Genomic DNA, 56,202 nt, shown 5'->3' with positions numbered 1-56,202 from the left:
ATTGGTGGATTTTTTGCCCCTGTTGCCCGGTGGAACAGCCGCGGCAGGAGCGGCGTCGCGATTGGCTGACGGGCGTTGCGCTTGGCTCGTGACGATTGGGCAGGGAAAAGAAGAGGGGCGGGGCGAAGGAGGCAGAGCGCCCGTTCTTTTTTTTTTTTTTCCCTCCTGCCTTCGTCTCCCCCGTTTCCGCCCCTCTAATTGGCCGAGACGCTGACCGGACGGATTTTCCGATTGGACAGCGCACGCTGTTGCTAGGCAGGCGAGGCAGCGCGGAGCTTCCCCCTTGCGATGAGTCGGCTGTGAGGTTCAGTCAGCGCGAAGCGCTCCGAACCGCCGCCGTCGCTGCCCGCCCGAGACCCGCCGCCCGCCGCCGCCGCCCGCCCTGAGGAGCCGCCGCCGCCCGCCTCCCCTCGCCCCTTCCCCCCCAGCGTCATGGCCTCGGGATCCGAGTAAGTGCGGGCCCCCCGCCGGCAGGCCGCGGCCTAGGCCCCGCCGCGGCGGCGCTGGGCCCGGCCCGGCCTAGCCCGCCTCACCTCGCCGCGGCGCGGCGGCGGGCCCGATCCGTCCCACCGTCCCGCTGTGTCACGCAGGGCCTGAGGAGGCGGAGGCGGTGCCGGGAAGGGGGATCGGCCGCTCCTCGCCGCCCCCGAGCCGGGCTTCCCCGGGAAGTGTCGAGTCATGCGGGGGGGGGGGAAGGCGAGGCCGGGCCGGGCCTCCCGCTGGGCCTCGGCCGTGCCCCTGCTCGCGGCTCGGGGCCGCCTGCTTGCCGTGCCCCGGCGCGGCCCGGACCCTCTCGCCTGGGCTAGGCCTCAGCTAGGGAAGGCTTTGTCTTCCAGGCCCCGGAATGGCTGGCGGCGCAAGGAGAGGGTGAGAGGGAAGTCCCGACCCCCTCCCGGCAGCAGCCCTCGGGCCGGGGCTAGTAAGTGACTTGGCATTAGCAGAGGCAGACATGTTGTGCCGGGCTGGCCTCCGTGGCAGCTGAGGCAATCGGCTATATTTTCGTCTCCGGTGTCTTGCCTCACTCCGTTTTCAGTTCCAGGCTGAGGATCATCTTTCATGCTCCTCACAAATGAGTTGAGTAATAGTGGTCTCTCGGCTCCCTGCCAAAAGGTGTAAGCTGCTTCATTGCCGCTTGAGAAGAGTTAAAATAGAACCTAAAGAAAAATTTCCTAAATCTAAGAACACTTGAAGTAACTTTCTTGGCCTTGGCAGAGGCACTTTTGGTCTCTTGAGTGTCCGTTGTTTATGTTCACCTTTTCTTTTGAAAATCCTGAAATTCAGACCTGCTCAGTCCTACTGAGTCAGTTGCAGCAAGGTGTGCCAAGAATTCAGTGTCCGCGGTAGAGCTTGGGGTGGAAGTGACAGTCTCAAAGGCGTATTTTGCTGAGATGAACAGTGTCTTTAAAAAGAAACTTCTACTTTATCCAAGTTACTTTCACCACACAAGAATCCAAAAAAGTTTGCAACTCTGCAAACTGGAAAAGAGTTACTTTTTAGTTGCCATTTTTGGGTCAGGGCTGTTGGCAGCCATCTTGCTGAACTGAGCTTTAGCATAGCGAGTAGGATTGCAAGAGCTAAGAGAGTGCAGTTTCTGAAGGGATTCTCGCTTTCGTTTGCCTACTTGTCTGAAACACTGTTTGAGAACTTGGCATCTCGAGCACAGTTATGAAGTCACCACTTCATTGCCATGTCCTGTTCCGGAAAGTGGCTGAAATCATCAAATACCTCACTCGTTTGCTTCAATGGATAAAATATTTCATCGATATTTTTTTTTTAATACCTACCCGTTCAGTCTGTAACATGGATGTTCATGGTGGTAAGAAATTGCTGCTGACAGGTTTTGTCTTGGAAACGAATTCATGAGGATATTGATAAAAAGGCACAGCAGCATACAGAAGGCATGACTGTTTTCACTTTCATTACTGCAGCTGGAATCAATTTGAGTCAGTGCCTTTTCACTATAATTTTAGCATAGGTTTACAGGAAGAACTTTGTTCCCTAGTTTCAGTGGAGCTTTGAGGGTTAGTAGTCATTTTCGGAAGAATCACTAATTGGTAATTACTTTCTGGTCTTGCTCTTGGTACCATCCACCATAATGCATAGCCTCTGGGCATTATCACGTGCTGAATGAGAGGAGCTCTCACACAGAGAAAAACGATGAAGTGATGTAAGTGATAAAAAGTCCCGTCCCCCGCCCCCCGACTCTTTCCCTATGTCAAATGGGGCTGTTGGACTGCTTTACTGAGAGAGAAAAGGGGGCTGAGAATAGGAGTTGGGGACTCATTTATTTTTGGTAATTAGGGCTAGTACCTATTTACTTCAGTTTCATTGGTGTCTTGTGCTTTATATGCAAGCTTGGCCGTTAGCTGTACTGGGGATTATGTCCTCACTTCTGGCCTCTGTCTAAGGGCAGGCTTGATGCAGGCTTTGAATTTCCTTTTAATTCCAAAACAGCTCTAAAGCTACGTTTTGTGTTCAGTTTATCTCTTTTGTTGAGTCAGTGAAAGAAAGGAGCGAGGGGGGAAGTGTGTGAGGGAGCTGACAAAAGGGGTGAGTAGGGGATATGATCTAGAGGATTTGCACCGGGCTCTCTGATGGGAAACTCATTGAGAAGCTTTAAAAATTACCTAGGTTAGCTGTCTGTCCTGCCCTTTGCCGAAGTTTACCAGCATGCATAGGGAAGTTGGCAGGAGAGAGCCCCAGCCCATGCCTTAGGCTTTCCTGCTTGGTATTTTCCATTCAAGCTCTCCTTCCCTGATGCACAGATGTTGGGGATAGTCTAAGCATGGTTGAGGTGCACAGACATATTTTGCTCTATCATCTTTGTTGCAGCATGAGGAACCCCCAGGAGGGATACAATGAGGGCAAATGTTGAAGATAATAAATATTGTAAATTGCTACTGGAAGATGGGTAGCGTTTGTCTCTCAAAGTCCTTACCCTTGTCTGTAGGGGAAATAACATCACTTTCCTCAGTAGCTGAGATGTAATTTCGTAACACCTTTGTTTCTTTATCTGCAGAACTGTCAGGGCAGATAACTGAAGCTGATCCTGTGCATTTAGATGTCTCCATGCTGTTTCTTGGTGACGTTTATTCCATTTTTAATGGCTCCAAGCTTTTTGATTGCTTTAAGTGCAGTAATGTACTGACAGCATTGATCCAGCCCTCCCTTCTGACTTAGGAAACTGTAGATTCAGTTCTTTAGTACTAAAACTTTTTTCTCACATTCAGCAAAACCAAGTGGACTTCTTGCTGTGCTCTTCAGCACTGCGGTGTGTCAGGAGCTATCTGAACTTTCTTTCCAGATATATGCAACTTTTGGTTTATTGACAGTTTTGGTCCAAAAGCTTCCACTTGCTGCCCAGTTCCCCTTCCATTTATTTTTATCTTGTGTCCCAGGCTGTGTTTTAGGCTGCAGAGCAGTCTCTGCATCCCGAGGGACAGCCACGCAGTTTCAGTGACAGTTGATGTAGCCAAAGTCTGGCAGCAGTTTTTTTATCAAAAGGCCTTTGGATCCACATCTCATGTCCAGAGGGGTGTGAATTACATTCACACTTTGAACAGGCTAAATAGGAGTATTGTTTCTTTCTGGTGTCCCTTAGCTCAAATTTTAAAATCTACCTGCTAAATTAATCTCCAGTGTCCAAGCAAGGTCCTTATAGGTAGGTTGTTGGTTTTATCCACTGTTTTCACTACAAGATCCTGTCTGGCCTGACAGTGTATTGGTTCAGTTTTCTCATTGATCTCTCAGTTTTCCTGGAAATCCTAGATCTTCTAGGACTCTACCAACACCCCTTTTAGGTTGAAGATGGAGTTTGTGAACTCCTTTCTGCATGTATCCAGCAGCCTTTCTTTTGGCTTTTGGCTGTGTCTTTTGGCTTCAGAGAATGGATCTGTAACGTCTCACATTGAAAGGGATGGATGTTGATTTCTTACCTCTTGTGCTCTATGATGAAGAGCAGAAAAACACGAATTTCCCAGTGCTGGCAGTCCAGAAAGACATGTTTTACAGCTCCTTCTTTTGTTCACTTAAAATAATGTTGTGTTTCATTTCCAACATGTTTCCTATGCTACCAGGGCTTATGTGAAGCTTGAAAACCTCTTGGAAACAATCTGGCTGCCCTCATAGGGTTGCTTGGTATTGTTCCCTCTTTTAAGTGTTGGAGAAAGGAGCCAAAACCACGTAGTGTGACTTGGAAAAACCTCAGTTTTGAGGGCTGAGGGGACCAGGGGTAACATCACACTGTAGGCATGTCACTCCTCTCTGATGTACTTTTAAAAATGCAGCGAGCATGCCAAGTGACACCCTGCTGCCCCAGACTGCATTTGTGCTGTGTAGCTGCTTGCTCTGCCGCTTCCACTCAAGTGATTTCTTCTGGTTATTTTGTCCCTGAAAGAGCAAAATGGAGCCAAAGCGCACAGCCAACACCGTTGTGCACAAAGCTCCCAACTCTTTGCCGGTGCTTGCTGCTTGCTCAGAACAAAGGAAGACTTTATTTTCCTTTTCTTGTCAGAATCAAACCAAATTGTGCGAAGTCTTCTGTTCCGACCTTAGTCACGGGCACATCTGGAATACTTGGAGAAAGTAATCAGGCACCCACCAAGTGGAGTTACAACAGTCTGCTGCTGTTATGGCAGCTTCCAAGAGCTCCCTGGGAATCAGTTGGTTCAAGTTCATATTTCTTTCACAGAGTGAATTATTTGTTGTGAATTAGATTTTGAAGGAAATTACTTTATCTGCCTTTCTTCCATTTCTTTGCTGTTAGATGCTCCCTTTTGTCAAGTCAAAGAAAGTATCTGTTGTAATTGTTGTGGGGTAGTGGGCTAGAGCTGCAGTGACTCCTGTGAAAGGTGCTTATATCCTAAAAAGAAAACCCCGTTTTTCATGAGCACTTGAATATTTCTACTGGCTTGCTAGGTTTAACTAATAGGCCTCGACAGGCTAAACTCTTACAACTCTTCCTGTCAGGGGAGCTGCAGCATTGTCCTTTAATTCCCCTATTTATCTGGGATTTGACACCAAATAGACTTGAACTTTTGTGTTGATGGCAGTGGTTACATGTGATTTCAGATGAGTCTGACTAATTCTTTTAGGAAAAACATCTTACAGTCAGCAACATCTCACAGACCACTTCTTTTCATAGATAGCTTTGCAGCTATTTCCATTTGAGGCTAGTAAAGTAGTTATATTTACTGGCGGAAAACATTGTGCTTTGAACTGCTGCAGCTGGGAAAAATGTTCTTTCTCTTACGAACAAGTATAGTTTCTAAAAGACAAGACAACAATGACACCTGTAGAAAATGGAGATGAAAACGGGGGTGGCTGGAAAGAGGGGAGCAGTATCACTCAGCCTCATAACTTCTGTTTTCTTCACCAGTTCTAAAGCGGATGACTTATCGACTGCTATTCTGAAGCAGAAGAACAGGCCCAATCGGTTAATTGTTGATGAAGCCATCAATGAAGACAACAGTGTTGTGTCACTGTCCCAGGTGCGTCATCTATAAAAGTAGAGCATTTAACCTGGTAATTAGCAAGCTGTTGCTGCGTATTAACTTGAAATGTAACTTTGCAACGTGAGTCTAAGTATTTTTGTCACAAGCTGCAGCTGTTACGAGGAAGGGTTGTCTTGTTTCCTAACACTCTTCCATGATAAAATGTGTTTTGATTCTCAGTTTGTAGGATTCACTTGAACTTGTACCTTTAGCCTGGCTTCAGTATTAGTTCTTGACCAGTGTAGTGGGAGCCTCTGTCCTTATGGATTTAGTACATCACTTCCAAGTTGTAATTCTCCAAAGTCAAGTAACTCTTTCAAATACTCAGATTCTTTTTTTGTCAAAAGCCTGTTCTAATCCTGTTACTGTTTACAGGCAAAAATGGATGAATTGCAACTGTTCAGAGGAGACACTGTTCTGCTAAAAGGGAAGAAGAGGAGAGAAGCAGTCTGCATTGTTCTGTCAGATGATACCTGCTCAGATGAGAAGATTCGCATGAATAGGGTTGTTCGCAACAACCTGAGAGTGCGCCTGGGTGATGTGATCAGGTGAGGACTCGTTTGCTAACTGTTTCATATTCCTGGGTTGCCTAAATAATTCGTGCGCTGGCTCTGAATTGAGTGAGTCAGTAGCAGAGGCAGGATCTGCAGGAGGTATGCTTACGTCTTCTGGAGCAGATCACAGAAATGTGTTGAAGTCCGTTTCTTACATCAGGGACCTTTGTTTACTTTTGCATGTGCTTCAGGCTGTATGCATATTCAGGTTAATACTAAAAAATTATCCTGAAGATCCCTGAAGTCTCTTCAGGACCTTCACGAGCCCAGGTCCTGCCATTAAATTGAGTGATTCAGTTATCCCACTGTTGTCTCAGTCACCTTCCCAAATTTACATTGTCAGATGAACTTGCAGATTTTTCTTATCTACATTTTTAACATCTACAGTGTTAACTGTGGAAGGTGTTAAGCAACATTGTAATTGATCTCATAGTATCTGAGATGCCCTATGGAAAAAGAAGTTAAAACTTGCTAGAAATGAGTGACAAATCCTTGAAGTGGTCAAATAGCAAGATTAAAAATCCCCAAAGGAGCTTTATATTCTGATTTTTGCTATAAAAATAACTTTAAAATTAGGAATGCTTTAAAAGCGTGGCAAGGATTTTCTTGTGCAACACTTGCAGAAAGTATTGGACAACCATTGAGGTATACATCTTGGCTTATGGGAGGCAGGTTCCATTCTGTGGTGGGGAGGGGGGAAAATACGTGTGAGCGTTTCTTAAACATAAAAAATTTTCAGGCTGAAATACGGGAGGGCAGACAGATCCTCCTCCAGAGCATCTTCCTAATCTGGAATATCCTGCATGTTCAGAGAAAATTGGAGCCTGGTTTGTCACACTAGACTTCCTGGGGTGATAGCTGGAGAAATCTTGAAATGAAAAATGTTTCGTACAAACTTGGTAGAGGAGAGCAATGAGGCTGTTCCACCCATCCCTCCTCCACTAGAAAATGCAAGTGGTGTTTAAACACCACTGTAGTTGGAACAGAGCAGTGCTTTGAGCCAGTCTTTAAATTTAAATAAAGAATTCTGACTTTAACCTGATGTGGGGTTACTGCCGAATCATCTCTAGTGACAGTTCAGTCTGTGCTCTCCCCTTCTCTGCTGGAGCTATGTCCGTAGTGGTTCTCAGCCTTCCAGATGTGTTACTGATTGTCATAGCTTTGTTGCAAGGGTCAGAGAATTTTCACACCTCTTGTCCTTGAAGTCTTCTTGCTGATCTTGCTTGTTGTGTTACCTCTGTGGCCTGGTTTCTGACAAAATGCAGATTCATGCACTAATCACTTCCTGCTTGTGGTCTGTCAACTCTTCTTCTTCTGGGGCAGTCTGTCCTTTGCCTTTCTGCTGTGTTCACTCTGTAAAGCATGTGGTAGAAGAATCTGTTAAGAGTCTTGAGCAAAGTCGCGTATGAAAAGTCACGTGCTCAGCTGCGGTCCCACGTTGCCTTTTCTTTGCTGGCAAAGCCAGGCTGGACTTTCTGCTGCAGCTTGATACTCTTGAGCTGTCGCCGCAGTAGGCTGTTAGCCTACACTGTAAAATAATAGCTGAAGTGTTTACTTAAAAAAAGGGGAAAGAGGGTTCAGACCTAAATGTCAACCTCCACAAAGTGGGACTGACAGACACCTGGGTGTAAGCTGGTTAACCTGGTTGGCACTGTGAGAGTCTTTGCTCAGAATCAGGCTTATCAGCAACAGGGGCTGTGGTCTGTAGTACGTTATGAGAGAGTGAGGAAGGAATAAAGAGGTTCCGCCAGCTCCTTTTCCCTTGCAGTTGTTTCAGCAGTAGCTCCTTGTTGAACCAAAAGTTAGCTTGTGACTCTCAGAGGTTTTTAGTAACTTATGAATGTGCTTTAGGAGTGTTGAGGGGGGCTGCAGAAGAGCAGGGGGTAGGAAGAAAGTATGAAACTCCCCAGCAGTCTTGGGCAGGGCTGAGAGGAGTGAAGAAAAGTATATGTTGCAAAGGCTATCCCTTGATGGGCAAGATTTCTGCCTTGTCAGTATCGGAATGTTCTTACGCAGATGGGAAGTCTCACCAGTGCTTTGGAGGGTCCTTTCTGGCATTTGTACTGGCCTGGGAAGGGGCATCACTGCCTTTTCCATGTAAGTCCAGCATGCTGTGGCTAACTGGAGTTTTCTTCTGTTGCAGCATCCAGCCTTGCCCAGATGTGAAATATGGCAAACGTATCCATGTGCTGCCAATTGATGACACAGTAGAAGGGATCACGGGGAATCTGTTTGAGGTCTATCTCAAGCCATACTTCCTGGAAGCATACAGACCCATCAGGAAAGGTAATAGTGCCTGTTATTGAAGTCCTGATGGCAGCCAGTGTGAGCTACTCCTGGGACTGAATAAAGAGAATTTCTAGGAGCTTGCACAGATTTCCACGAAGCATTGGACTGACATCTGTAGAGTGAGATTTTGCTGGTGCTGATTTAATTTTTTCCTGATCTTCAGAAGAAAGGATGATTGCTGCTGCTGGCTGGAAGAGCAGCTTGGTAGTTCTCCTGTGTGTTTTTGCTACATGAGATGGGAGAGCATCAGAAAAGGCTCAGGTAGAACACAGGAGAAAATCTCATTAAACTAAGTTACTACCACTTAATGGGATTGGGGAGTTGCCCATGTATTAATCAATTGGCTGGATATACAAGCTGGCACCCTGACTAAATTCACTTCTTCAGAGTAATTTGATTATTAACTGGGAGAGTGTTTAGAAAACTAAATGCACTTTCGGACTTGTGCTAGTAACACTTCTGCTGGAACAAATAGGTCCTAATACAGTACAAACACAGGTTGAAGTTATTCAGCTTCTGTAGCTCAGTGTAGCCAGGAGTCCTAGTGCAGTTTTAAATATTATTCTGCTTCTGGAAACAGCCAGCTATAACTAGTAACAACTAGTTACAATAACTTCAAAATGAATTTTTATGAAGTTCAGGCTTTTTGCCTGTTTTAGAAGTGTTAAATTGAAACTGAATGGAAATGTGATTCCTTGCCTTTGTGTTTTGTATTTAGGCAGAGTATTATTTTCTATTGTTTTCTGTTTGTTACTGGATGAAATTTGAGAACTTAAACTGCTGTAGATCTAAACAGTGCCCGAGTAGAGTAGTCGCAGTACATTCAGCCCTGCAGTTTAAAAAGCAGGGCAGTGTTAAAAATGCCAGCAGCGTGTGCCTGTGTAGCTCACTTCCTTGTCCTCTGGGGCTGCTGGTGGTACAAGGGTCGACATTTTGCAGCAGGCCACTAAAATATGTGCTTTTACAGGTGACATCTTCTTGGTGCGTGGAGGGATGCGTGCAGTGGAGTTCAAAGTGGTGGAGACAGATCCAAGTCCATACTGCATAGTGGCTCCGGACACGGTGATTCATTGTGAAGGAGAGCCCATCAAACGAGAGGTGAGTGGAATTCTGCCATGTGGTTATCCTGCTGAATCCCTTCTGTCCGAAATCTGCTTCTATGACAGTTCTTGAGAGCAGCTTTGTTTGCAGTTCACGTTCTGGCACTTCGTATATTGAATGTAATGGTTAGAAACTCCATTTTCAGGAGATGAGCTGCTGCTGAAGGTAGTCAGAGAAACGTGCTTCCAATGTCCTTCCTCATATGCTGAGATAGCACCAGTGCGTAGGTTTGCTGATGAGTTGCCATATTTTGGCAGCAGCTGGTTTTGCATCTGCTTCCAGATAACTCATGCTGGATTTAGATGCGTCTTTTAATTCCAAAGTTCCCCTGATCCATTGCAGGGAGAGCTTACAAAGTTGCTAAATTTCATGCCACCTGAAAAGAAAGCAATTAGTGCTTTTTCAACGAGAAATTTGAAATCTCAAAATGGTTGATTTTAAAAAAAAAAAAAAATTCTCCAGTCGTTTAACGTATCTAGCCTTGAGCATCCCCAGCTCGAGGTAGTCTGAGTGGCTTCCCTGTAAGGTCTTGATCACCGTACTATTAAAGAGGAAATCTCAGAGAAGTGAGCTAAGGTGGTTGCATGAAGTGCATGCAAATCCACGTGAGTGCTGGTTTGTAGTTAGCTGTGTTCTGAAAAATTCAGCTCCGTGTGACACTTGTTGAGACTACGTCTGGGCACCAGATGAGTCCAGTTTGGGCTCTTAGGACACAGCAGAGACAGATAGGGGCAAGTTCAGCCAAAGCCACCAAAATGATGGTGAGCTGGAGGTCAGAATGAATGAGGAGAGTCTGGGAGAGTGGGGTGGTGGAGCCTGGAGAAGGGAAGGTAAAAAGGACAGGCTTACTGGCAACTGCCTGGGAAGGGGTTGATGACCAGGCTCTTCTAAGAGCTGTGCCCTGGCACAGGACTAGAGGCAGTGACCTAAGCTGGATCAAGGGAAATTCCCAGTAGATAACTAGGAAAAAAGTTTCCCCCAGCCCTGGAGCAGGGCCCAGAGGGCAGGAACCTCCAGACCTGGAGACCTTCAGTGCTTGATGGGGCCAGACCCTGAATGACCTGCTTGAGGTAGTTGTTCCTGTTTGTGGGGCTTGGACAGAGCCCCTCTAAGATTCCAAGCTGTGTTATTTTATTATTTTAGTGTGGCCTAATGTTGCAGATAACTAAGGCCAGCAGAGATTTGGACAGCCAAATGAATGGATGCTGTAGAGCTATACTGGAAGAGTTGACTGCAGTTGATCTTATCTGCCTGTCTGCATCTTAACATTCTCTCTTAGTTTGAGTCAATCCTAAAGACAACACTACATCTGAGAACTATATGGTAGCTAGAATATGTCAAGTAGTTAAGAGATATCACTTACAGTTTAAGGAATAAGTATATTTTATACTGAGCTTCATTGTCTATTGCTAACTTTGTTAGCCATCAGAGGGTCACAGAGCTTGTTTTGCGCTAAAGTCTGTAGGGAACCTGGCAGCAGAGTGCCATTCAAGAGAGTGGGCTTCAGTGAGGTCTAGGTACGTGCATGCAATTCCCTTGGTACGTCTGGGAGGGCAGAGCTAAGAAACAGTCATAGGAGACACCAGGAAGACTTGAAAGTGAGAATCTCAAGACAGCAAAGAAATGGCTATGAGCAAACCCCTGGATTCCTGGCTTCTGTAGATTGGGAGGGTTTGTTGAACTATTGTTTTCACTCACATGTTTAATATACTTCCTTCCGGATAGGATGAAGAGGAGTCACTGAATGAAGTGGGCTATGATGACATTGGTGGCTGCCGGAAGCAGCTGGCTCAAATCAAAGAGATGGTGGAACTTCCACTCCGACACCCTGCACTGTTCAAGGCCATTGGGGTGAAGGTAGGTCCCCATGTGGATGAGTGGGCTTACCCTTGCAGACAGCTCTTGATCTCAGAGGTTTATCAGGCATTGGCAGGGGCAATAAGTAATTTGTGGGGGTTTCTTTAATGCTGGTGTTAGGAAAGTGATTCCTTACATGTTCTGGACACAGATTGAAATATGGCAGCTTGTAAAGTGGAGTGATGCTTTGAATCAGCCCTGTCAGTTACTGGCAAGGTTTTTGTTTGTGTGCCATGCCATGCAAAGTAGTAAGGGTGTTGATAGCAATCCTGGCATGGCAGCTGTTACATGAGTTTGGATCACAATTTCGGACTGTCTTTATCAAATGCTTACAATTTCACTGTGAAGCTACTTAGGCATTCAGATACTAGCTCACCACCTAAGTCCCTTGCCTTTGTGCTCAGCCTCCACGTGGGATCCTGCTGTATGGTCCTCCTGGCACTGGTAAAACACTGATTGCCCGAGCAGTGGCCAATGAAACAGGGGCTTTCTTCTTCCTGATCAATGGTAAGTTTTGTGGCTGCTTTGGCCCCAGATCTGCTGTGTGCTCATTCATCCATCTTACAGTAACGAATGGCGTTAACAGGACTTGTAGAGCCATGTTGTCTCCCAGACATCCTTCCTTACTTCTTTCAAGTGTGCCTCTGGGGACATTTGCAGACTATTTGTGTGGAAGCATCTGTAGTGGCACTTCCCTTAAGCTTGATTATGTTGTAGCAGGGTGGTTGGAAGACTGCTCTGTGATGCAGGAACTTGGAGTCTGTCTGTCTGGGTCTTCATTTACGTTGGTGAGGGCAGAGCTGGTAGTGAAGTGCTGAGATTACTCTAAGTATATGGGTGCAGGACACTTCTTTTAGTTGCTGCCACCATGTTCCATTCAGAAAAGCAGCTGGTCTGCTGTGGGTGTCTCTTTCCCCTAAAGTAAAGCACAGGACCTGTTTTGTTTCACATAACGTTAATTGAGAGAAACTTCCCTGAAAGCTATAATGAGTACCTTGGGACTTAGCTACAAGTGGCAGAACCTCCTGCTGATAACTGTCACCAGTAGCAGCTGAGATGGCATGTCCAGTAAGGACCAAATTCTGAGTTTTCCTCACTGCTTTTCTGTCCCATTTTACAGTCAGTGCTGGAATAACTGAAGATCTGTACTGAACGAGTGCTTTTTTGCTGTTCTGATGTCAATCACATAGACCCATGAAGGCAATAGCAAAGGAGTGTATAGCACAGGAGAGCAGTGACCAGCAGCAGGGAATGCTTTGTATCTCAAGATATCAGATGTAAATGGGCTGGTTTTAACCATATGTCGCCCTTGTCATATACATCCCAAGTGTGTGGAAGCTGTTACTGCATGCTAATGAGTCAGCCGTTTCTTTAGACGCTTGTATTGCATAATAAACATAACGTTGTCAGAGTTAGTGGTGCGTTCTCTGTCTGCTGGTCCCAAGCCTGGAGCTGCTGGCAGTGTTGTAGACAGAGCTGGTATGAACTGGTGAGTTACCTGTAATGAAACACTCTTAGTACCAGCAGCTCTGCAGCTGGCGGGCTTCAGTCAGCTTTGTGCTCCTGAGGGTCAGGTTTCTTTTTCTTGGATCTTTTAGAAGCGTACTTTTCATAACCACTCCCATCAGCATCATGGAAAAATCTGTGAAAACAGAATACATCTGTAAGCCTGCACTAGTGTTCAGCAATCGTAGGAGATCTTATGGGAATGCTGTCCTTCCTTCTGGGATTGATGTGCTTAGACATATTTATATTTTTTTTCATTCTTTGAGAGGAGATGGGATTTGGGTTTTTGCTTTTTTTTTGTTTTGGTTTTTGGGTTTTTTTAAACTCATTTATAGGATCTTATAGAGGTAAATGTAAACCTGTGTAATGTAAGCTAAAGAGAGCTTCAGTATCTTACAGCTTTTTCCTTCCCTACCCTGATAATTCATGACCATATAATTTGATTGCTTCTCTTGCAAGCTAGGACTGGCATTAACAGTGTGTGGTGGCACATTACAGAGAAGCTCACCAAGTGTGAAATAGGGTAAGGAAAGAGACAGCTAAAGGTAGCTCATTGACTAGTGCTGCATTCTGTTAGCGTAAACAAAAACCACACCAGAATAATGATAGAACCTAATTCCTCATGCTGTTCTCGCCTGTTCAGCTGCAAGTTTAGTAAACTCGGTTGATAGTATTTGCTTTGGCTTGAAAGATAGATTCTCCCATGTGAACATTGTACTAAAAAAACTCAGCTGCATGCCTTGGGGCTAGCTCCCTCTCTTCTGGGTGCCACAGTGCTGCTGTTTTTCAGGTCCTGAGATCATGAGCAAGCTGGCTGGTGAGTCTGAGAGCAACCTGAGAAAAGCCTTTGAAGAAGCAGAGAAGAACGCTCCTGCCATCATCTTCATTGATGAACTGGATGCCATTGCTCCTAAGAGAGAGAAGGTAAAGAAAGCCTGTAGAAGATAAAGAAGTACGTCCTCTTTGGTAGCAGCTGGTGTGAATCTCTGCCTTTGACTACAGGGTAAAGCCATATTTAACTTAATGCCTGATTTCAGTTGGACGTGAGAAGAATCGGATGTAGTTTGTGATGTTTCTTAACAGGTCGCGGCTGTCGTATCTGTCCGCTGTGGTGCAGTAGTAGCTCCTGTGCTGTGTCATAGAGCTTTTGGTCTGATGGCTGCTTTCCCTCTCCATAGACACACGGAGAGGTGGAACGTCGCATAGTGTCTCAGCTGTTGACTCTGATGGACGGACTGAAGCAGAGAGCGCACGTGATCGTTATGGCAGCTACCAACAGACCGAACAGCATTGACCCAGCACTCAGGCGATTCGGTAACCACCACTCCACTCCCCTTCTCCTGTATCACGTACTTTGTTACAGGATTGGAAGGATTGAGCAGAAATTAATTAAACTAAACCTCTTCTGTGTGTTACATAAACTATTGACTTGTCTCCAGCTGCTTGTTTGAAATTTCATTTCTAGACTTCCAGCCTTTGATATCATTTTCTGTGCCGTATTAGGTTAGAACTTGTAGAAACAAAAAAAATGCTTTGAAGTGGAAAAGTGTGCTAGCCCCTATTAGGTGAAGCTATTTCAGGACACACCGAAGGAATAAATACTTAAAGGGATGTTCGTGCCTTCAGTTGCAGAAGGCTGTGAATTGTCTGATTTCTCTTACTTTTACTGATGAGAAGTCCGTTTCTGAGATGCAGGTTTTTGAAACCTTGCAATGTGACTGAATGTCCGATGTATGCCCAGCTCTGAAATAGGAAACTAGTCAAGTGTACAGGGGAGAGTGGCTTCTTAAATGTGTAGCAAGACATTTGAATGCACAGCTCTGGCTAGAGGCAAATAATAGGTGTATGTACCTTAGCTAATATTGCAGTAATACCTAGGCTTCCTGCCTCTCCAGATGCTGGGGCAATTCATGTTTTTCACCACTTGGGTACTGCTGTGAAAGTTCAGAAAAAGTAAATCTTTCAGTGTTTCGCAGACCCTTGTGATGAGTACATAAAGGTAGAAATAAACAAAAATGCCATGGTGTGTCGGTTCAGGGCAGCATATTTTCCTAAAAATGAGGCTCCGAAAAAGTTACTAAACCAGCAATCATCTGTGTTGTATAATCTTGAACTCTAGTTAATACAGTAGTCTCACTTTCCCTGAGTGGCTTAGGCCTTTCCTCCTTTGTGCTGACAGATGCTGCAGGGAAACCCAAGGCTCTGGCAGTTTCTGAAATTGTATGTGTTTGTAGCTTGTCATCGTGTTGTTCCGAGGAAGGCAGCAACTGTGGCTCCTCTAGTTCGCAGAGTCAGCAGCTCATCGTGTGTTTTCTGCTCCCCAGGTCGTTTTGACAGAGAGGTGGATATCGGTATCCCAGATGCCACTGGGCGCCTGGAGATCCTGCAGATCCACACAAAAAATATGAAACTGGCTGATGATGTGGATCTGGAACAGGTGAGTGATGTGCTATGAGGAAAGCTTGTCTCTGCAGACAGACGTTCTTGGTGCTCTCTTCTGTTGTGGAAGAGTTCTTAAGGCTTGATCGCATAAATGTAGTTGCTCATTTAGGACAGCATGAAACTGGGTCAGTGAGTGATCTCAGAGCTTTCTTCTGAGTAATTTGCCAGTGACCAAAAATCCTCACTCACTATTTAAGAATGGCATGGGGAAGTGAAACAAATGTGTATCAGTCCAGCCTGGAAGTGCCTTGCCACTGTCCTTCTGGGTTTGTTTTCTGTGGTGTTCTCTTTAAAAGTAAAGTGAGCCTGGAACAGCTCACACAGAGCTGGGTGAGCTTTGTGGGGACACCAGACACCACATGCAACCTGGATGTTTCCTGCAATCTCTGTCCTGGGTGAAGAACTGCAGCCCTCAGGGTTATCACTCCGCATACTGTCAGAATTCCTATTGCAGCTTTGATCTCAAGTAGGAAGTGGAGCAGCACTGTCTTTGCCTGTTAAATACGTAGTAGCACTTGTCTTGAGTCCCCCGCGAGGCACTGATGTTCCTGTCCTCCAGAGCTTTGTTGTGCTTCCCAGTGAGTGACCAGAGCGTGCATTGCCCTTGCAGAGCACTTGCTTGTATCGCTGTGAGTCATAGTCAGTGCTCTGCTTTCAGGTGGCAAACGAGACCCATGGACATGTTGGTGCTGACTTGGCTGCTCTTTGCTCAGAAGCTGCTCTTCAGGCTATCAGAAAGAAGATGGATCTCATAGACCTAGAAGATGAAACCATTGATGCTGAAGTGATGAACTCGCTGGCTGTGACCATGGATGACTTCAGGGTAATGCAGGAGTGCCCCTCTTTCTTCTGGGTGCAATGTCTAATTGCTTATCTGAAGCAAGTGTGTTAGAACTTGCTATTCTAATGTAATGTGTCAGAATTCATATAACGCCATTTCTTCCAACGATAGTGGGCTCTGAGCCAGAGCAACCCTTCTGCTCTTCGGGAGACTGTGGTGGAGGTGCCACAAGTTACCTGGGAAGATATTGGTGGTCTAGAAGATGTAAAGAGAGAACTCCAGGAGCTTGTACAGGTAAGGGATTCCAACAGATTTTTGCCTAGTGAGCTTGAAAAATGATTATAATAATAAAATCCAGAAACAGCTTCAGATTCCCATTTGGGCTGTGAACAGAGTAAAAGCAGAGATTTTTATGGTACTTGCTTGTAATGGAGTAAAGATACCATGCTGTTCCACCTTAGTGAACTTGAGAGAGGAAGGTGCTGGGAAGCAGCATCAGGCTTTCCTCAGCTGAGTCTACAGTGTTGTCTTGGGTGGGTGTTGTGCTACTTGCAGAAACAGCAGCAGTTCTGCTGCTTTTACATGGAGACCAGCAGTGGCACCACTGCTGAGAATCCTCTTATGTGGTGGCTTTATATACCAGAAAGTGGATGAAGATTCTCATACAGAGAGCGTCTGAAGGGCTTCCAATCAGCATTAGCACAGGGACAGGTTAAAAGTAATTGTGAAGCCTTCTATGGAGGGAAAGTCTGGGACAAAAAGTCATGAATGGTCTGTGGAAACTCCTGGTGGCTGCATTGGACTGGCTTGAATTTGATATGTTCCTGCTTTCAGTTAACACTGTAGAAACATCCTGTCTTTGAATAAAAGAACCTAATTTTCAATTTAATTTTCTGATGTTAAAATCATCGCCTATCTCTGACCTCGTTGCTGAGGATAAATGTTCACATCAGACACCTTGCCTGTCTCTGGAGAGCAGAGCGAATCGGTTAGATAATGAGCTGTTCCCTTTTGCTTCTCCAGGGCAGAGTGATGTTGGGGTTAAGTGTGCTGGAAAACTACCTGAACTGGTGCTTAGTTCTTAGAGGTGAATGGGTTGTTTAAGGCAGCTTTCCAATTTAGCTGCGATGCCTTTCAAAACAGTGTCCAGTGGCACCGCGTAGTAAGGATCTTGTGTTTAACCCACCAGAAATCTCAGGTATTGTTTCTGATAGGAGGAGAAACAAAACTGACCTGAGATGCCCCTGCCCATGGCAGTGGGGTTTGACTAGATGATCTGTGAAGTTCCCTTGCCACCCCAACCGTTCTGTGATTCTAAGGCAAGAGGCTGTTCTGGCTCATCATGAGAGGTTTTTGTTTGTTTGTATTGTTCTCTTTCAGTATCCTGTGGAGCACCCAGACAAGTTCCTCAAATTTGGTATGACCCCGTCAAAAGGGGTTCTGTTCTATGGGCCACCTGGTTGTGGTAAGACACTGCTGGCCAAAGCCATTGCTAATGAATGCCAGGCAAACTTCATTTCCATCAAGGGGCCAGAATTGCTCACCATGTGGTTTGGCGAGTCTGAAGCCAACGTGCGCGAGATCTTTGACAAGGTAAGAGTCTCTTCCACTCCCTGTGCTGTGTTTGTGCTGAGGTACCCCCAGAACTTTTTCCTCACTGCGTCTGTCTTACTGGCCTGGTTCTTGTTCATGTCTTGCGTTTTCCCCTCTTGCACTGAGAGCAGGGACTGCTTTCCTGATGTTAGGAGATGAATCCTCTTTGGCAACATAACTATTTAAACTGTTTTCTCTGGCTGCAGTTTGCATCTGTTGATACAGGATGATAAACGCCTCAGTGCCTTAGCAGTGTGGCTCACGTTAGGGTGGCATAGATATCCTCCACATCTCTGAAAACTTTCCTTGACACCTCATTAGCCATCACCATCTACAGATTTTCAAAACATCGTGTGGGTTCTTGTCCTACAGTATACATGGATTAGAAAGGAGCTCACTCCTGCTGCCCAGTTGCTCTGTAGATAGTGTTGCCTCCTGTCCCAGAAGGTATCTGCATGGATTATGCTGGGAATCCTCACTCTTGTGGGCAGGGAACGTGCTGACAGAACAAAGTTGGAAGGAGAGTGAGAGAGAAAAATTTAGATTGGGAAGAAACCTCAGAGGCCATCTAGTCCAGTTCTTTGTCCAGAGCAGGGTAATAGCTTGGAGAAGAGAAGGCTCTGGGGAGACCTTATAGCAGCCTTCCAGTATCTGAAGGGAGCCTACAAGAGAGCTGGAGAGGGACTCTTTGTCAGGAAGTGTAGCGATAGGACAGGGGGGTCATGGTTTTAAATTGAAAGAGGGGAGATTTAGATTAGATACCAGAAAGAAACTCTTTACTGTGAGGGTGGTGAGGCACTGGAACAGGTTGCCCAGGGAAGTTGTGGATGCCCTATCCCTGGAAGTGTTCAAGGCCAAGCTGGATGGGGCTTTGAGCAGCCTGGTCTAGTGGGAGGTGTCCCTGCCCATGGCAGGGGGGTGGGAACTAGATGATTTTTAAGATCCCTTCCAACCCAAACCACTCTATATGATTCTATGATTTGTTAAGGTTGCTCAGTGCCTTGTCTTCTGAACACGTGCTAAGGGTGGAGAATCCCTGGCCTCTCTGGGCCTGTGTGCTAGTGTTTGAGCTCTCTCACTGTGAAGAATTTTTTCCTTGTTTCTAACAGAAAGTTTCTTTTCAGCTGTCTGCCTGTGGTCTGTCATCCTTTCACTGCACACCTCAAAGAAAGATCTGGCTACCTTTTCCTATACTGGTTTTCCTGTAACTATCCATTAGGTAGCTGAAGACAACAATTGGATTTCCCCCTTCCACTGGATGTCTCAGCTCCAGATACTTGAGTGCCTAAATAACCAAGTGACATCCCCAGGTCCTGCAGGGAGACTTCTAGTCCAGGCAAATTTACTCAAGTTTTGTCTCCAGGCATTGGAGCTACCACCCTTCTGCCTGGTTCACAAGGCTCCCAACTTTGGGGAAATTCAGCTTGTTGTTGAGAAGAATTTAATTGAGGGTTTGTGTGGCAGGAAGCTGCTCCGGAGCAGCTCCTCCAAGATCTCTTTGCAGCAGCAGTGCTCTGGTCCTCCTCTTAGCTGATTAATGGTAGGGGAGGCTTGGTGTGAAATCAATGTGCTCCTCATCGGGTGGTATTAACATGGAGTAATTGTTCCCTTTTGCTTCTTGCAGGCCCGCCAAGCAGCCCCTTGCGTGCTCTTCTTTGATGAGCTGGACTCCATTGCAAAGGCTCGAGGTGGGAATATCGGTGATGGCGGTGGTGCTGCAGACCGTGTCATCAACCAGATCCTGACAGAGATGGACGGCATGTCCACCAAGAAGAACGTCTTCATCATTGGTGCCACCAACAGGCCAGACATCATCGACCCAGCCATCTTGCGCCCCGGCCGCCTGGATCAACTCATCTACATCCCCCTGCCTGATGAGAAATCCCGGGTTGCTATTCTCAAGGCCAACCTGAGGAAATCACCAGTTGCCAAGGTAGGATCTGCGCTCTGACTGTGTGCTGTGTGCGCTCCTCACAAGCTGGGAACAGAGCAGAGGGCTGGTGGCTGCTCCACAGGGTACGGAGCTGGGAAACCTTCAGTCCCTAAAGGGTGGAAATGAAGAGGTAGGGGGAGGCCTGAGCTCATAGGCTGGGTGTCACTGAAGCTGGGTGTGAGCACTGTGGGTCTTTGTCACGTAGTTATCACGTTGTGGAGTCCTGCCCACAGTGTGGGAAGAGGAAAGCCTGTTAAGGCAAGGTGGAAACGATTCTTGTACTCTGAAAGAAAAGTAAATGTAGAACATGGGGGTGGGAAAGGAAGATTGAAGAGGAAGCCTTGCAGTTAATTGTTGCGGAACCCTCTTCTAGGCAAGAGCTGTGTCCCTTGCTTAGGGAGCAGGCAATAACGCAGCTGATAGTTAATCAGAGAAAAGCAGATGTCCAGTGAGAGCTCAAGCCCTTTTGTGCCAAACTTAGCTTTTTAGGTATTGTTGGGAAGTACCTCCTTGAACTGCAGGAGGCTGCAGTACTGCCCCCTCGGTTGAGGGGAAGGAGGAGGAGGAGGTTGGTTTTCTTGGTCTGGCTGTGCCCCATCTCCATTTCCAGTCAAACAGTTTCATTTGACTCCTAATGCTCAGTCGTGAGGGAATCATATCCTAAATCTACAAGCGCAGAGGCATTTACAGCTGCTTCACAGCTTCTTGATGTGTGGGGAGTGTGGCCTGCCTTCCTGTGTGGTTAACTTTTCCCAAAAACAAGAACTTTAACAGCTGATATTTCCAAAACTGGGCAAAGTCGCGGCAGCACCTTGGTACTGCGGGACCTGAAGACACCTCTGTGTCACCTGGGGCTGTAAGGTGTTAAGGAGAGGCCTCTCTTTTTGTCTTTTTCTTCACTAGGATGTAGACCTGGATTTCCTAGCCAAGATGACCAACGGCTTCTCGGGGGCTGACCTGACAGAAATTTGCCAGCGCGCCTGCAAACTGGCCATCCGTGAGTCCATCGAGAGCGAGATCAGGCGAGAACGCGAGAGACAGACCAACCCTTCCGCCATGGTGAGTGGGGCGCCCTCACCTTTCCCCCCTCGGGTGGGTGAGGCGTGACATGTTCCTCTCTGTAATCCTTGGGTGGGGACGAGTGGCCCTGACCCACCATCTGCCGCAGCGTCCCTCTCCAGCTCCTGCCTTGGCGGATGCTGGAGCATCCTGGCCTGGAGGGGATGGCCATGGGTGGCCATTGGGCCACAGAACTCGGGGATGAAGCTCACCCAGGCCTTCTCTCCCGCTGCAGGAAGTGGAGGAGGACGACCCGGTTCCCGAGATACGCCGGGACCACTTTGAGGAGGCCATGCGCTTCGCTCGCCGCTCGGTCAGTGACAACGACATCAGGAAATACGAGATGTTTGCACAGACTCTACAGCAGAGCCGCGGCTTTGGCAGCTTCAGGTAACGGTGTGGGGAGTGTGGGGAGGGCAGCGCGGCTCAGCCGGCCCCGGAGCAGGGCACCCGGCCAGCTTTCTGCTGGATTCTGGCTGACAGACCCCCCTTCCACTGCGGTTCCCTGTTCTCCCCAGCGCCTACAGCAGCCGGTAGACAGCGTGGTGGGTGTAGGCCGTGCCGCAGGTCGGTTGTGGCTGCTCTGTTAGTGCTACCAAAGCCCATCAGCCCTTTTTCCCCGTAACACCAGTGTGACAGGCTTCATCCCGTTTCTCCTGCCTTTCCTACACGTCACCGGGGTGTTGGCCCGGAGAGAGGGAGAGGGTGGCTCTGAGCTGCGAGGAGGCTTCTGAACAGTGTCTCTTCTCTCCCCTCCTGCACCCCTGCGCGCAGGTTCCCCTCGGGCAACCAGGGCGGCGCAGGTCCCAGCCAAGGCACAGGAGGCGGCAGCGGGGGCAACGTGTACAGCGAAGACAACGACGACGATCTCTACGGTTAACTCGCTGCCCTGGGTGGACCAAACTCCACGTCAGGCCACGTTGTACAGGGAAGAAAAAAAAAAATAATCCAATGTTCAATGGACTCTTCGGCTTCTTCATTCCTCGGTCAGACCAGTGTAGCTGCACGTCAGACTTTGTACAGGGGATGTTTTCTGCACACACCAGTCCAGAGCGGTGTTCGGTTGGGAGGCAGAAAGGGATTTAACAAGGAGGGGAACCGACTTAATTTCTGAGAAATTTTCTGTTCTAGTTTATGTGGCAGAATCAGCAGCTTTAGCAAAGGGTACAACGCTAGCCTGTATAAAAAACAAAAACCCAACAAAAACACAAAAATAATAAAAAAAAATAATAAAAATACCACAAAACTCTAGCCAGGTCCCGGCAGTTCCTTTGTGCGGTGCTGGCATGGTCTCTAAGCCCGTGTCCCTGGTGCTGGCCGAGCACTCCTCGCTCTGGTGGAGCCCATCTGCCTGTCACCTTCCCTCCTGTCTTCGGGGCCGCTTTTCCTCCTGAACCCCTCTTGGCTCTCCGTAATGGGGGAAATCAGCTCGGCGATGTCTGTCCCCTGCCCCGGCATGGCACCGAGCACTGAGGAAGAGCCTGGCAGCAGGTACCTGGTGTTGGTTCTCCGATGCTGGCCACGAGCTGTCAGATCTCCCTCTGCTTTGGCTCCTCGGCAGCAGAGGGCTCCTGAGGGCAGGTGCAAGGCGGGGTTTTAGGGGTTCAGGAACTGAAGGTCTCTGTCGGGAGGGTGAAATCCAGGTTGTGTGGCAAAAGGGTGCCCCAGGCTCTTGGGGGCTGAGCCACGCTGGAGAAAACAACCTCCATCCCCCGTCAGGAGTTGTGTGGGGCCTGGGTGCCCCAAAACCTGATAGATCTTGGAGGGTTCCATCAAACCAGCTACATATAATGGGAGAGGGGGGGTGTCTCAAAATGTCAGAAGGACGGGACTATCCACGAGAGGGGGCTTGTGGGTGGCAGCAGGGAGAAAGGTGCTGAAATTGGGAACGCCGTGTTTAAATAGCACAACCTCCTGCTGGGGTAGGAGGCCACCGAGGGCCCTGGGGAGGTTGGGCAGCTCCGGCGCTCTGTCCTACTTCAGAGCTCTCTGCCAGCGCCGCTCCTGCCCTGTCCTCATCCCACCTCCTGGAGAAAGTGCTGCTGCTGGCTCCTGTGGGGGCGGTGCCCATGGCCTCCTCCCTTGGCCATGGAGTTGAGGAGGTGCTTCCCCTGCCCATTTTTGGGTTAATTGGCACCTGGAAGCTCTGCAGGGACACAGGTGGTGGCTTTGCTCTCTCAGGGCAGTGCATCCCAGGGATGCAGCTCCAGCGGGGGTGGTAGGGAACCAGGAATCGGCCGCTTTCAGCCACCTGGGAAGGGGGAAGGGGCAGCTCTGCACCTACTCCAAGAGCTCTTCAGGACTTGCCCAAACCTTCTCCAGCTCTGGCAGGAGAGGCTCTGATGGGTTTCTCCTTCACCAGTTTGGGTCCGTCACCACCCAGCCAGCGTTGGGGGAAGGTCCATACCGGCACCTCTGTCTGCCGTGGAGGCTGGGACAAGCAGGGCAGGGAACGGTGGGGTGCGTGTCCCAGTCTTCCCTGCTGCCTCTCCTAATTGCAAATGCTAATTAAATCCAGGAGGAGGGCTGCAAAACCTCATCATCTTTTCCTTGCCACCCGTGGGAGGTGGCTCCTGGTGGGGACAGCACCCATGGGAGCTCTGAGAACATCTGCCCTGAGGGGCGGAGGGTGTCCCCCAAACCAGAACCTGCAGCAGCCCCAGGAGAGTGGTTGGCACCTGGGGCTGTGTTTGTCCCCTGTCCAGGGGTCACCCCCAAGCAGACACCCCCTGGGAGCTTCACAGCACCCCCCGCCCTGTCCTGCCCTTCACCTTGCTGGGGGGACCGGGCACCCCGAAGGTGCTGGGCGGGGAGGGAGGTGCTGGCAGCTGGGGCTTGCCCTGAGTGGTGTGGGATTAGCGAGGGGGCCACTGAAGGCAGCCCTTTCATCGCCACCATGGTCAGCATCTCCTTGATGAAGCGCAACAAGGACAAGTGTAGGGTCTTGCACCTGGGGAGGAATAATCCCCCACACTGGTACAGGTTGTGGGCTGACCTGCTGGAGAGCAGCTCTGCAGAGGGGGACCTGGGAGTCTGGGTGGACAACAAGTTGACGATGAGCCAGCAATGTGCCCTTGTGGCCAAGAAGGCCAATGGTCTCCTGGGCTGCATTAAAAAGAGCGTGGCCAGCAGGTCAAGTCATCCTCCCCCTCTACTCTGCCGTGGTGAGGCTACATCTGGAGCACTGTGTCCAGTTCTGGGCCCCTCAGTTCAAGAAGGACAGGGAACTGCTGGAAAGAGCCCAGCAGAGGCTACAAAGATGATCAAGGGAATGGAGCACCTCTCTGATGAAGAAAGGCTGAGAGACCTGGGTCTGCTTAGCCTGGAGAAGACTGAGAAGGGACATCATCAGTGCTTATCAATACCTAAAGGGCAGGTGTCAAGAGGAGGGAGGGGCCAGACTCTATTCCCAGGGGACTCTGTCACCCCCAGGGACAAGGCACAACGGGCACAAGCTGGAACACAGGAAATTCCATCTCAACATGAAGAAAGACTTTGAGGGTGGCAGAGCACTGGAACAGGCTGCCCAGAGAGGGTGTGGAGTCTCCTTCTCTGGAGATGTTCAAAACCCGCCTGGGTGTGATCCTGTGCAACCTGCTTTAGATGACCCTGCTTTGGCGGGGGGGTTGGACTAGACAATCTCCAGAGGTCCCTTCCAACCTCTGCCATTGTGTGATTGTGCCCCACTGTCTTTCCCTGTTGCCCCCCCAAAAGCCACGTTCCCCCCACCAAGTCCTGCAGCTGGGTCCCACGGGGACCGTGCAACCTCATGGTGGCCACAGCCCAGACACGGTGGGTGCAGGACGGGGGACCTCCAGCCAAGGCGTCGGGGTTAGAGGCTGCTCCCTCACCCGAGGGACTGGGGCCCTCCTGCATCACCCCAAAACCCTCTGGGCCCAGCAGGTTCTGCCACCAGCAGAGGGCAGGCAGTGGCCATGCTCAGCAGGTCCCCTGTCCCACTCTGGGCCCAGCACAGCCATCCCGTGGGCATCCCTGCCCCATGGGTCTTCCTGCTCCATGGACATCCCCTGCCCCATGAGAGTTCCTGCTCCAAAGGCCATCTCCTGCCCCATGGCCATTGCCTGCCCCAAGGGCTTCCCCTCCCCTTGGGCATTCCCTGCTCCATGGCCATCCACTCCCCATGGCCGCCTGCTGTCCCCATGGCCATCCCCAGCAGCATTGTCAACCCCCCCATGGAGGGGCTGTGCTGGCTCTGGCCCCCCAAATTGGGAGCCCATTAGCTGCTCCCAGCCCCGTCTCCTGTGTGGGCTTCAGGGTCAGCTTGTTGTGGAGTGATTTCACAGCCCTGAGCTGTTGCCTGGGGGGGGGGGGGCAGTGACCCATGGCTTGGGGTTTGGTAGCCCCATACCCTCCCTGGGCACGATGCCCACGGGGGGGTGGGGTGTCCTCTCTCATCGCTGCTCCAGCTGAGAGCTTTTTGAGCAAACTTTATGGGTATCAGCAGGACTTTCCCTGGGTGCAACTGGTGCTGCTGTCTCTTGCCCTGCCCACGGGCCCCTCCGAGAGGAGCCAGTGTCTCTCCAGCGCCCCCATCCCAGGCAGGCAATAAGGACCACCCCCACCCCTTTGCTGTCCCATCCCCAGCTTCACCCCCCCCGCCCCCACCACCCACGTCCCGGGAGCCTTGAGGGGACAGACCCCCTGACCAGGTCTGCTCCCGCCCACCTGGCGATGTCCTCAGAACAATTAATGCCATTTTATGAGGTCAGTAGCCATTCCCTGTGACCCAGCAGGTCACGTATTTGTCCCCTGCCCCTGGGGCGGGGTGGGGGAGAGGGGGCAGCCCGGTGACGGGGATGTCCCCAGCACAGAGCCCTGTCTCCGCTGGCTGCGTGAGCACAGCCCAGCATCTCCCATCACAACACACCCCGAGGAGCTGTATTTTTTAAAATACTTTATTTTTTTTTTTTTCTCTCAATACTGACATTACAAAAAAAAAAAAAAAAAAAAAAAAAAAGAAAAAAAGAAAAAATTACAAAAATCCCCACTATAAAACATTCAGGTCTCATTGAAACCGAGAGAAACAAAGCAGCTTGCATCTGCACGCTGGCCTGTCTTCTCGATTACGGTGTCCACCAGGTTTTCTCTGCATCTCGAACTCCACAGGGACCCAGGGGAGGGAACCGTCAGTATCCCCTCACCGGCCAAGCCGGGCAATTAATTAAGCAGCGCCTAACAGCTCTCCTCGCCCTGTATGATACACTGTACAGCTGTACACCCAGCCCCAATGGATGCCCCGCGCTAGCCCCCCCTGCCCCAAGAGATCCCCTATTTAAAGTCAGTGACTTTTTTTTTTTTTAAAAAAAAAATGTATTCCCGGGGCGGGGGGAATATTTTGGCAGGGTTTTTTCTTGGCGGTGCTGTGGTGGAAGAGGAGCTGTACGCAGCCAGGTGGAACGTGCCTCCCACTCTGTAGGAGCTCTTTCTCGGGAAAAAATAAAATAAAATAATAATAATCCGGCAAGAGGCAGAGTGGGCCGAGAAAGGTAAGAAATATAAAAAGTCTCCTGATGGAAATCCGAAGGTTTTAAAAAAATACAGCATTTGAAAACGAAGCCACCAAGCAGACTGCCTCATGCGCCTCCCAGCTCCACCCTGACACCCAGAACGACCTCCTGAATGAATCGTCCCTGTAGAAAAATATATACACGTGCCTTTTTCTTCTTATTAAAAGCCCTAAGGTCGAACTCAAAACGCTAGTGAAACCCACGGCTCTGCTCACGCTTGGCTCTGCTTTTGCACCCAGACTTGTGCTACACACCCCCTACACCCCCGCACCGCGACGGGCTTGGTGTTCGTGTGGCTAAACCATCTTTTCCCCTCGAAGAAAAGAAAAGAAAAAAAAAAAAAAAAAAAAAAAAGAAGTCAGGGTGCACCACGCCAGGAACCCCAAAATGGGCAGAGAAAAAAACCCTTGCAGAGTTTATCTAACGAGCTCTATATATATGTATTTATAAAAGCAGCAATGCAAACTCAACACATCTGAACAAGAAAGCTCCACCCTGGGCTTTCCCCCCTCCTCCGGCTGGCTGGGGCAGCCCCGGGCAGGGGCAGGAGGATGGAGAGGACCGTCCCCACTGCGTTTGGCACAGCCGAGGCTCGGTTGTAGGCTTGGCACAGGAGTGCGGGCCACGGTCAGACTCGGTACCGCGGTCCCAGGTGAGAAACAGTCCAGCTACGGGGTGGGGGGTGGAGGGGGCCACCGCGGGCAGGAGCGACCGGCACCGCGGGACAACCGGGACCCCGAACAGCAGCAAGTATCAAAGAGGGGAAGAGAAAAACTAACAGCGGGGACGCCAGAACCTGCGGAGTCCTATTTACACGGCGCCGGACCCCGACAAGTCCAGCTTTTCGTGGGGAAAGTGGCCTGAAAAGCAGGTGACATAAAAACCCACAACGTGTGACGCGCCTCCCCGGGCAAAGGGCCCACCCTCGCCCCGGGCTTGTGCGAGGTGGAAAAGCTGGACCTCCGGGGGGAAAAAAAATAGCACAGCAGCTGGGAGAGCCCTGCTGGGCAGGAGCCTCCCAGCTGCTGGAGTGGAAAACAGGCCAAGAGGGATGGATGGGGGGATGAGTGGGATGGATGGGGGGGGGGGGGGGGGGGTTGGGTGGGATTTTTGGGGAAGGCAAGTGGTGTGATGGGGTGGTTGTTTGTTGGTTGTTTTGTTGTTTTTTTTTGCATTCGAAAGTGCTGTGGCACCTGTGCTCCGTGCGGGCCGGGTGCTGCGGCACGTGCGTTTGGAGTATTGCTGCTTGGAGGAGAGTCCCCGGGCTCTAGGAGCACGGGAGGTGCTGCTTGAGGATCTGTCTCGTCTGGGGAGCTATTCTGTCCGGGAAGCGGATTTTGAACTCCACGATCAAGTCTCCTCGCTGGCTGGGGGCCTTGGGGAAGGGCAGCCCCTCCCCACGCAGTCTCTTCACTGTCCCCGGCTTGATGATGTCATTGCAGGGCAGTGGGATCACCCGTCCATCGATGGTGGGAATGTTCACGGTGCAGCCGCACAAGGCCTGGGGGGAGAAGAAGGCACACGCTGTCAGACAGGGGGGACACCCCAAAACAACCCGCCCGCCACAAGCTGGCCCCGCACCAGCTGGGTTAGACCACCCGGATGATGCCCAAGAGCATCGGTTGATCCTCACCAGTGCAAGGCCAGGTCTCTGCTGGTGCCAGCCCAGTCCAACCGCCATCAACTGGGCTGCAGGAGAGGTTGCCCCAAGCCAGGGAAGCCCCAGGAGAGGGGTACCACAGCCTCACGGGGGGAAGGAACCCCCCTTCCCAGCTCCTGGGCTCCCTAGGAGGCACAGCCAGCAAGCTCCCAGTCACTCACAGCAACAGGACAGGCTAAATTTAGCCCCTTTCCCTTCCCCGGCCTCACCACCCAACCTCGGGCAGCCGAAAACCCAGCTGAGATCATTGGATGCCACTGCAGTTCATCAGCTGTCACCCTCCGGAGCCCAGCAGCTCTGCCCGGCGCTGGGGGTTATCTATAGCACAGCCCGCGTCACACCCCTCCACCATCCAAAAAGTCCCCCCCCGCCCCCAAAAAAGTCTATGCTGGCGTGGGACAGCACCGAGCTTCCCTAGAAGCTGGGGTCTCAGAGGGGCTGGTCCCCGTCGCCGGTCCCCATTGCAAAGCCAAGAGGTGGTTTTGGGGGTGCCACCCCCCTGTACCCCAGCCCCCCGGCAGCAGCACCCCCATAGCCGCAGGCTGGCCTGCCTGAGCCAGCCACGTGACGCGGGAATGCAGCAAGAAAATCCTTGTGTCCTTAAATAACTCAGACAGCTCTGGCGTACACGTGGGCAGGACTGTCTCCAGGCTTTCGGCAAGGGCTGAGGGAGAGAACTGCGGAGCGATGCTTCTGGAAGAGGGGGAGGGGGAGCAGCGTAGGGGAGGGGGGTGCTGGGGGTACAGCCTCCAGCTTCCAGAGAAGGGAGCTGGTGCAGATTCACCCCTCCTAGCCAGGTCCTGGGGGGGTCCCAACCCTCCCAAAATGGCCTGCAAAGGGAGGGGGGAGGACACAATTGCTGTTTCTGGGGTAGATGGGGGTGGGAGGGGGATGTTCTGCATCCTCCTCCCCTGGGAAAGCCTCCGGTGGCACAGCAGCAACAGGCACCAGGAGAAATATCTCCTCTTCTCTTGCTGGCCACTGGCTCATGGCCAACGGCTGTGGTTTCTGCAACTGAGCCAGGGCTTTGCACCAGGGTGATCTCGGAGGGACCTGTGCCAGAGCCAGCTGGTGGGCTCCTGTGAGCAGAGAACAGGAGAGCTGGGGCCGTCTCCTTGCACAGCTCATCTGCACGGGGGTCTCCTTCTGGGAAGGGTCTCCTCCAAGGATGAACTTTTCTGTCTGCAGGAGGATGTTCATCGCCAGCTCCATGCGAGCAGCAGGTGCTTGGCTGGACCTCCAGCAGGTTGAGGGGGAAGCAAAGGAGGGTTTCCCTCCATCAATCCATTTCTGCCCTGTGCTCAGCCAAGGATGCTGGAACCTTACTGCTCACCCATGCCCACCGTCAAGCACTGTGGAGGGCTGTAAGGGTCCATGTGTGACAGGGAAAGGACATCTCCAGCCACAAAACGGGAAAGAGAACAGGATCTCCCTATGGGAGCACGTGGATGGGGCAAGCAGAGGGATGGGAGCAGGAGCGGGCGGTAACAGCGAAGGCAGACGGGATCTTAATGTTTCCTTCCCAGAGCCAAGATGCAAGAATCTGAGGCGATCGCTCCTCCGCCGTATGTCCCTGTTTTTCATTCTTCTTGCCCAACTTCGCTGGCATTTGGGAAGCCGGCTGCTGAAGTAACACCAGTAACCGCGGGAGCTGCCCCGCATCCTAGAAAGAGGCTGAGCTTATCCCTGGGGATGAAGCCACCCCGGGTTTGATAGCTGAGCGCCGTGCTGCCAGAGCAGAGCTCTATCTAGGTCAGCGCTGGGTCCTCCTCCGCTCGCAGCGAAGCCGCCCGGGGAGGGGGGTAAGGACATCGCCACCGGCCGCGTCTCAGCCGGGCGCTGACGTGTGGATGCTTCGAGGAAGGTGACGCCAGGTAAAGGATGCAAAGCGGGCGGCTGCCGAGGGCAGGCGTTTGGCAGTCAGGCGGGTGGCAAGCCCTTGCCAGCGGCACTGCCTGAAGATCTGCCTCCCAAGAGAGTGGAGGCACCACTCCTCGTTCCCCCGGCCTCTCACAGCAGCACACGCCTGTAATTTTAGGAAGGGACACTTCCCCGCAGCCCTGGAGTCCCTGGGGAAGCCCTCAGACACCTCTGGCTTCTGCAGCAGCTAGGTGGCAAGCACCCTGTGCCGCCCCAGCTAGAGGAACGTGGCACTCAGAGGGGCTGGGACACAAGGGTTGGGAGGCCAATGGCTCCCTGGGTGCCCTGTGGAGGGCTCTGTGGGATGGAGGAGGAGAAGAGGAGGTGGAAGATGCTCTCCTGAGTGCCTCCAGCCCCAGCACCAGGTGCCTTGCTCCCCATATCAGCAGGGTGGTGGTGAGGGGTCTCCGGCACGTCCACCAGTCGGGTCACAGCACCCACTGCCTGCCAGCTCTGCCTGCTGGCACTGTGCCGTGGAAAGGACTAAAGCTGGAGCTAAAAAGGGCAAGACTCACAGAGAAGAAGGGTGTAAGGAGAGCGCCCGAGGCCACAGCCGTAGGCTCAGGTGATGGAGAGGTGCACCACGATGTGCTCCATCACATACTGCGGTGGTGGCATAAGGAGTCGGGGATCTCCTAGCATCTGCTCTTGCTCCAGATCACTTAAGGTACTTCTCCTCATGGAAGATAAAAGCAGAAAAGTATCACCCTGCCCTGTCAAGCAGCCAGCTGGTGACGGCAGCCGGGCCAGCAGCTCCCGGAGGATGCTCAGCACGTTGGATTTGCAGCGGGGGAGGACAGAGACCAGACAATCCAGCTCAAAGGGATGAGGAATCCGCCCAGACCAGCAGTTTTCCACTTTGTGACTGCATCGCGCAAACCAAACACCTTGTTCATGGAGATCACGGGTGCCCAGCACTAGCACTTCTGGTGCAATAGCACGTGTGGCCAGAGAAGGTTTCTCCACTTGCTGCTCAAAGGGCAGCTCCAAGCGAGAGCCCCTCCAGCCTGGGCAGCGCAGGAACTCAGGCTAACGTTGTCTGGACATCAGCACAGACAGATTGGGGTTAATTTTACAGATCAGGGAATGCACAGAAGGAAAGATCTGAGATATGGCACGCAGGGCTCCATAAATAAGGCAGCCTCTCCTGAGTATTTCTGGAGTGTCCAGGGAATCCAGCCACTGCAGGAATAAACCCCCTCACTTCGCACTGCGAAGGAAATTCAACTCCTGAGTCTGCGGGTTAACTTGAGCCCAGTTTGCTCCAGCAGCACCCACGCTCTGCCCAACCCACGTGTCTGCCCTTTGCCCCCAGTACACCAGGTCGCAGCCCCAGCTGGGACCCAGAGCCACCGCAAGGCTCTCCCAACCAGCTGGCAGGCTAATGAGCTCACGTTTCCCTACCTCAGGTCTGGCCCATTGAGCTTATTTCTATTAAATGCATTTCAGAACATAAATCTGTCTTCAGAAAAGAAAAAAAAAAAAAAAGACCCAGCTCATTAAGAAGACAGACAGCGTCTACAGTCTGAAAGGAACAGCAAATGGCAGCTGCCAAAAACGTCAATGTTAAATGCAGCTGCCAGCAGGGATTTATTAAAAGGTAGTTATACAGCAGCAGCGGCGAATAGCACATCTTGTACTGGGGTAATCTCCCCTTCCTCTCCCACCTTTGCGCAGCTTGCTGGCTCTGATGCATCCAGCCCCGATGTGACCTCCAGGGCTGGCAGCCCAGATGTGCTGGGGTTCGCTCACTGCCCCAATATTTCATTTATTTGGTTCTTTATCTCAGATCTTTATCTCATTTCCTTCATCAGAACCAAGGAACACAGCTGGTTTTGGCTAAAGTGTTGCTCTTGGGGGGGGGGCAAGGTACCACCTCTCTCTGCGTGACCCTGCTCTCTGTCCATGGGGAGAGGCTCCCCGCACTATCCTGGACAGTAATTAAGCCACAGCAGGCTCAGCTATGAGAAGAAGCAGGGAGCAGACTCATGCCAGCCAACTTGGGCTTTCCCTTGTTCCTACGGAGGATCTGGGCTCTCTTCCACATGTGAATACCCTACGCTAAAATAGAAGGACAAGACATATGGGGAAGGGAGAAAATGGGTAAATACCACCTGTATTGGCGCAAGAAGCAAGGCGCGTTCAGCAGGGACCGTAGCACCCGTGTCCTACTCCCAGCACGGAGCTTGAGCACCTCCAAAACTAAGCACAAGTTGGCCCCTGCAGCTCCCCTCTGCAGGGGTCTTTGCTCATGTCTTTCATGACCTACCTGGTCTTTCCTCGTTGGCACAGGACAAGGGCTGACTTCCGTCTTGGCCACCACCCAGCACCACCTCCCACCCCATGGGATCTCCCACCCATACCCACCTCTTTAAGACTGATGTTTGCCGTGTAGACCACATTCGTCCCATCCCTCTTGAAGTGTGAGTGAGGCTTGTCCTTGAGGATGAAGACGATGTCAGCAGGGATGTTGTCCGGGGTGGCGTCCCCTTCTTTGGGGAATGTGATTTTGGTTCCCTCCTTCCAACCCCGTTTGATGACAATATTTAGGATCTTGTCCTCAGTCCGCATGGTCCGGCCATCAGCGTTGAGCCTTCTGCGGGTGATCTTCATCCTCTTGGTGGAGCCATGGTAGATCTCTTCCAGGGACACCTTGAGCTCATGGATAACGGGTGGGTCTTGGACCTTCCTCCGTGTGTGCAAGGACTCTTGGTGCCGCCGGTGAACCCCGTTAATGCCATTGAAGCCAAACCTACCGAAGGCACTGAAAGGGTCATCATCATCATCGATATCCATGTCCTCCTGGTCAAAGCCGTTGAAGATTCGGGAGCGGCTGCTAGCGAAGAAGATGTCAAAAGGGTTGGAGCCTCCAAAGAAGGACGCGAAGGTGGCATGAGGGTCTCCATGGAAGGTGTAGTGGAAAGTGTTCCCTGAGCCACCTGAAGAGCCACCTCCAGTTTTGAGACCTGCAAGAGAAGGGGGAAAATGAGGCATCAGTGCTCCCCTACCACTGGACACCATGCCGGGACCGCACTTTCCAGGCGGGAGTGTCGTCTCTGCTGGCTCCAGGCAGCCTTTTCAGCATCTCCTGTGGGTGCAGGTCACCCCCTCCAGCCCAGCCACCTGCAAAGAATGTGGGAAAGGAAGGCACCACCCCAACCCATAACACACAGTCCTGCCCCTACATCCAGCAAGTTGAAAATCTGTTCAGGTTTTGTCCCTGCTATGCCTACTGAAGTGCTTCTTTGGTTCTCTCCATCTAATTCATGGCCTTTTCATTTAAAACATTTCGAGACCAGCCCATCCCCATTTTTCCTTATGGGCAGGCTCCCTTCTGCCCAAATAGCTGGGCTGCACCGAGGGCCATAGTCCAGGAGCATCATGCCCTGCAGGTGAGAACAGGCTTTGAGGCCAGTGAGCGACTGTGACTCTCGGTGGCAGAGCAGGTGGAGGTCAGCAGACCTCCAGCTTGGGACACGGCTCCCTCTATACACACTGCACAAACTGCCAGGTAAGCTCAAGGCTTGGACATTTTGGCAACCATTCCTATGGGAAAGTCCCCTGCCAGGTCCTGGGCTGAGCCTTACGTCACTGCAACCCCCCCAAAGTTCTAAGCAGCCAAGGCACACGACAAGTGGCCCCCCAAAGAGGGTATACACACTCTGCGAGGTTATTTTTGGCCAGGAAAGGCCATGAAGGGTTAAGCCAAGGACTATTTTCAGGGCAGGTCAGTGACAGAGAAGGGCTATTTCTGATGGGCTGTCCCTCCTGCCAGCTGCTCATTGCTCCCCCCCCCCCCCCCCCAGCAGAGATAGAAGGGGAACAAGCACAGAGAGGGCAAGTATGGGGGGTCTCTTTTCTGACTGATGAAGTTAATATTTGGGGGGCAGGAGGGAAAGGCAGGGGCTTTCACTTCACCTTGTTCACCCCCATGTGTGGGACCCAGAAGCTCTTGATCCCCAAGATGTTGCTCCATAAAAAAAAAGGCACATGATGGGAAATAATAGGTGTTAGGTTCCATGGACCATGACTGGTCCGGCAGAGCTTGGCTCTGCTGGGGCTCCCCATCCTGCTGCAATGAGGGTTCGATTTCACCAAACCTCTGGCAGCATGCCCCCGTCCCTAACAGACTGTACAGCCAGGAGGTTTCACCTTTAATCCCGTGACGCCAGTCCCAGCTGGGTCTGATTTCGGGTGCCTGTGGGGAAAGGCTGGTTTCCCAACTTGAGGCAGCCTCTTCTCACTTTACAGGGTGGCAAATCACGGTGCCCAGTGCATCCATCACAGCCCTGACATAACTAACAGGTCGAGAATTAACCCACCACCGGTTAATTCTGCTGGTGGCTCGTTAGGGGATGCACCTGCCTGCTGGCCCCAGGAGAGGGGCTGCCTCTTCCACCCAGCAGCCTGCTCCTGCCAGACCTCCTGCTCTTTTAAGCACCCAAGCCCTGGGCTGATTAATGCAGATGCTATTCGGTGCTCTCCTCGAATGGGGTTGCGCTCTTCCATCTTCGACTAATAAGGCCGCCTGCGGTGGAGCCGCTCTCCTCCTCCTCCTCCTCCTCCTCCACCTCCTCCTCCTCCTCCTCCTCCTCCTCCCGTGCCAACCACCAGACAACAGCAGCCGCTTGGTTTCAAAACAAGGACCTATTACTTAAATTGGGAAAAGCTTTGAATGCTGTAGGTCAGCCTGTACCAGGGAGGACAGCAGGACCAGCGCCCAAAAGCTGGAGGGGGGGAAACATGGGCGAAAGCAGTACTTCTGTGCTGGGATATTTAGGTCAATTAAAGGGTTGCTCACTAATTACCCCAGGTATGACCCAGGAGGTGAGCTCCTTCTACCTCCACCATCTCAGCTGTCTACTGGGAGTTTGGGAAGGAGGGCAGGGAGAGCCCGGCCATTCCAGGAAGCAGGGTGGCAGGCTGGAAAAGCGGAGCAGCCCAGGGAAAAGCGGGTCGAGAGGCAATTTCTGGCATCACCAAAGCCTTTGCCCTCCCCGCTTTTGTGGCTATTAGCCCCATTTCGGGGGCAGGCATGAATCACAGGGACACCTCCGTGCGAAAATGCTCCCTTGCCTATAAAAAACGTTTTTGACCCCACACCCCTGCCTCCAAGCGGGCAGTGCTCATCCCCTTACCTTCCTCCCCATACTGGTCATAAACGGCTCGTTTCTTGGGGTCACTCAGGACATCATAAGCCTCCGCGATCTCCTTGAACTTCTCCTCGGCGTTGGGGTCTTTATTCTTATCAGGGTGATACTTCAGGGCCATTTTCCGATAGGCTTTCTTGATTTCATCCTCGTTGGCACCGGACTGGATGCCCAAAATCTTGTAATAGTCCTTCCCCATGACGGCGGCGACGCTGCCGGGAGCCGAGTACTTATTCCTGAAAGGAGAAAGACAGTTCTCTGTAAGGTGAATATCACACCGGGGCCACCGGGGACAGGACCGGCACGCACTTATCGCGGAGCCGGCGCTCCCTGCGTCCCACCGGCCAGCAGCACCAGAGCTGGCTCAAGTCCACGCTTCCCACCGGAGGTCAGAGCCCCGGCACCAGGACCTGCCCGGGCTCCAGTTTTACCCCACCAAACCCTACGGCGGGGACGGGGAGACTCATCTCCGAGGCTGACGGGGGAGAGGGAGAGCCCAAGCCAGGGCACGGTGTTATTATAGGGGACACGCCACTGCTAACGTCAGGCCAGGGCCACGTCCCCGTCCCGTCCCCCCCCCCCGGGCTGAGCCGGGAGGGCTGAGCTATGTCTAAATGTAGCCACTGGCCCGTGTCCGTCCCCCTCCCCTGCTCCTCTCCCAGCCTGGGACCTGGGACCTGAGTCGGGGTGATGACAGCAGGTTTCTGGAGGCTGAAAGCGGCAGCAGGGACCATGCTGCTGCCTTCACCTTAAAGGAACTTCAAACATTTTGTTCCTGAAAGCAATTGGCATTCAGCTGGAGATAAGCGCCTCCGGTGTGTCAGAGCCATAATTTGTATTTAGCGAAGAGAGAACGAAGCCGTTAGACAGAAACATCTTGTGATGGTGGGAGGGCTTTTTTATTTTTTTGGTTTAAAAAAAAAACCCCAAAAAAACGCCCCACACTTTATAGCCTGACTTGCACTCCCCAAGAGCCTTCAATTACATCTCGCAGTAAGCCAGAAGCCCAGGGCTCGCTCCCTCCATCGCACAGGGGCTGAGGCTCGGGCCATGCCTTACTAAGGCATGGAAAACCTGGTGGCCGTAACCCAAGGAAGGAAAAGGACAGGCGATTGATTCATTCCCCAGTCACGCCGCTGGAGTCACAGAGACACAGCGAGCAGGCGGAGGAGACGGGGAGGGGGGGCAGCTCCTCCGGGCAGAGGCCAAGCAAGCCCACACTTCTCCAAGGACACTTCCTGCCGCTTCTTGACCTTCGGTTATCCAACAACAAATTCCTGACCCCCCCCCCGAGCCTGGCTGGTCCCCCCTGCCTCACACAGCACAGCTCAGTGCTTGCTGCTGGCCCTGCTCTTCTCCAGGTGTTGCTCCAGCACCCTCTCTGCCAAGCACCCTCTCCAGCACCCTCTCTGCTCATCCTGCTCTCTGCCAAGTCCTCCTGCTCATGTCCTGTTCCCCACTAAGGTCCAGATTTCACCCCATCCTTGCTCCAAACACCCCTGGGCAGCCCCAGACCACGTGCCCCTCCAGCAGATGGATTTCTGCATGGGGTGTGAGCCTTGGCCCTTTCCTTCATGATCAGACAAGTTACCAGATGTTCCCCCCAGCCTGACTCTATCCATAAGCTCTCAGTGAAGGTCACAGAGCGACCCCCCCAACCACAGCAGCTCAGCTGAGGGTGGCCAGGCACTGAGACCCTGGCATCCATCACAAGCATCACAGAATGGTTAGAGTTGGAAGGGACCTTAAAGACCATCTCGTTCCAAACCCCCTGCCATGGGAAGGGACACCTCCCACCAGACCAGGTTGCTCAAAGCCCCATCTATCCAAGGCTTGCTTGGGTCATGCCTCAGGCAATAACCCCTCTGAGGCTGCTGTGGGGGCTTGGAAATTGGCCACCTTGATTCAAACCACCAACTTTTGCTCTTTTTTGCCCCAGCTAGGGAGCAGGTCCTTTGCTGTAGGTGGGGAGGAGGACTAAGGCACCCAAGGCACCTCTGAAGGACACAGCGAGGAGAGATGGGGGAACCTGCGGACATGTGAGGCAGCCTGGGGGGTGGGGTGGGGGCGCAGAGAAGAGGTGGGAGAAGGTCCCTGGGGGCGTAAAGAGCATCCGACAGCGTCTCCCGCGGCATCTCCTGGATGCCAGCACGTTTCTGTACCAGCTCCTGCACGCACAGCCACTGCCGGCACCCAGCCCACACAGGCGCTGGAGGATGCTCTGTCCCCTGCCCACCTCCCTATCTGCCCTCCCCGCCGGGCCGGGGGGCTGCAGGAGACCCCAGGCAAGCAATGGAAGAGGGGGTGTGAGAGGTAACCTGCCAATCCCCCCACCAAAGGTCACCCCAACGCCTCCAACCTCTGGTGTGGGGCAGGGGCTCCCCACGACCATCCCCAGGATCTGGACCTGGCCTCTGTCTGGATGATGCTGACCGCCCCCCCCGCAACAAAGCAGCACCAAAGACAACCCTGTCGCACCCCAGCTCGAGAGACACGGAGGTGGCAAACATTCAGTTGTCCCCCCTCTTGGGGACCACACAGCGCCCGGCTCCGACCCCACGCAGCCCAGTCTGACGGCACCACCAGGACCCCCTCACCCAGCCAAAATCCCACATCCCATCCCAGCGAAACGCTGCCGCTCCCCGCAAGATCTCTGGTCTTGACCACCGAGGGGTCTTGGGCCGGGGTGGGGATGCCCACCGGGGTATGCTCTCCCAGCAGGGGACCCCTTCACCCAGCGGGGATCGGGGAGGGGGGAATCTCTGTGCCGAAACGCATCCCGGCGCCGCGTTTTACCGTGCCGGTGAGGACCAGCCGCCGGCGGGTGACCCGGTGGGTGAAGGCACGCTCCGGAGGCGACGCTCACATGTGCGATGATGGTAAAACACGACTCTGTCCCCACAGAGCCTCCTTCCCTCCCTCCCTCCCACCTCCCCGGGATCAGCTGCTGCCTTGCCACCAGCTCCTCTCCCCCCTTCTGCTCAGTCATCCTTCTCCTGCCTTCCCATTTAACCCCCTCGGGAGCAGGGAGGTGGGGGGGGGGGTATGTGTGGGGAGGGAGAAGGTGCTGCAGGGTGGGTTTCGGGGTGGGGGCGGGGGGTGGGCAAGGCCATTCCTGCATCACCCTCTCAAACCGGACACCTTCGGACAAGCCACCCAGCCTTGGAGAAAACCACAAGCATCCCCCCCACCCCGCCGGCCCAGCCCAGCCAGCTCAGCCTCCATCCTCCTCTTGCAACCACAAAAGAAAAGAGGTGGAAAAAAAAAAAAAAAAAAAAAAAGAGAGGAAAAAAAAAATTAAATAAAAAATGAAATCTTTGTTCCGGCCCCGCACATGACATCAGCCCGTGAAACCGCTGGATGAGCGCGCCAGCTGAATAGCGATCGTTTGACATAATCCCTCCGCTCGCTCGGCAGTCATCTAAGGGAACAAACCTGCCCCGGCTTGGGTTTGGTTTGGGCTTTTTTTTTTTCTTTTTTTTTTTTCCCATCTCGGGGGGGGGAGGTGGGGGAAGGGCAAGGTCACGGCAGGACGTGCCCCGGTGGCAGCGGTGTAACCGGGACGCGAGGTCGAGAGGCGGAAACCCACTCACTTACCGAAACTTTACGAACACATTCAGAGTCCAAGCCGTCATTTTTAAAGGCTCGAGTTTTATTTTAAACATCGCGGCTGTCCGCAGGCGCCGCCGGCAGGTGCCCTGCGCCCGGCCGGGAGGCAGCGGGGGCTGGCAGGGGGTCGGCGGAGAGGAAGGTGCCGGTTCCTGCCGGGGATGCTGCCCCCGCCGCCGCCAAGGGATGCTGGGGTGGCGAGCCTCCCGCTCCAGCTCCTCGGGGCCACCGACAAGGTGGCTCCTCGCCAGCCCGGTGGCCACGGTTGCCTCTGACCTCCGCTCCCGGGACGGCTCCGAAAGGGCTTCGGTGGCGGGCGAGCCGGCGTGAGTGCGGGCGAGCCGGGGAGCTGCCGTCCTTTGTGCGCTTCCCAGCGGCGCACAGGGAGGGGGACCCTTCAATGGAGTCGCTTGCCGAGCCGTAATTTTCCTTTTAATTGGTTTCTCAACGCTAAACTGCCGGATTAAGACACTTCTGCCGTCAGCTCCAGCATCCTCCCTCCCCGCTTGCCGCAAGGCGCCCGGCCGCCCCGTCACCGTCACGTCCCCCGCGCAGCCCCCGCCGAGGAGCAGGGAGCGCAGCCAGGAGCCCCCCAAAAAACTGTCCCCAAAACCGACTCTGCTGACGCCCAGGGCTCTGCACCCGCCAGGCGAATCGGGGAGAGAGAAAAGTAGGGCGGCAGCGGCGATGTGGGAGAGGGGAAAAAAAAAAAAAAAAAGAAAAAGAAAAAAAAAAAAAGTCATTTAACCAATTTGCACAACCCCTTCGGATGCGCCGGGGGGGGGTCCCTGCATCCCCCTCCCCAAGCGCCGGCACTGGTCCCCCAGCAGAAGGGCTCCGACCACTGCGCTCTCACCCAGAGACTGGGGGGCACCGGGACGGTGCCTCCTCCAAAAACCTACTTCTGAGAAGTCACCTTCAAGCACACCAAGGAAATCCAATGCCACCGCGTCCCCCCCAGTGTCCCTCCCCGTCACTCGCAGGCTGCCGAGAGCATCCTCTCCGGATGCCCCACGCCAAAATTGGGAAGCCGCACCGGGACATCACCCGGCATCCCACCCTCGGCAAGCAAAACGCTGGGCAGGTGACAGCCCCCAAGTCCACTGCATCCCCAGGGGTTGGGGGTCCTGATGGCTCGCTGGGTAGCGGGCACTGAGTGCCGGGGTGGGCGTCTGGGTGGATGCCGGGTTGGGTACCGGGATGGATATGGGGATGGGAGCCGGAGCGAGTGCGTACCTCTCGGCGCGGCTCCAGAAGAGCAGGATGGCTGGCATGGCAGCGTGTCCTAGGTTCGGTTAGGGAGCCGGCGGGAATCTCAGCGTGCCGGGGCAGGCAGAGCCACCCGTGCCCGTGGCAGAGCCACCCGTGCCCGTGCCGGCTGGCAGCCGCAGGCAACCAGGCAGCAATGTCATGACTACCCGCAATGAATCATCCCCTCCCCGAGCCCCCACACGCACCGCCCGCCTCCCCCTCCCCACCGACAGCCCCACTGGGGTGCCGGCACCTGCGTGGGGAGGGGGTTAACCCTCCCCTCGCTGCCTCTGCTGGCGCTGCCCCCGCTGCCAGCCTGCCTGAGGAAGGGGGTCAAACCCCCCCTTTGCCATCCCCCCCCCCCCCCAAAAAAGGGTCCCCCATTTCCATCCCTGTAGGGTGCTGGATACTAGGTGGGAATAGGGTCAAGCCCCCCACCCCTGCTGCCCCCTGCCATGTAAGGTCCCCCATTTCCAGCCCCACCAGGGTGCTCACACTGGTGTGGGGATGGGGTCAAGCCCCCCCTCAATGTCTCCCCATAGAGGGACTGCCACTTACAGCCCCACCCGCTGTTGGGTCCTGTGTGGGGACAGGGTCAAGCCACCCCCCAAGGATCTTCCCATGTAGGGTTCCCCCTTTCCAGCCCCACTGGGGTGCTGTCCCCTGCCTGGGGTGACCCCTCACTGGGACCCACTGCCTGCCCCAAGAGGAAAGTGGGTTAACCCTTTCCTCCCCAGCTCCCCTGGGGTACACTGTCACCCCGTTTGGGGACAGGACTTAACCCCTTCCTTGCTACCCCCTCCAACCTCATTATTGTCACCTGGCGGGGGGGGCCTCTACCCACTTCCTCACCAGTCAGTTCAGCCCCACTGGGATATACTCGTACCCCCAACATGGGGATGGGGGGGGGGATGGGGCTTTTTAACCCCTTCCTGACCACACCACACAACTCCAACAGGGCTCATTATTCACTCAAAAGTGGGAAGGGAGAGAGGGGTTAACCCTCACCTCACCGACCTCTCCACCCCACAGGGGGTACTACAGCCCCATAGAGGATGGGGGGGGGGGGATTAACCCCTTCCTCCCAGCCCCACTTGGATGTAGTGTGACTGTTAAGGGGCAGGGTGATTAACCCCTTCCTCCTACCTTGTTCAAACCCTCGGGGACACACTGTCACTAGGTAGGGCAGAGCAGTTAACCCTGACCCACAGCCCCACCAGGAAACCCTGTCAATCCACCGGGGCAGAGGTGTCAATCCCTTCCTCCCCCACCTTCAGCCCAGTAGGGACACCCCTGGGTGGCAATGGGGCTATCAGCTAGCCTCCCTTCCCCACCCACAAAGGAGCAGAGAGGCTAACCTCCTCTTCCCAGCCCCACAGAAACATCCTGTCACACCATATGGCAAAGGGACCGACTCCCCAGCCCCATAGTGACACTCTGTCACCCCAGGGACAAGGAGAATGATCCCCCGGCCCCACAGCGACACCCTGTCAGTGAAGGGGGCTGGGGGACTGACCCCTCAGCCCCATAGTGACACCCTGTCACTACATGGGCAAAAGGGACTAACCCCCCCCACCCAGCCCTACAGCAACAACCTGTCACCCCAAGTGGCAGGGAAACTGATCCCCGTGACTCCTCAGCCCCATAGTGACAACCTGTCACTCCATGGGGCAGGGGGACGGACTCCCCTCCAGCCACATAGCAACACTGTGTCACTCCATGTGGGACAGGGACTGATCCCCTGCCCAACAGCAATGCCCTGTCACCCCATGGGGTGGGGGGACTGATCCCCCTGACCCACAGCAACACCCTGTTACCCCATGGGGCAGGGGGACTGACACCCCCCAGCCACATAACAACACCCTGTCACTCCATGTGTCACAGTGACTGATCCCCTATCCCCACAGCGATGCCCTGTCACTCCATGGGGCAGGCGGACTGACCCTCCCAGCCCTACAGCAACACCCTGTCACCCCATGGGGCACAAAGACTGACTCCACCAGCCTATAGTGACACCCTGTCACCCCATGGGGCACAGGGACTGAACCCCTTCACCCCACAGAGACACCCCATGACTGCATGGGGCAGAGGGACTGACGTCCCAGCCCCAAAGCGACACCCTGCCACCCCATAGGGCAGGCGGACTGATCCCCTTCTGGCTCCATAGCCACACCCTGTCAGCCCATGGAGCAGAGGGACTGACCCCCCCCTGTCCCACAGCAACACCCTGTCACCCCATGGGGCAGAGGAACCGACCCCCCCCAGCCCCACAGCAACACCCTGTCACCCCACGGGGCAGAGGGACTGACTCCCTCCCCAATGATGCCCTGTCACCCCATGGGGCAGGAGGACTGACCCCTAGCCCCATAGCAACACCCCACCAGACCACAGGCCAGGGGGACTGACCGCCCCCCCAGCCCCCCAGCAACACCCTGTCACCCCACGGAGCAGAGGCACTGACGCCCAGCCCCATAGCAACACCCTGTCAGCCCACAGGGCAGGGGGACTGACCACCCCCAGCCCCACAGCAACACCCTGTCACCCCACGGGGCAGAGGGAATGACCCCCCCGCCCCACAGCAGCGCCCTGTCAGCGCAGGGGGCGGGGGGCCCGCGCCCCCGTCCCCACCAGCCCTCAGGCAGCGGCTCGGGGGGGTGTGTGGGGCTGCGGTGTGGGGCGGGGTGTGTGGGGCAGCGCGGTGGGGCCGGGCCGCCATCGCCGCCCCCGGCACTCACCGCTCGCGCTGTCCCGGGGCGCCGCGCGCTCGCTGAGCCGCCCCCGCCCCCGCCCCCCGGCCGCCACGTCAGGGGAGTCCCGCCCGCGCGCGCCCCGCCCCGTTGGGCCGGCGGGCTGTCCGTCGCCGCGATAGGCCGTTCTCATTGGCTCTTCCCGAAAGGGGCGGGGTAGGCAGGGTGGCGGGAGGCCTCCCCGGCTCCGTCTTTCTATTGGTCAATTCAAGCCGGCACCGCCCCCTCGGTGTGCTCTCATTGGTCGGGAGCAAGTTTGTTGAGGCGGGATCCCCGGGGAAGGGGGGAATCTTCTGGAAGGGTGTGACGTCAGTGGGGTGCCTGTGCGGGTGGGGGCATGGGGGGTCACGGGTGGGTCTGTCGTGGGTCTTGTGGGCCTGCTGTGGGGCTCTTTGTGGAGCTTACGAGCCTGTGGGTTTAGCCCGGCGTGGGTCCTGTGGGCCCGCTGTGTGGGGCCTGCGGGCTTGGTGTGGGACCTAGCGTGGGACGTCTGGGCCTGTTGTGGGTCCTGTGGGCCTAGAGTGAAACCTGTTGTAGGTCCTGTGGGCTTGGCGTGGGTCCTGTGGGCCTTGAGTGGGGCCTGCTGTGTGTCCTGTGGGCTTGGCGTGGGTACCGGCGTGGGTACCACCGTGGGTCCTGTGGGCCTCACGGGGTTCTGTGGGCCTGCCTTGGGGCCTGGTGTGGGGTCTGGAGGTCTCACATGGGTTCTGTAAGCCTGGCACAAGGCTGTGGGCCCCTGCAGCCATGTGTGCAGACCCTGGGGCGGAGCCCTGTGTGGAACCTGGAAGCCCAGGCTGCTCCCTGGCAGCCTCGAGGGGAGCCAGGCTGCAGGCAGGGCTGTGGCGGTGCTGAGGGAGGCTGTGGGGCTGGGAAGAACTAGTCCAGGGTGGGAAATGGGGGGAGAAAGTTGACTGGAGGGACTGGGCTGGAGGGTGAAGGGCTGCAGGAAGGGAGGGGGACACTGAAGCTGGCCCTGGCCCTGGTGTGAGGTGGGCTCCTGCAGCCGGGCTGCACCGGTGGGGTTGCAGGGCAGCGTGGACCTCCTGAGAGCCTGTGCTAAGGTGGCACCCTGCTTCACATGGGGCTGACTGGGATGGAAGAAAGAATGAGTCCCTGGAGTCACTATGTGGGGCGGTCTGAGGGTGTCTGATGGGAATGATGGTCAGTGTCTGCTTCCCATACCTGGATCAAGCACCTGATGCAATGAGACCCACAGTCCTTCTGCAGCAGAGGCTTCCTTTTCTGGGGGTCAGCTGAGGCACCTTAGGTTAGGAGGTTATGAGGGCTCATCTCAGGATATGCTTTTTCATCAGGAAAAACCCACTGGACCCCGAGGCCCAGGTCCTGTGTGAGGCTTAGGGGCTGTGTTTAAAACAGCTCCTGATCTGCTTACCTCGGTACATCCTGGGCTCTGCAGCAGCCATGGCCAGCTAGCAGGCAAGCTGCAAAGCATGCTTCCCAGCGCTGTTGCTCCGCAAAGCCCCATCACACATCCCCTTCCAAGGGGGGCAGTGTGTTTGGACTTGCTGTGTGAGTCTTCCCCCTTGATCTTTCTAGCGTCCTGGTCAGGGTTAGATCTGGAGTGAGTTGGCTGCTGGTCACAGGATCTGTCTGGACCCAGTGTCCTGGATTTTGTCCTAGGAAACCTGCCCACCTTGAGAAACAAGCCTCCATCATGGCCCCCATCAAGGTAGTATGTTGGTGCAGAGCAATGATCCCTCTCAGGACCACATCCTGCCTGCAGACCTGTCCCCAGAACAAGGGGGAAGCAGATCCTGCAGCTCATGGGTGAAGCCGAGCGATGATATGAATGGTTGTGGCTGTTAATATGGCATTTGTCATGATCAGAGGGTGCTTTTGTAACCGCTGCACGCTTCTCCTTGCTGAGGAGGTGTTTGAATGGGGTGTTTTGGAGTCATTTCTGGGTTCATGGCTCGTGCCGCTCGTCCCACGCCATGCTGGTGCCCTGGGCTCGCAAACGCTTTTTGTTCCCTTTCATTGGCCTTTCATCGCCGGGGGCACTGGAGGCCCCGGGGTGGGGGGGGAGCTGGCGCTGGCTGTCCCTGTGCTCACAAACAATCTGCTTGGTCTGCAGCCTGCCTGGGCACAAACAAGGGCTTTGGTCCAGGGGCTGGATGCGGCCTCTCTGCTGCTGAAAGCTCGGCAGAAGTGGGGTCAGGGCAGACCATGGCCACCCTCCTGAGGTGCAGTGCGTGTCTTAACCAAAACTGCTCCTCCTTCAGAGCCTGTCTGCCTGCCGGCACATCCGCACCCTTTTAAAGACACGCCGGGAAAGTGCAGGGAGGGGTGGCAGGAATAATTAAAGGTACAAAGCTGTTTCCATAGAAGGAACAATTACATAAACTGGCTCTCTTCCGTCTGGGGGAAGAGATGACTGAGGGAGGCATGACGGGGAATAATAAAATCCTGTGTGGTGGGGGGGGAAGGTGAGGGGGAAAGGGTTGCTCAAGCTCCTTTCCCATAATGGGGCATCAGTGGGGGAAAAGGCAGTGGCACCTCAGGGTGCGAGCATGTTTCATGAAGCAGCCTGGGATTGATCTGTGCAATTAGATGGCCTTGGCTAGAGGGATGGAGGGAAGGTGTGAGAAACTTGTCTGGGATCAAAAGGCAGTTAAGCAAATTCCTGGAAAGAAAAAGCTACTGAGGGTTGGTGACCGTGCTTCTGGGGTTGGAAATCCCCAGGCTGCAGGAGTGAGAAGCATGGTGTGCTCCCCTGGAGCTTCAGCTCTTCACAGGGCTTTGGCTGTGGGTCTCTGTCCCAGAGACAATGGGGAGGTGGAGAGCCATAGCCTGGGCTGTTCTTTTGTTAAAACATCGTTACTAGGTGTCTGAAGGTCAGAGCAGTGGACGAGGCCACTGAGCTCTGCAACCTCCTACCTGAGTGCCAGCTGAGACCCGCGTTCCTGGTGGGCACTGTACCACTGTGAAGGAAACCTTTCCCCTGTTGCTGCCAACACCTCCTCAGAGCTGGGTCTGGATCTCCCCGCGGCCGAGCAGATGGGGCAGGAGCGAGGAGCACTCCTTGCTGCGGTGCTCCCCCCGTCCCGCTCAGACTCCCCCGCTCAGTGTGGCACGGGGAAGTCTCCGGTGACTGTGGCTGGGTGAGCTGGGGAGATGCATCTGAGGACACTGGGCTTGGCAGCAGCGGGGTTTGTACTCTGTTCTCCACGGCGAGAGCAGCACCCACGCATTCGGTGCTGTCTCTCCTTCCTGCCTGTTCCCATCCTTGGAGATGCCACCCGCCTTTTCCAGCACCCTGAGCTGCAGGATGAGGAAAGGGCTGCAAGAAAAAAGATCTGTGCCCTTGTTTTTTTCATTGGATTAATGCCCCATTCCCTGCTTGCTTCTGACCTGGCTGTGGTCTGAGATTAATGCATCTCCAAGGAGATGCTGGTGGGTCACCTTCCAGGTCAGACCTGGGTCTTGGTTCCTACTGAAACTGCTGTCTGTGCAGGTGAGCTCTGCCCTAAGGACATAGGGACCTTTTTCCTTGGGGCTCATCCAGCTCCTGGCATGTCCCCCAAGGAAACCACTACACCCAATTGGCTCTCACCAGCTCCCAATCACCCTTTGTCGGAAGTGCCAGTATGCAGTGGGCTTGTGCCTGCCCAGCTCAGAGCATGGGATAATCCAGATGGGAATGGTCCCAAGGAGGTCCTGTGCTCCAAGCAGGGTCAGTCACAGGGTCAGAGCAGGCTGCTCCTGGCTTTATCCAGGCTGACCCTGAAAACCTCTGAGGACCGTGATGGCACTGGAAGAGCTTGTTCCAGCAGCATGTCCCGCGTCCCTGTGGTGCTGCATCTCAGCAGAGCCTGCCCGCCCTCCAAGGGCATGCCGGAGGAAGGGGGTGGATGCTGCTCTTAGCCATAATGATGGTGTTCGTGGCGTTGGGTTTGTTGTCCCCGGTTGGGGCTGAGGACGCTGGCCGCTGCCGTCCCCCTGCCAGCGCGCTGCCGCTCGGCGCTCCGCACCTGCGGGGGTGGCATAATGAGCCGTGTCCTTGTCTCAACCTGCCGCTTCCTCTCCCGGCAGCGTCTGTGCTGCCAGCTGGGTTATTTTTTCTTTTTCTTTTTTTTTTTTTTTTCTCCCCCCCCCCTCTTTTTCTTTCTTTTTTTTTTTCCTTCCTGCCTCTATTCTCAAGTGGTTCCCAGCCGGTGCTGGCATGCAGCCCTTGCTGGAGACCTCCTTGCAGGCTGACCTTTGCAAACCCCCTTGGATGAGCACACTGGGGCTCTCCTGCCACCCACATCAAGCATGTGGGGGAGATGCAAGTGGCTTTGTGCGGCAGTGGGCAGTGGTGTGTGGGAGGACTCAGTCTTCTCCAGTCCCCCGCTGTCCCCACCTGTACTTGGGCTTTGCTGGAGTGGCCAAAACCTGGAGGCAAGAGCGAGTGGGAGGAAAGGGCAGTGTGGGGGATGATGTAGTGCTTTCTGGGGCAGAGCCTCGGGAAAAGCAAGGCTCCACCAGGCAGATCCTGCCTCTGGTCACCTGGCCTAACCTCCCTTGCTGGCTCCTACTCTAAAATGCTAAGATGTGGGTCTAAACTGGGTGCAGAGACTCTGGGCTGGCAAAGCCCCAGGTGAGAGCCCTGCAAACCCCTTGCTGAGAGGGTGATAGAGAAGAGGCGGTGTCCCCATCCCGGCTGGTGGATGTTGAAGCACAGCAAGTTGACCCAGCTTGCTGTGGAAATTGATGGCAGGCATGAGACTCAAGTCCTGAGCGGCTGGAATCCGCTTGAGATACTCCCCATCAAGACAGGGCGACAGTAGCTGGGAGCTGGCAGCACCTTTTTGGCCCTGTCATCCTCCTCGCTACCCACCTGCAACCTCCTGTGTCCCCCGTGGGAAGGAGGCCAGCAGTGCTGGGCAGCCCAGATAGCATCAGTCACCCCTGGGGACCCATCTGCACGTGGAGGAATGCACTGAAGTTTGGCTTGGCTCCGTTTCAGCTTCCAGCCTTTGCTCTGCTTTCCTCAGCAAAGGCGCCCTGTAGTACTTGGTGGTTTCTCCTAGGGATGGCTCTCTCCAAGTGGTGTTTTAACCAAGTTATTTCCAGTCTGCATTTGAGTGCCAAGCGCATGGAGCTCTTTTAGTCTCTCCAGCCACACTGTCATTTGGGGAATTTTGGCCTTGAAATGTATCCAGAGCCCCTGCTTTCCAGGGTGGAGGCATCCAAGGGTGTTCCAGCAAGGGTGCTGGCCCTGAAGGTCACAGCTGGAGGTGGGTAGTGTGAGGGCTGGAGACAAATCCTGCAGCCTCTATTAGGAGTGTGCCCGTTTGATGCTTTTGCTTTCACAGAAGCGCTTGACATCTAATCCCTAAGTTGCTAAATGAGCTGACAGTAGCAAGATGTGATGGGTTCATCAGGACACAAAGTGGTACCCAGCTGGCTGCTGTAGGAAGCTTAATACCTCTGTGATGCTACCAAATTTGTGACCTTTTAAAAAAAAAACAGACCTGGGAATTGTCTGGCAGGGAGGGTTTTCTGAAAGAACAGGCTGGTTTGGCTTTATTTGGGTCTTGTCTGATCTCCATTGGCTCCCAGACCTCCTTCCCTGTGACTACTGTGGCCTGATGGCCGGTGTTGCTCAGAGGGGTGCAGGCGGTGTTATGCTGGGGACAGAAGACTCCACTGGTGCGACAGCAGTGGCGCATCACTTCCCTCCCTATCCATAGCCCATAAGTACTAATCCCTCTGATTTGCTGCTTCCCGAGCATCCCAGCTCCTTAGCCCAGTAGGATTGTGGATGTTGGGTGGCTAAAGCTGTAAAGATGCCCTGTCCAGAAGGTAAGGCAGGGAGATTTCCAGGCACCCCTTCCAGCGTGCTGGAGGATGCTGAGGTGCTCAGTCTTGTCTTTGCAAGCAAACAGAGACGTGGGGCTGCCTGGCCTTGGGTGTCTTGGCTCAGTCTTGTGGGGCTTTGTGCTTGCCAGCCTGTGTCCCTGCCGTATGGCAGTGTGCCAGTCCTGTGGTGGCTCTGTAGATCTCCAAGGGGCTGCCGGCTGCTGCCAGCAGGATGCCCCATCTGGCAAGGAACAGCCCTGGCTGGAGCTTTTTGTGAGGAGGCTGAGACACCAGCCAGCGTTGAGGTTGAACCGGGAGGGGATGCGGTAGTGAGCGAGCCGGGGATGCTGATAGGGACTGGCTGAGCATCTGGTGCCCCATCTGGAGGCCGGAGCAAGGATGCTTTTCCTCTGTGCCCATTCCTCGCTCAGAGGCAGTGTGGGGAGATAGGGTGGGGTGGGGTGTGGGTGGTGTATGAAAGGGACGGTGGTTAACAGTGTGTTAGGAGCCACCGTCTGCAAGTCAAGCAGCTTTCTCCTGTGTATCTGGGCCAGAGGGCAGTCCTTGGAGATTTCTGTTTAGTCTGGTCTCTCTAGGTGGCCATCACATGGTATCTGGGCACATTCATCCTCTCCTGCCTGGCAGAGATGTCTGCGGTGACTGCTCTGTGTGTGGGCTTTTGCTGGATGTGTTGCTCCTTGGGGAAAGGTGATCGGTCTTTCCCAGGTGGCCTTGAAGGCATCCGCTGACCTGCTGTTCTGCTGCTCCCGTGCATGCTCAGGATGAGGCGAGGCTCCTGCTCATCACCTGCATCGCTTGCCACATTCCTCTCTGTAACACTGGCTGCAGAGGACACCCCCAATTCTCCTCTCAAACCACACCAATGTACGGGGCAGGGGGTGGCTGCTCCCCATCACCCACAAATGCTTCCCAGTAGCCCCATGAGCCAGGGCCCCAGAAGGACCTGATGCTCTTCAGGCTTAGGATATACTGGGGATACTAAGGTGTCTGGAGGCACTGCACAGCTGGCCAGCTGTGGGGCCACATCTGGAGCACTGAGGCTCTGATTTCCAAAGCCATGTCCCATTGCCCGCGGTGAGGGTTGCAGAGAGGATTCATCCTGGCACATGGTGCCCGGAGCTGCAGCAAGGCACAGGATAAAGCCAGCTGCGGTTGTCTCCGGCTGGATCATCACAAAAGCGAATACATCTGAGCCTGGTTGGGGATGGCAGTGGGTTAACGTGAAAGAGAGAACTTGGCAAACACCATCCTCCCATTTGCTGGAAGAGGGAGCAAAGAGGGAAAAGTTACAGCACCGCGTAATTAGGGAGCAAACGAGGAGAGCGGCAGCATCTCTGCGTGAGAAGGGGCTGGAAGAATTAACGCTTAAGAAAATACCGCCCCAAACTAATTCCCCGCTTCGCTTCAACCTTTAGTGAGGGCAGCGGCACTGGGTGTACAGCCTGAAGGAGCGTGGGGAGTGGGAGGGAGGCGGGGAGGAGAAATGGCTGCTGGCGGAGAGGAACAAAAATGCAGATTGTGCCGGGTTTGGGGAGGGTGGATGAGCTGCACCACAGGCCCTGGGGTTGGTGATGGTGGCAGGGCTCCTCTTCGGCAAACCACCCTCTTCATAAGGTATGGCTTGGGCTGGAGCAGTACTGCGTGACCCGTGTTCGTGAAGGAGTGTCTGGTGTCAAATTCTAGGTAGGGTTGAGGGAAAATGGGAATATTCAAAGTCAAACAGGGAGAGCAGCCAGCGAGGGGGCACGTGGGGACAAGGTGCAGGCTCTGGGCTGCGGGCGCTGGTGCTTCTGCTTCCTTGAGGTGTGTGGTCAAGTGCCCACATCCCTGGGTCGTGTCCCCGCTGCAGAAGATCCTCCCTGTCCAATGCAGAAGTCGGCACGATCGGAGGGGTGAACCTGAAGCTGGGCGTCTGTGCAAGGGGAGGGAGAAGAAGGAGCGGGGACATGTTGTGACAGCTGACCACCCTGGGTACCAGGACGGGGTCGGGACAGGGGTCTTGGCCGGGGTGTGATGCCATGCTCGTGGGTGCTGCACAGGCCATCCTGGCTGCCGACGCTTCACCGCAGCTTGGTGCTGCTGGGAGGCTGCCAGCTGAGGGGGCGGGGGGTGGAGATGGGATGTTTTCTCCAGCACCTCGCGGGACTTAAAAAAACCCGAAGTTATTCTAGGAAAAGAAACGAGCTGAATCCACTCCATCCCCCTGCTCGGTGCGGTGGCTTGTCCCACACTCGGTTGGAGTTGCATAAGGACGTGCCGGCAGAGCGGGGTCACGCCGGGGAGCAGGCAGGCTGCAGGCATGGCTCTGTGGGTTCCCTGCGTGCTCCAAACCCGTACATGGGGTCTGTAGAGTGTCAGGCATGTGCACACACGTGTGGTCAAGTGTTGCATCTGCCTGGGCTTGCACACAGGCGTGTGCTGCGAGGTGGCGTGTCACAGGGCAGCATTTGCCAGGTAACCACACTAGGCCAGACCTTCCAGCTTGGCAATGGAGGCTTCTGTCCATGCACATCCCGCGTGGATGTGGCCACTGGGCATGCACAGACTGCATGCCATGCACATGTTGTGCCCCCTGTGCCATGCTGTGCTCTGACCTACGCTGCCCCTGCCACGTCCTGCTCAAGGTTCTGGGGATGGAGGGACCCGTCTGGCCATGGTGAGGGGTTTTTGCTACAGCAGCATCCCGTGTAGAAGGGTCTCTGCTGAACTGGGGGGGGAAATGCTGCTGGGTGTGCTTCTGTATGTGCTAAGGGGGCATCTCCCACATGAGAGTCTCTGGATTTGGGACCAATAAATGGCATGGAGGACTTTTCCCCCGCAAGGGAGTGTGGGTCACCACACCACACCACACCACACCACAAAGTGGGTCACTCACAAAATTTGCTGCAACCAGGGTTGCAGAGCCGGGGTTTGCATGGTGGGACGGGCACGGGTGCAGGCTGTGCTTGCATTTCGGAGTGGGTGGTGAAGGAGGTGGCTGGAGGGGGATTCCTGGAGGGCGTAGGGGTGGGCGCACCCGTCTGCCGCACATGCCTCCCTGCGCGTGTGTTTGCATGTACGGGCAGAGCTTCCGGAGAGGGTGAATGAATGAGGCAATTCATTATTTCAAGCGCTGGCTCTGGTGAGGCTTTTCCTTTAGAGGCAGGCGAGCGCCGGCGCGTGGGCTCCTGCCTGCGTATGCGCGTGGGCTCCTGCCTGCGTGTGCAGGTGGGTGTCGAGGGGGCTTCGGGAGATGTTTGCCACGTCAGGGAATTCACTCCGGGGGCCAGCCTGCGCCCCCACCACGCTCGCTGCCTTGTCTGCTTGGCGCAGCGTTGTGTAACTTCCGATGCCCCCACCGGATCTCCTTCCCTGGCAGAGAGGGATGCTCCAGCCACCCTCCCTGCCCACTGCTGGGGATACATCCCCCTGGGCGAATGGGGTGAGGGGTCAGCCCTAATGTCCCCCCTACACGGGGATGCTGGTGCCTTTCCTCCCTGCCTCCCCCCCCCGCCAGGGGTGGCTGGCCCAGAGCAGCAGGCAGACAGAGAGGTGACTGGCAGTGGGGAAAAAGCCCTTGGCAGCCAAAAAACAGAGGGACCATTTTTCTGTGCTTCCCAAATTTATACCCTTCAGACAAGGTGTTTGCTCTGGGAGAGGTAAAGCAGGGTATGGGTCTTCTTCCACAGGGGACATCTGAATGCAGGCGCAGCTCCCTGGGTGCCAGGACCTGGGAGAGCCGGGCTGAGACTCAGCAACTCATGTCATGCATTGCTGGGCATGGGGAGAGGAGATGAGCCTGGTGGGACCCTGCAGCCCGTTGGATGTTCCCGGGGAACACGGGGCAGCTTTGCTGCTCCAGGAAGCACAGGGATGGCCAGGACAAGGGGATATCCACCTGACATTTTTGTCTCTCCTCCTGCAGCCGCGTTGCCATGCCGGTACTGCCGTTTCCATGCCAGTACAGCCGTTTCCATGCCGGTACTGCTGTTGCCAGGCTACGCTGAGGGTGTCAGAAGAGGATGTCAGGTTGCTTTGAGGGTGAGGAGATGGGAGATTGAAGCTGGGGTGAAGCTGTGGCCTCTCAATCCCACCTCGCTGCCAGCCCAGGGACCTGCCAGGCATGGGCCAGCTTGGAGGCAACCAGGCGGTGACCAGAGGTGTTGCTGCCCATGGGAGCTGGTGTGATGGGTGGCAGTCCCCAGGGCTGGGTTCTGGTGGGTCACTGGCCTTGTGGTGCTCCCCTGGCATTGCTTGGCACTCAGGGTGCTGGAGGGATGACCTGACAGCAGCCTGGTATGTCTGCAGTGGTGTTTTAGCAACTGGGTTTATAAAGTCATCAAATAAAGAAGCCAGGATTATTTGACAAGCCTTGTTGAACACACAGGCGTGAAATCACGCTGGGTTATAACCCCTTCCTGAATTTCTTTTCCTGCACCATCCGGGACTGTAGTCTCGTGGCCTGTAGATGTTCAGCTGATGGGACTCGTACCCAGCCTCATCCCCACTCCCTGACCATAACACACACATTTCAGTTCTACCCTTGAGGCACTCCTGGCTGCAAGTTTTGGGGACTTCCTGGGTTAGAGATGATGCTCCCCTTGCAAACACCTTCCTGGGCTGGGAGGTCCAGAGGGTGTGCAGGTTCCTCAGCTCTGCTCCCTGTGTGTGGAGCAGGCTGGAGGCTCCCATGACTTCATGTGCCAGCTGGGTTGGGATGTTTGTGCCCCAGTTACGATGCAAAAATCTTGGCAGAGCAAGGAGAAAAGTTGCAACCTGCACATCAATGAGGCAGGGTGGCCCAGCTGAGTTATCAGCAGAAGTTGCGGCTTTCTGAATGACCTGCTCTTCTCCATCATGCTGTCAGCCCCTAAAGTACAGGGGTCCCCAGGAGTTAGGTTTGGTACCTGTTAGCTGTGAGAGTGGTTTATGTGGCGGGATCCCTTCTTTCCTAGGAAAAAGGGATTGTCCCCAGAGGATGGTGAGACCAGGGGCTCAGCATCCCCTTCTCCTGCCTTAAATTTTTATTGTGCGCCACATCCTTACGTGAGACCTCTGCTGTACCGGGCTGTGGCTCAGGAGAGGTGCCACACAGCAGGGTTTTTTTTTTCCGCCTTTCTCTCACTGCCATTAAAAGATGACCTTGTGAGCACTGAGGCAACTTTTTGCAAGGCCAGCACTCGCCTGTCCCCCAGCAGCTGGCCCGGCGCAGCGTGGTGCATCCCGTCCACAGGCACGGGGCTGTCCCCAGCGTGGGAGCAGCATGGCCCCAAGACCAGCAGAAATAGCTGCTGCACGTAGCCCACTGTCTGGCTGCTGGCGTGTGGCAGGAGGGCAGGGACAGGGCTGTGCCTGCCTGGGGACCTGCCCTGTGCAGGCAGCTGCTGGCTCTTTTTCCGTGCATTGGGGATGCCGGCTGTCCTGCAGTGCGAATGGCAGGTCCCCCCGCCAGCGCCTGGCTGTGGGGATGGGGCCAGGGCAGGACCCATCCACCCCCTTGGCTGAAAGTATTTTTTCCCCAAAAAGTGAGCCAGCAGCTCCCAGTCCCCCAGCTCGTGTGCCATTTCTCGCCAGCCCGGTACCCAGTGTCCCTCGGGCATAGAGGGGGGAGTGCTGCCAGAGCATCCCACCCAGCCTCCACCTTCCCTCCACCCATCTCCCTCCAGCGCCCCCCTCCCTCCGCCCCCGCACTCCAGCCTAAATAATTCCTCCTCTGCCTGGCGGTGTGCAGACTGCTCTCCTGTCCTTCCCTTAGTCATCGCTCAGCCGAGCGAGACAGATATAGTTGCCTGCGGCTCCTGGCGGATCAGTCACTCCAGCCCCCGGATCGTTTCACTGCTGGGTCGTGGGGTGCCCCGTGCCGAACACGAGGTGCCTCCCCTTTTACTACCCCCTGCATCACTGCCGGAGCCCCTAAACCCCTGCACGGGGAACCAGTGGCCCCATCGAAGCTGAGTGGGCTGGCAAGTGACCCAGACAGGGCTGTGTGTCCCTCTCCGGCTGTGGGCTGGGTGCCTCTGGCTGTGACAAGCGCAGCACTGGCTTTCTGGGGTGGCTTGGCTCCAAATCCCTGCTTTCCAGGTACCCTGGCTGCCTTCCTCCTTCCCCGGCCAACAAGGGTATGCCTTGGCCCTGTGGGACTCCCAGATTAGTCCTGGACTGATGCCTGGTTACCAGTGTCCCCATCGGATGCTTGGAGACGGGACTTTGGGGGTGCAGAGGGGACTGTGTGTGCTGGCTTTCGGGTCTGGGGTCACATTCCAGATGGAGGGGGGATGCTGGGGCATGCAGGGACATGTGTGGCACCATACAGGTGTCCACGATGGGGACAGTCAGCGTTTGCACTGATGCCAGGGCTTGGATCTGCACAGCCAAAATGGGAAGGCAGGTTCTGCCCTTCGTGGCACCCCAAACCATGTCCCTTCCTGTCTTTTCTGGCACCCGGTGGCCCCCACCAGACCAGCCCTGGTGCTCCATAGTGGCTCCTTAGGGGCCAGCAAAGTGCAGGCAGCTGTGGAGAGGGGAACAGCGGGGACATGGCAGCCCCAGGGAGCCCAGGGCTGGGTCCACCGTCCCTGGTGCCACCTCCTGGTCCCATCACAGGGCCAGGGCTATAGGTTCAGGGTGGTGCAGAAGGAGGCATCCCAGGACTTGCAGCGCTAATGCCTTGCTCCTGAGTGGCCTCGCATGGAGGCAGGAGAGAACCCGGACACCCTGCCTGGGTGCTGCGTAGGTTGCCGGGATGAGTCACAGCAAAGCTGCTGCGGGGAGCAAGATGCTCACTGTGCCCGGTGCCACGCTGTGTGTGTGTCCTGTCCCCCCCTGTCCTCCCCCCACCTCGCATCCCAGGGCCGCCCCTGCACCCCTATCACAGGCAGCACCCCGTGTCCCTGCACATGGCTGTGCTGCAGGGAGGGAAGCGGGAGCGAGCCTGCCGGGAACAGAAGGCAGCGTCTGGCAGCCCGGCGCCGTGTCAGGGCCACTGAGCTGGCAATGTGGGGGCGGTGGGAGCTGGCGGCACGGCATGCCGGTGGGAAGCTGTGCAGAGCCCCCTGCGTGGGCTCCTGTGGGTGGCCCAGGGCGCACACATCATCCCAGGAGAGGAGCATGGCATCTCCGTGCTGGAGTGCCCGCCGGGGTCATGTCCTGTCCAGGCAGCTTCTCCTGCTGCTCCTGGCAGTGTGAGAGGGGAGATGCTGGGGAGGGGACACCATTTCCCCACTCCGGTCCAGTGTGGCTCTCTCCAGGATACCCTGTGGGCCCAAGCAGCGTGTGGCTGGTCCCAGCAGGTACCAGTGGGCATCACTGTCCCTACCCCTGTTACCATGCTGGTGCCTGGCTGCGTTTCCAACACTTGAGCATCCTTCCCAGCCCTGCAGCAGTGCTGGATGTGGACAGACCCCGTGGCTGCTTGGGGGGTGCGGCAGCTCTGTGCAGAGGAGGGGGTGCCCAGGGCTTCTGCCAGGGGACACAGAGAGGAGGGGGCTCTGGCTCCTCATGTATCTCATGGGAAGGGGTGCTGGACCCAAGGGAGCCCTGGGCTGGTCCCTCTACACCAAGACCCAGGGTCTTCTGACTCTTGGGTGCTGCAGAGGATGGAGCCCACCAGGAATCTGCTGCCCATGCTGGGTCCCAGCTCCTCACACAGGGTGCATGGCCCAGTACCCACTGGCCACGGGCATGTAACCATGGAGGAGGAGGGTGTTATGGGGCAGAGACTGGGGTCAGAGCCAGGTTTGGGGCAGGAGGAGGGAGTCACAAACCACTGTACAAAATGGGGATTGAAGTGGGGCCCTGCATCCCTGCTCCTTGCGTACTCCTGTGGCTGTGGGACGGGTGGCTGGGCATGAGGATGGAAGCATGGCCGCTCTGGTGATGCCAGCTCATCTGCTCCACTGGGACAGCCCATGCCATTCCATGTCCCC

At 54.5% G+C, this 56,202-nt stretch overlaps 2 protein-coding genes across 3 annotated transcripts; one reads left to right on the top strand and one right to left on the bottom strand.

Moving 5' to 3' along the window:
- Positions 1–261: 261 nt before the first annotated feature.
- On the top strand, positions 262–21,790 carry VCP (valosin containing protein). The gene is made up of 17 exons (XM_074166732.1): positions 262–449; positions 5,378–5,489; positions 5,868–6,040; positions 8,190–8,332; positions 9,303–9,433; positions 11,162–11,293; positions 11,698–11,800; positions 13,590–13,723; positions 13,978–14,113; positions 15,124–15,236; positions 15,900–16,064; positions 16,194–16,316; positions 17,403–17,615; positions 19,240–19,548; positions 20,452–20,607; positions 20,843–20,997; positions 21,382–21,790. Exons 1-17 carry the CDS (start codon positions 433–435, stop codon positions 21,485–21,487), a joined length of 2,421 nt encoding a protein of 806 aa, XP_074022833.1. The 5' UTR covers positions 262–432; the 3' UTR covers positions 21,488–21,790.
- A 5,516-nt stretch (positions 21,791–27,306) lies between these two features.
- DNAJB5 (DnaJ heat shock protein family (Hsp40) member B5) lies at positions 27,307–39,748 on the bottom strand. Of its 2 annotated transcripts, none has more exons than XM_074166000.1 (4): positions 39,711–39,748; positions 34,854–35,101; positions 32,083–32,681; positions 27,307–27,636 (listed from the first exon to the last, which is right to left on the bottom strand). In XM_074166000.1, exons 1-4 carry the CDS (start codon positions 39,746–39,748, stop codon positions 27,403–27,405), a joined length of 1,119 nt encoding a protein of 372 aa, XP_074022101.1. In that variant the 3' UTR covers positions 27,307–27,402. The 2 variants fall into 2 exon arrangements, with proteins under 2 accessions (XP_074022101.1, XP_074022100.1); XM_074165999.1 differs by lacking the exon at positions 39,711–39,748 and adding an exon at positions 38,463–38,530.
- Between the last annotated feature and the right edge of the window lie 16,454 nt (positions 39,749–56,202).

Source organism: Numenius arquata, chromosome Z (genome assembly GCF_964106895.1).
Source record: "Numenius arquata chromosome Z, bNumArq3.hap1.1, whole genome shotgun sequence".
Classification (NCBI taxonomy): Eukaryota; Metazoa; Chordata; class Aves; order Charadriiformes; family Scolopacidae; genus Numenius; species Numenius arquata.
This window is presented reverse-complemented; position numbering and strand designations above follow the sequence as displayed.

Bases quoted from the DNA above. Each gene is read 5' to 3' on its own strand.
- DNAJB5 (XM_074165999.1), bottom strand. From the start codon at position 38,530: ATGTTTAAAATAAAACTCGAGCCTTTAAAAATGACGGCTTGGACTCTG. The intron at 35,102-38,462 runs GTAAGTGAGTGG...TTCTCCTTTCAG, and splicing joins AATGTGTTCGTAAAGTTTCG to GAATAAGTACTCGGCTCCCG. The intron at 27,637-32,082 runs GTGGGTATGGGT...TTCTCCCCCCAG, and splicing joins CAAACATCAGTCTTAAAGAG to GCCTTGTGCGGCTGCACCGT.
- VCP (XM_074166732.1), top strand. The intron at 8,333-9,302 runs GTAATAGTGCCT...GTGCTTTTACAG, and splicing joins ATACAGACCCATCAGGAAAG to GTGACATCTTCTTGGTGCGT. The intron at 20,608-20,842 runs GTGAGTGGGGCG...CTCCCGCTGCAG, and splicing joins AGACCAACCCTTCCGCCATG to GAAGTGGAGGAGGACGACCC.